General features: G+C 47.0%; 3 protein-coding genes and 2 non-coding genes across 8 annotated transcripts; 4 read left to right on the top strand and 1 right to left on the bottom strand.

Moving 5' to 3' along the window:
• Positions 1-27555: 27555 nt before the first annotated feature.
• Positions 27556-37628, bottom strand: LIPG (lipase G, endothelial type). The gene is made up of 10 exons (XM_056514133.1): positions 37444-37628; positions 37154-37326; positions 35997-36176; positions 35286-35397; positions 33979-34203; positions 33306-33548; positions 32715-32835; positions 31910-32128; positions 30782-30874; positions 27556-29143 (listed from the first exon to the last, which is right to left on the bottom strand). The coding sequence occupies exons 1-10, from the start codon at positions 37529-37531 to the stop codon at positions 29122-29124; spliced, it is 1476 nt and encodes a 491-aa protein (XP_056370108.1). The 5' UTR covers positions 37532-37628; the 3' UTR covers positions 27556-29121.
• A 15143-nt stretch (positions 37629-52771) lies between these two features.
• RPL17 (ribosomal protein L17) lies at positions 52772-57068 on the top strand. Of its 2 annotated transcripts, none has more exons than XM_056514128.1 (7): positions 52772-52851; positions 53191-53243; positions 53335-53375; positions 54588-54722; positions 55624-55722; positions 56317-56508; positions 56977-57068. In XM_056514128.1, exons 2-7 carry the CDS (start codon positions 53204-53206, stop codon positions 57022-57024), a joined length of 555 nt encoding a protein of 184 aa, XP_056370103.1. In that variant the 5' UTR covers positions 52772-52851; positions 53191-53203; the 3' UTR covers positions 57025-57068. The 2 variants fall into 2 exon arrangements, with proteins under 2 accessions (XP_056370103.1, XP_056370104.1); XM_056514129.1 differs by having other exon boundaries at positions 52849-52973.
• On the top strand, positions 53046-53114 carry LOC130265661 (small nucleolar RNA SNORD58). Its single transcript, XR_008842656.1, has one exon. It is a non-coding gene; the product is annotated as a small nucleolar RNA SNORD58 (small nucleolar RNA).
• LOC130265657 (small nucleolar RNA SNORD58) lies at positions 56575-56644 on the top strand. Its single transcript, XR_008842652.1, has one exon. It is a non-coding gene; the product is annotated as a small nucleolar RNA SNORD58 (small nucleolar RNA).
• A 373-nt stretch (positions 57069-57441) lies between the features above and the next one.
• CZH18orf32 (chromosome Z C18orf32 homolog) lies at positions 57442-61383 on the top strand. 3 transcript variants are annotated; one of them, XM_056514130.1, is made up of 4 exons: positions 57442-57547; positions 58020-58105; positions 59690-59926; positions 60578-61383. In XM_056514130.1, exons 3-4 carry the CDS (start codon positions 59699-59701, stop codon positions 60650-60652), a joined length of 303 nt encoding a protein of 100 aa, XP_056370105.1. In that variant the 5' UTR covers positions 57442-57547; positions 58020-58105; positions 59690-59698; the 3' UTR covers positions 60653-61383. The 3 variants fall into 3 exon arrangements, with proteins under 3 accessions (XP_056370105.1, XP_056370106.1, XP_056370107.1); XM_056514131.1 differs by having other exon boundaries at positions 57453-57547; positions 59685-59926; XM_056514132.1 differs by lacking the exon at positions 57442-57547 and adding an exon at positions 57692-57833.
• Positions 61384-69344: the final 7961 nt, after the last annotated feature.

Raw genomic sequence — 69344 nt, 5'->3', positions numbered from 1 at the left:
GCAAAAGATCTTCAATCTCCTTGGTGTGGTGGCACCAGGGAGAGCTGGGTGGAGGCAGATCCTTCTCCTTTAACAGGCTCTGCCCCCAAAGTGTTTGCTGCAGCTGCTGCCCGGATACTTGGGTAGGCTCAGATTTCAAGCCCTTTTGTCTGCCCCAAATCGCATTGCTCTGTTATCCATGCACTCCTGCTCCTAAGAGACATCCTCATCAGGTTTGGCAGCACATCTGGTGGCACCGTGACTTTGCTGGTGTTTTTGGTGCAGTGCTGGGAGGATTTTTTCCCTTTGGGAGAGGGATGGGCTGGGGTCCCTGTGCTCCATGGATGATCCCGTGAGTGAGGGATGGTGTCAGACCCACAACCATCCCTGATGTAATTTGATGGTGCTGTGAAGGGAGAGTCAGCTTAATTACACAGCAGAAAATGAGTGACTTTGTAACCTTCCTGTCACAACTAGGAATGGATCTGGATAAAGCCTATCCATTCGGCTTTTGCAAGCATAAGGAAGAACAGGTCCCTGAGTACCCTCCAGAAATTTATTTTGAGTAGTCTCCAGCTGCTGGAGAAACTTCTCAAGAGGTTTCTGTTGTGTTTAATGCTTTATTGCATTGAGAGGCATCTCCTCTTTCGTGGAAAGTGTCTTTTTACAGGGGACAGATAGGGTCATAGGACAAGGAGCAACAGTTTTAAACTTAGATGGGGAATTTAGTGTAGATGCTGGGAGGAATCCTTCCCTGTGAGGGTGGGCAGGCCCTGGCACAGGGTGCCCAGAGCAGCTGTGGCTGATCCTGGATCCCTGGCAGTGCCCAAGGCCAGGCTGGATGGGAATTGGAGCAGCCTGGGACAGTGGAAGGTGTCCCTGCCCATAGCAGGGATGGGAATGAGATGATCTTTAAGGTCCTTCCAAACCAAACCATTCTGGGATTCCCTCTAAATTGCTCTCAAATCTCTCCTTCATAAAAAAGGGCCTTGACTTGCTGCTGATCTTTGGATCATCCTTTTCTCAGCACCGTTGCTGTGTTAATGACACACCATCCTGTAGCCATGGCAGCTGAAGGCAGGTCCCTTCTGATTGTGGCAAAAGGTGGTTGCATGTTTGGGGTGGGAGCAGAGGACAATTCTTTCTGACTCAGCCCTGATCAGGGAGCTGTTGAAACATTTCCGTGTTGGAACAATTTTTATGGAAGTACGACAGTGACCTGTAACCTGCCCTAAATGGCTGTAATTCTGTGGAATAGCCAAGAAGTTCCTCCTGCCGTTTTGACTGGAATATGGGATTTTCCTGCCCCAGCTCCCTGTTAAACAGGTGCTTTGTATCATCTGGAAATAGCTGTGTTTCAGCACGAGGATCAAGTGGATTTCACAGAGGCTGGGATTTGCTTTCAAGTCTGGCTCATGTGACGTGAAAAGCCGCTCTGCATGTAATAACCACTAATATTATTAAAGTGTGCTTCAGGGTGGGCACTCTGACAAAAAATACCACTTTATCAACAATGCAAAAGCGAAGGGTGGAGATTTTTTCCAGTTTTGGGGGGATTTTTTGTCTTTTATTGTTTTTCCAAACCATGGTGCACTTGATCTAACCCACAGTGATAAAAAGTAGATTATCTCATGGACAGTAAGCTCATCACCACCCTTTGCTGATAACAGAAAACAAACACCCCTTGCATCTCAGTGCGTTGGAGGAACAGGCTGCACTCCCTCCCTCGCCTGGATCAAGTCAAAGCAGGAATCTTGGCTGTGTCTGGGAAAGAGGAACGCCAAGAGATTTTGTTGTTTCACTTTTTAATTGACTTATAACTCCACCTGCAAAATATTCCCAAACTGACATCTATCTTTTTTTTTCAGCACTGTCCTGATGCACAGTAAAATAGGATAATGATTCCTAGAAAAGTAAGAGGTATGGTGGGCTCACCTTCTCTTTCTGTCTCTCTCCCCAGTTTTGTGGGGTTATTTTGGTGAAAAAGAAAAGTGAAATCTTATTTGGGATAGAGATAATTTCTTACAGAGTGAATATTGTCTGTGGTGCCAGGAAAAACGATCTGAAATGACAAGACACTTAGTGCCTCCACCCAGCCCTCATTATTTCTGTTCCTTTGCCTTCTCCTGGCTGTGTCAGTGTCCCCTGGAGCCTCGAGGAGCACGTTGGGTGAATGCAGAGAGAGGGAAGGTGTCACTGCCAGCATTACGTGGGCTCGTGGCACATCGCCCAACATCGCGCAACAGCTGCAACAAATCCTTCATCTCCTGTGCACCACACCAGCGTGTTCAAAGGATTTCATTAACTCTGAAGGCAGTAAATTTTTTGATAAATCAATCTGAAGGCCTTTTTTGGGCCCTACTGTCTGGTGCTTCAGCTTCCCAAACACACCTTTCTGCGTTTTGTAATCATGGTCTTTGAAAGATCCCCAGGGAATACAGAAACTGGGCACAAACACAAAACAAATGGAAGTAGGGAATTCTCTCTTCCTCTCTCAGCTGCTGAGATTTTCCTTTCTCCCAGCTGTATTATGTTTTAAAAGCTGATGTCAGTTGTACCGCATTTTGTGCAACAATCCAAGAACTGCAATAAAAACTTTGTGAAGGCATGCATATATTTTCAAATTCAAGCACTTTCCTTGCCTAAATGCTGATGAGTAGAACAATTAACCAAATAAGCTCAAGTATTTAATAAGTAAACCTGTACCTACCACCATGCTTTCAATTATTTTGACCACTCCAGATTTTTCCTGCTCAAGCAATAGACCTTTTATTTTTTCTTAGCTAAGGATATTTTATGCTGTTGCTGCAATGTCTGTAGAGATGAAGTCCTGAAGAGATATCTCACAGTGTAATGGAGGCATTGCTCTTTGGGTGCTTGGTAGGGTGATTTAGGGAAAATAAGGGGCTAAAGGCCCTGAGGGCCTTGGGGAGGACCAGGGAACCTCCAGATGCAGGGAGGGCTGGACCCAGGAGAGACCTTGGCTTGGGAGAGCTGTCAGAGCATCTTCCCAAATGGAAGTTTGGCCCTTCTGCACATTGAGCAGATGCTGTAGGATCCCAGGTGCCTGCAGCCTCCATCAAACAACCCCTCTTCTGGATTGCCCCACCAATGTCCCCTGGGAAATCCTGCACATTCCCTTTTTTTTGCACCGTGGATGTGTTGCCAGGCTGCACACACCCACGTTTGGCAGAGCTGCACCTCCCACCACGCTCTGGCGATGAGCAACAGCAGATTTCCCATCTCTTCTGAGAGGCACCGATACTCACGGCACGAAGGGTTGGGTAAGGAGGTGCTCCTGGCTGCTCTCAGTTCCCCAGGAGCTTCCAGTGCTCACAAGAAATGAGTTTTCCCTGAAGCAACTACTCTGGGATGTTTACCCTATGAGTTTGGTCTCTTGCTTCAGCTAGAAGACCTGGATCCTTGGAGGATCAGGGAGCTGAGGACACTGCTAAGGTTCCTGCTCTTCCTACATCTCAGTTGCATGTTTGCAGCTGCCAAGGCAGGTTAAAAAGGGCAGTTTTGGCTCCAAGGTGTCATTACTTCAATGCACTGAATTTCTCCTGCCTAGCAGGAAATATTCAATCCACTTTCTTAGACCTTTTCTGTGAGAGCAGGAAAGGCTGAGAGAATTTGGATTGTTCAGCCTGGAGATGAGAAGGCTTTGGGGAAACCTAACTGTGTCTGTTCAGGGCCTGAAGCAGCAGACAGGAAACATGGAGAGGGACTTTGTACAAGAGCATGGAGGGACAGTCATGGGACTGCCTTCCCACTGCCAGAGGGCAGGCATGGATGGGATATTGGGAAGGAATTGCTGGTGGGAGGGTGGGCAGGCCCTGGCACAGGGTGCCCAGAGCAGCTGTGGCTGCCCCTGGATCCCTGGCAGTGCCCAAGGCCAGGCTGGATGGGAATTGGATCAGCCTGGGACAGTGGAAGATGTCCCTGCTAATGGCAGGGATGGGAATGGGATGAGCTTTAAGGTCATCCCACCCATCCCTTCCATCTCCAAGCTGAGATTCTTCCATGATTCCATGACCAGGTGCCAGACATACCAGGAAAGACATTCCTAAGCCAGCAGATTTCCTGTCCATGGGCAGGGATCTTTCCTGTACATTCTGCACCTTCCTTGGCTGACAGCTGAAACACACCTCCCTCAATCCCTATGGGTTGAGCCAGGGAGGCTGTGGAAAAAACCTCTTGGAGGAAACCTGAGGAGCTATCTCTCCTCTGGGAGCTGTTACACCTTCAGGCAATCTAGAGAATACAATTCATTACTTCCTTAGAGAATCCCCAGTATCTGAACAATAGCTCCAGGTACCCTTTCTCTTATTTTTTTTAAACCTTACAATTAAGATGACCAGGAACTTTGTTTATTTACTGAACAAAAGCTGAATTCCTTGCAAACACAAGAAATTGGGATCTAGAAGAGCATCACAGAAACTGCAAAAATTATGGAAGATACTCCTTGTCCTGGCAATACTAGAGTTATATACAGGAATTGCTGGATTTAAGAAATTAAGACTTTGGAATACACAAATATTTAGAAACACTACCCTTTAGAACCAGCTTTAATCCAATGAAAAGCCAAATAGTTGTGCAGCAAACCTCTTAAGTGCCATCTTTCTTGGCTTTCAGCCTTACCCCATAAAAATACATCTTGAACCTCCATATAATTAATTTTTCCTATCAGGTATTTATCCTGTTCACAAGAAAGAAATGACAAAATGCACAAGGAGAGTAACCCAAATCCTGCCTGTGCCTTGCTTGCCCAAAGCAGAGTGAGTCAACAGGCAGCAAACACTTTTGAGAAGGTTCTTGTTGGCACTTGTGACTTCAATTCCCATTTTCATGAGAATCAGCTGAACTGAACTCATTCTGCCTCTTAACATCTCACATGGCTTTTGCCAAACTTCACCACTGATATCAATAGCTACAAATATTTGGAAGTGAGGCCTCTGCTTGTGCTGGGTTTGAGTTCCCACCATGGTCCCTAAGCTCCAGCCTCAGAGCTGCTTAAGAAAAAGTGGCAAGGAAACAAGGAAACTGCCTTAAAACAAAGAAAGAAAGGTGTTGCAACTATGCCTGGGAGCAGAGGTTTATAGTCATCATCCCCATGTCTAATTAGAAGGTGCATCTTTAAATACTCAGGTTTTTGTACAGCCTTATAAAGAATGTTGCAGGTCCCATTTTGCAGGTTGCCTATTTTGCATCCACACTCTTGCAGTCCAGCTGCAAGAGTGCAAAAAATTGAACCACCAGGTAGAAATTTCACAAATTCTGTCAAGAAAGTATTTTTTATCACAGAATGGTTTGGGTTGGAAGGGAGCTTTAAAGGTCATCTGGTCCAACCTTTTTTCATTGGCTGCCTCATGAAGCTGTAAAAACCATGGACATGATGACACTGGCCTCAGTGGGGACAAGCTGGTCAGGATTAGATGTTTTTAGGGCAGCAACAGAATTTTTTAAGGCAGGAAAGTCTGCCCAAGCTGCAGATGACATCTTGGGCTCAGGAAGTCTTCTGCAGCTTGCAGCAGGACGCGGCTACAGAAATGCTTTTTTGTTTTGGACTTTCCTGGAGATCTGCTGCATCTGAGCACATCCATTTGCACAAGCAAACACAAGCACACAGCTTGTGAAGTGCAGCATTTGCAAGCTGGAGGCTGGCAACACAAATACCAGCTGTTTGCTGCACAGGCTGCCCTCCCAGCCGCCCTCCCCACTGCTCACAGCTGCTGCCTCCCTGTTTATGGGGGTTGAAATCCTACCTAAAAGTGCCAAATTGGAGACTTAAAAAGCCCTTTTCAGCAGGAACACGTCTCCTTTCTACCCTCTCCCTGATGTGGGCTGGGAAGACCAATGCAAAGCAGGGAAATAGAAACAATAAAATATGTTAATCACTCCTTCGCCGACCAGAGAACGGAGCTGGGCCCCAAGGGGAAATGACATTTTCAGTTTTATCTCAGTGGCACTGCTCCCCTCAGCACTGAAAAAAAATCAGTGCTAGAAACTGCTTTTTCATTACAGATATCTGAATATTCAATATGTCACTTAAACTGGCTTCGGATCTGTTCCCATAAGCAGCCCTGAGGAGCCTGGTGGCAATAAACTGCCCAGCTGATATCTCACACCAGGTTGTTTTGTCTAAGCCCAAAGTTTCTTTGTCCTGTGAAATTAAAACAACCCTTCTTGCTTCAAGTGATTTTCACTTTTTCAAGGGAATTTAATGCACAAGGATAATTCTGCAGCACTCCTATTGTACATAATAACTCAGAGGGCAATCTGCTTAACCATGAGAAAACCCTCTCTTCCCCCAGAATTTGGGAGAACTAGCTTTTCATTCTGTTTTGATGGCGAGTGCAGCATCACAAGTGGAGAAAGACTGGCATTTGTAGTCTGTGAGGGATTCTGATAGAAGTAAACATTCATTTTAAAGAGGAAAAAAGAGAGACTCTGAGGGAAAATAAACTTTCTGGGCTCAGAGAACTCAAGGAAATACAAAGAAAGGGCCTTTGAAATGTTCAGGGTGTCTGTGTCCCTCACCCTACCCCCAAAAGGTACTCATGTCTCCCTCCTTTTTTTCCCCTCTCCCCCAACCAAGTTAATATGACAGCAAACATAATTTGGATGTTTATACAGAGCATAATTCATACTATGCTCCCAAGGGCACCTGCTGTCCAGGGCTGGGCTCAACAGGCACCCAAGTTTTCACCCATAGGCACCCAAGTAACCAGTGATGGGAGGAAACCTCCTTGGGTTACAGCAGAGGAGGTTTGGTTTGGTTATTAGGGAAAAAGTCCTCATGGAAAGGGTTGTCAAACCCTGGAATAGGTTGCCTGGGGCACTGATGGAGTCACCAGTGGCACCTGGGGACACGGGTGACTGGTGGGCCTGGCATTGCTTTGGGGAATGGTTGACTGGATGAGCTTAGAGGGCTTTCCCAACATAAAGGATTCCATGGTATTGATGGCACTCCCAAATCCCCATCCACACTGCTGCAGGATGTGCCTCCAGGATGCCAGAGCACATCCCAGCTCAGCCAGGAAAGAGATATCTCCAACCCTGGAACATTTCGGGTGGGGTGAGGGACCACCAGGCTCAAATCCACCTTGTCCAGGTTTGAACTTTGTCCTCTGCCCTCAGCCAGTGCCTCCTGTAGGAACAGCTCTCATTTATGGAAATAATTGTGTGTAGCTTGAAGAAGAGACTGCTAATCAGTGCTCTTTGATATTTCAGGTGACTGGTCTCTCCACTGGAGTACTAAATGGGAGACAGACCCTCTCTTGCCCTGTTTTCATTAAAAAATGTGTTACCACCCTGACTTAGTTCCACACTACAAAATGAGGAAAGTTGTTCCAACCTCATGGACTCCAAGAAGTATTTCACCAAATTCCTTCTTCAGCTGAGCTCACCTCCTACAGGGAGCCTTTCATCCTGGATAAATGGGAAGTCAATCTCCATATTATGAACTATGAATATCCATTATCTCAATTTTGAAACTGAAAAAAAAGTACTGAACTGTTTATTGTCTGACTACCTTGGCACTTCTAATCTAAAATAGTTTTGTATCTTTTACCTAGGTTTTACTTATATTGAACAAGGAAATAACTGTACTTTTACATTGTGAATACTTAACTTTAGTATTGTTTCTCTGGAAACACTTTCAGAATTGGAAATTTATTGCACTGGATGATGAGGAATCAATTCAGAGATTTGTGTTTGGCACAAATAGTGTCCCAGAGGTGATGGAAATGGCCTATATACTCAGGGAAATGCCTGTGTACAGAGAATGGACAGAAATGTTCATCACACATCTGTTGTGTTCTACTTGGTCAAGCCATCACCTGGAACTGTGACCCTGTGGCTTTGTGTGGGCCACCATGTCCTCCTGCAGGACACCTGCCCAAGGCACTTGGCTGATTCAGAGCCTGAGGTCTGAAGAAGCATTTCTAAGGAAGGGTTTGAGCTCAAAGCCATTAAAAATAATAAATAGTTGCTGTGTTTCTGTTGGCAAGAAACGCTCACCGTGCTGGGGATGAGGGGGATTAGCGGTACGGCGGCAATTCTCCAATCCCTCTGGTCTTTGATCCCAGCCCCAACGCATTTCTGGGGGCTGTGCTTTGGGCAGTGCAAGGGTTTGGCCCCCGTACAAGGGTGACTGGATGGATTCAGCCTCCCAGAGCAGCCTCCAGACTCTGTGCAGCTCAGGCTCATGTTTGGATTTCATCCACTTTAGAAGTAGGAGCCACCCACAGAGATTTGGTCTAATTTTAAATTTTCCAGGAATGTTGGGAAGATTTGACAGGGATTCTCAGTTGGGGGCTGAAGTAGGTGGATAGGATATACAGATGAGATCCATGGCAAGATAAATAGGATCCTAGCAGGGAAGGCCCATCATGACATAAACACATATGCTCCACAAAATTAAATATTCACTGGGACTCTCTATGTCTGTCTGATCATTGATGCAATCATTGAAACACTCTGAGAAACCAAAGGTGGTGAAGCAGAGCAAAGCAGAGATGCCTGGTTATCATGGCTTAAAATAACCTGAAGCATTCCCAGACAGCCAAGGAAAAGCTGGGGAGTGCCCACTGGAAAGAGGGTTTTGGTAGAACAATGGGATGAAGGCTGGGTGGAGAAAGACTTGCTGCTTTTGAGTCTCTGCAGGTTTCTTGTATACTGAACTTTACTTGTTTATGTATCTACTCCTTGTGTATGCTTCAAACCCACAACTCATCATAAGTTAACTTCTTGGCAGGAAAAAAGGAGTATCTTGACTGTTTCTAGGTTGTCAAAAATCCTTTCCTCTGGGTTAAGCTGTCTTCAGTATAATTGCCTGTAGAATTCTCAATACTCAGAGACCCTGCTAGGCAAAGTCCACCATGCACCAAAAGAAGAGACTCTGTCCTAAACAATTTACATCCTGAATACAAGAAAAGGAAAGCAGACAGATTGGGAGTGCCAAAAAAAAGTGAAGATACACCTCTAGAGACAGCAATAGCAAGCAATCCACATCTGCCAACTGCTAAACTCCCCTTGGCAAAGGTTTCTACTCAGCAGCTGTATCTGAAATATTTCTATCAATTCAAATTATTCTCCCTTCCTTCCTCTCATGCAATCGTTGTGATTTTTATCTTTCTTTTCCCTCAGTTTTGCTGAATTTTGTCTGCTGTTTTGTCCTTATCATTTTGATTGTTTCCTCTTATCTCCACAGCCCATATTTCTGGGTTTTTTTCCAAGACTTTGAGGATCTGGGTTCCAACAGCTTACAGAGATGTCCATAAAAAATGGACATCTCCCAGCACTATTTCTGGAGGGTCTGTTGTTATCTGAGTTTCCAGCACACATTCTGGATAGCAAACTTTTTAGGGCGATGCTGTTAGATATGTGCAGAGCCTGGGTCAGCATAACAAGTCCTTTAGCTCACCTATAAGTAATCCTAAGCTGGTTTGGGTTGGAAAGGATTTTAAAGATCATCTTGTGCCGTGGGCAGGGACACCTTCCACTATCCCAAATTGCTCCAATTCCCATCCAGCCTGGCCTTGGGCACTGCCAGGGATCCAGGGGCAGCCACAGCTGCTCTGGGCACCCTGTGCCAGGGCCTGCCCACCCTCCCACCAGCAATTCCTTCCCAATATCCCATACCCACCTCCTGTCTTTCAATTTAAAGCCATTCTTCCTTATCCTGTCACAACAGACCCTGCTAAAAATTTAGTAAGAGTCAGACCCCTGCTCGTGACATGTGGTGGGCGATGGTGGACACCTCTCCCTCGCTCACTGCTGCCGTAGCATGGCGTCCCAGGGCCCTCTCTGACAGCTCCCCACCCCGCAGAAAGTGAGACAGACCCTGCAGAGGAGCTGTTTTGTTTGATGGGTTTAGAGAAAGGCTGCCAGGTGGAGCCTGGCCAAGAGGCAGCAGACCGTGACGGACAGGCCCACACCGTTTAGACAGCAGCAGTACCCAGGGGAAGGACCAGGCCAGGGGAAAAAATAAAAACCCTCACACACAGGGGAAGGACCAGGCCACGGAGAAAACAACCTTCACACACACTTACACATCCACACTCACACATGGGCCCAGCACAGCCGGAGGTCAGAGTCCAGTTAGGTTCTTTGTTACTCACTGAGGCCTGGTCTGGCTTTCAGGGCTGGAAGAATGGCGGTGCGCACGTGAACCGGCACCAACAGCGATTTGCATTTGAAGTGAGTCACTGATCCCATTCCCAGGGGCTTTGCTTGATGCATGGCTTAGCAGAGGGGCAGTTTGGTTTTATTTATGGCTGGGACTTGGCACACGCTGGCGGCTCTGCATTCAGCAGCAGCTCTGAGGTCATCGGCCTCATCAGCCATTCCTGATTTCCAAGCACCACCTAGAAAGCAGGAGTGTTAGACCCTTAAGACTTCCCAGCCCCAAAACATCCTCATCCCCTCTATATCTGCCACTCTGAACAGCTGAAGACTCTCCTGAGAAGTTCTGCCATTCTGAGCAGAAGAGATCCCAGAATGTTTTGAGTTGGGAGGGACCTTAAAGTTCACCCAATTCCACTCCCTGCCATGGGCAGGAACATCTTCCCCTGTCCCACATTGCTCCAAGTCCTGTTCAAACTGTCCCTAAATACTCCCAGGAATGGGATATACCATCAGTCTTAGTCAGTAGTTAGTAGCTGAGGAGAGAGAAAGTGATAAAACACATCAATCAAACAGTCCCAGGAGATGCAGCTCAGAGCTTACCAGTAACAAGAGGTTGATTGAGGACAAGGGTGGAAGCTGGATGTGGTCAATGCATGAAAAACCTTAACAGTGAACATAACAAGGGGGGGAGTGAGAGAGCTTAAAAAGATAGGTTTATTGGCTTCCTAAATATGTTTCTGCAGAGTCAGATCCGTGCTCTCACCATGTGATGGAAACAAATCAAGCGCAGTCAGAGAGTTGAGAAGGTGAGTTCAGCAAGGTGAACTCTCAATACCTGGAAATACACAGGTGTTGTTTTAGATGACTGAAATGCCTGAAATAAGAAAGAGATACAAGGGGAAGAATAATCATTGATTCATCAGATGCCCAGGCACATGGAAAAGTGGCCCCTGATACCAAATACAGCTGCAAAGAAAGTTACATAGATACCAAAGTAAGGCTCTGAATCATGGAGGGAATCAAACAATAGGAAGGGGAGCATGGAAACTCTCTACAAGGATGAAAACTGCAGTTGCCTTCTCTTAGCAGCCTAAACAGGACCTACCCTTTTTAAAGTCCATTCCATCTTGCAAGTACTTGGGCAGCTGAAAATTCAGAAATCAAGGACAGGCTGTGGCAGGAGGAAGGGCTTCTCCTCCCAAATCTAAAACCATGTGCAAATACAGAGGCAGAAACCTGATACACTCAGTCTTGGAGCCTGGCCAGCAGCACAGGCTCCAGGGCTGAGCACATCTTCCTGATGCAGAGAGACCAGTCTCCTGAGCTTAAAAAATTATAAAGTGCTCTGTTTGCTTGCGGAATTTCTACCTGGAACACTAATTTGGAGTATTATCAGTTACACATGTTTGAGGGAGTCTGGTTGTTTAATAGCCATCTGTTCTTTCTGGCATAGAGACAGAGGTTTCCCACATCTAGCTGCCTCTTTCAGGACAACACTACTTGGGACAAGATCTCGGGACTTGTAACCCTGCACTGGCTCAAACCCTTGCAAAAGCAACCACTTCTCATATGGTGGAGCACCCGATTCTGCATCTGGTGCAGCCCTAAAAAAGAGCTGCTTGGATTCATCCAACTGCTTAAATGCACAATGAGCTTTTTCTAAGCCTGACCTTCACTGTATATCCTCAACATCTGAAAAATGCTGCCTGAACACACCCCAGAGTGGCTATGTCATAAAGGCTGGATTAACATCTAGGAGCCTGAGTGCTCCAAATGTCATGAACCTACAAAGCTGGGCAGGAGAACAGCCTTGCTCCCTGTATCGCTCTCCAGTTCTCCTTGGAACTGGCCCATAATGCAAAATATAGTTTCTGTATAGTTTTAGGTGTTTGGTAAATGCTAACTGCAATATCTACATCTCCATCTATTATTGTCCAGTGTGTGTATGTATGTACTGTAATTAGGACAAGGGGCAGTGGCTTCCCACTGCCAGAGGGCAGGGTTGGATGGGAAATTGAGAAGGAATTATTATCTGTGAGGGTGGTGTGGCCCCATCCCTGGCAGTGTCCAAGGCGAGGTTGGAGGGGGCTTGGAGCAACCTGGGATAATGGAAGGTGTTCCTGACCATGGCAGGGGCTGGAATGAGGTGGGCTTTAAAGTTCCCTTCCAACCCAAACTGTTCTACAACTTCATTCAAGTTCTCTGCGCAATCACAGTCCTTATAATGAGAAAAAAAAAAAAAAAAAAAGTTTGAAATTTTAGTGGATCCCACATGGGATGTTTTGTAAGTGAAATGTCTTGATTCATATAGGCAGATAAAAAAATTGGGTTAGGGAAGGTGCTAGTGTTGGGTTGTATGTTAATTTGTTTGGTCTTTTGGGGTTTTTTTAAGGTTAAGAATCCCTAGGTGTGCCTAACTTCTGTAGGATGAGCTGGGGGAGCTGGGGTTGTTTAGTCTCAAGAAAAGGAGGCTCAGAGGAGGCTCAGAGGGGACCTCATCACTCTCCACAGCTCCCTGAGAGGAGGGTGCAGTGAGGTGGGGGCTGGCCTCTTCTGCTGTGGCTGAAGTGAGAGGACCAGAGGAAACAGCCTTGAGCTGAAACAGGGGAGATTCAGAATAGATATTAGAAAATATTTTTTCAGTGTTGGAGTGGTAAGGTATTGGATCAGTTAGCACAGAGGGCTGGTGGAGTCACTATGCCTGAAAGATGTTCAAGAGGAGTTAGAATCTGGCATTGGGAGATGTGGTTTAGGGGTGTCAGCAGCAGTGCTGGGTGGACTGGTGGGCTTAATGATCTTAAAGTGTCTTCCAGCTTTGATGATTCTATGATTGTATGATTCTGTTTCATCTAAAAAACCACATAGATCTGGAGAAAGAAATGTGGCAAAGATGTTCTTCCTGGTGCCCACCAGTGAACACAGCAGGAGATTTCTGAAAGGAACAGAGCCCCTCCAGGTGAGTGCAGGTGTTGGCAGATGTTCAGCCTCTGCAGACCCCAAGGGATCAGCCCCTGGCAGCCTGGCTGTCAGCAGGCAGTGTGAAGAGGCAGGTGCCTCACACACTGGGTTCACCACTCCAGCTCCACAACAAGCACTGAGTCCCACCAGGGAAATGAGCCTTTGCTGACCCTGAGCCTGGAGCTGGAGGGAGATTTTCCTAATCACTTCTGAGAACTTTGGTGGTTCAGAAATACTGAACCTGAATACTGAAGTGCTATATGGGGTTTTGATTCAGACCTCAAGCTCTTGGGACTGCCTGGAGGGAATCTGTGCTTCCTGGGGTGATAATTTATCACCTGGGGGTGATAATTTATCCAGAACATCTCTGCAGAGGTATTAACTAAGTGCTACAGAGATCTGGGAGCCACTGATGGGTATTGTGACCTGGCTAATCCACCTTGCTAGTTCTGGACCTTCATTTCCCTCTCCACACTCTTTATTGCTGGTTTATGCAGGGTGATCCCTCCCAGATCCCTGACTCTTTACTTAGTGAGCACCTGAAAAGATGGGATTTTGATGTATTTTAAGGCCTCCAAGATCTACTCTCTTTCCCATATCAGTTAAATCCTCTGGAATAAATTCTGCTGTATTATGCAAGACAGTTTACAGCCATCGCTTTATCTTCCGTTCACGTTGAGCAGCAGGAGTAAAGAAAAACACAGAGAAAACAAAGAAGCCCTGCCAGAGCCAAATGGGCTTCATATGGAGTTAATTCTTGTTTTGTTGCTGCACACACTGCAGTGATTTCTGCCCTCCTTTAATTTATCTCCCTCCCAGCCAAGCACGGGCTTGCACAGATGCAGCTGAAAGTGGAACAAGGCCCATGGTCCATAAACACTTCACCCAAGATTAAAAGTACTCCATAAATGCAGAGTATGTTGTTGTCAGCTGTTTCCAGATGAGGGAAAAATGGCTTATCCTTCAACTTGGTCAAGAAAAATATCATATTGCACAGCCAGACTCAAAATCTGGTTTGAAACAAACCGAGACTGGTGTGAGATACAAAGAAAAGTATGTTATCTTGTTATCTCTGGTAGCAAATAGGGTTCAGATGCTACAGTGTCTGACACAATTTATCCAAGATTTCTTATTATTTTTTACCATGTAACATAGAGGATTTTATTAGCTAATTCCCTGTTTGGTCCTTGCCCGTTCTAAAAATTGAAAACAAAGAGTTTTCCTCCCACTCCCTGTCTGCTGCCAAGGCAGAGCAGTTCATTGTCTTATGAAGAGCTGGTCTTACCTGCAGGTGATAAATACTCAGCAGTGGGTAAAAAGTCAAGGGAAAAGCGTTGTTTTCTTGCAGTGCTGAAGCAGGCTTGGTCAAGGGAACTGGGGAAGGGGCTGGAGCCCCAGGAGAGGCTGAGGGAGCTGGAAAGGGGCTGAGCCTGGAGAAAAGGAGGCTCAGGGGGGACCTTGTGGCTCTGCACAACTCCCTGACAGGAGGGGACAGCCGGGGGGATTTGGGATCTTATCCCAGGGAACAGGGACAGGAGGAGAGGGAATGGGCTCAGGGCCAGGGGAGGCTCAGGGTGGACATGAAGAAAAATTTCTCCATGGAATGGACTGTCCAGCCCTGGCACAGCTGATCAGGGTGGTGGTGGTGGAATCCCCATCCCTTGCAGGATTTAGAAGTTGTGTGGCTGTGGCCCCTCAGGACACGTGTCAGTGGTGGGTTTGGTAGTGCTGGTGGTGGTTGGTGATTTCAAAGGGCTTTTTCATCCTAAACATTCCTGTGGTTCCATAACCATTGGGGAACTCTCTCGTGTTAAAATGCAGAGTGAGGATTTGGTGCTATTAAACACTGGGCTCCCTGTTGCCATATAAGAGACACTTGCAAAAGAACCCCTGTGGAAGTCTTGGGGAAATGATGGTCTTGGTAGACAAAGGCAATATGACTAGGTAAGATTCTGGCTTTGGGAATTTCTCTTTGTACTATGTGGAAATTGCTAAAGCTTTTGGAGCTGTTCCAAACACCCATACATAGGATTTTAATTGGGGCACAGTTTGGGTGAGATGGAGAAGCCTCAGTTAAATTCCAAAAAGTTGGCCATTACATCCTCTGTATCTAAGTTTAATCTAACTGATGGTTAAAATTTAATCTTAGGCATTTAAGCTGGATCTAAAATTTTTTCTCTTATAAGAGCCAGAGGGTTGATAGTGATGAGTGGTGTTTTGTGAGGAGTTTTTTTGGTGGAGTTTTTTAGAAACACACAAAAACTTCAACATAGAAACTGCAGAGGGGTTATCAGGTTAACTGTTTTGGCTTTTTTACTACTGGGTATATCAATAGGTAGATGAACACTTCAGCCCACATGCCACAGGATGCTGATAACTTAGACAAGGTCTGTGCATGGACCTTCCTCTTTCGACCATGCCAGCAGCCACATGTTCCAAAACTCATCCCATGCTGTGCTTCTCTCACTTTTTGTCCCATATGCTGAGATCCTGGAGCAGGAGCCTTGTGGTGGGAGGCACTCCCTGCCTTGTGAGGCACTTGGAAGTTAAAAAACCTATTTAATAACCTGAAATCATTTCTTTTCACACCAAAGGCAGGGCCAAACAGGGGTTTGAGATCTGCTTTAGTGTCCAGCATTTCCTGAAGGTGCAAGAAAATTTTCAGGGAAGGGTTGCTTTTCTGTCCAAGCCCTGTGCAGCAGGTGAGCATAGGCTAGAGAGAAGGATTTATCTACAGATCTGGAAATCTGCAGTGCTCCAAGACAGAAATTCTTGCATATGTAGAAAGCCTTGTGCAAAACCTGTGTTTCTTGTCTCTTGAAAAGGGAAAGCTTCCACCACAAAGTCCATAAAAAGCTGAGTTCTAGCAGGAACTCTTGCAAACATGCTGGAGAACAGGTCTGGGGGCTCAGGTTTAGGTATGGTATGCTCTCCTCTGCTGTAGAACAGCCTTTGTGCAGGGAGTATTATCACCTCAGACTTGTCTTCTGAGGGTTTTGAACAATAAGGGACACATAGCAGCAAATGATGAATACAAAGGGGGTGGGTGGGGGGACACATCCCCTGCATGGCTGGGTGTGCTGTGAACAGCCCAGAAGAGCCCAGTCTGATCCCTTCTTCTTGGCACATGAACATCTTAGAAGTTCTTCAGAACCCTGAACTGCACCAATATAGCACCACTATACAGTGGTACTGTTATGAGCAGAGAAAAGCATTTTATCTGTGGTTTTAGTGCACAAGCTCTTCTTTTAGAGTTTCTTCTTTCGTGTCTGAACTGTCTGAACTTTTTATGTGATTAGGAAGTGGCTGAGCTGGAAATATCCTTGCTTGTTTTTCAATGCTGCTGGTGCTCCAAGGACAGCTCAGGAGCACCAATGGTTTGTGGAGAGTTGCTCTGTCCCTAGTTAGTCTGTCACATATTTTTGGCTGTGCAACCTGACAGCAAATGGCTCCTCCAGTTTGATGCTCCCCAGCCTGAGCACCACCTGGGTGCTGGAGCTCAGGGATCACACCCCTGGGCAATGGAGTCTGGTCATGGATGAGTGGAGTGTGCTGGTTTTACTCCAGCCACTGGTGGGAGGCTGTCCTGCAGTTTTACAAGATTAATGAGGGGCATCAGCATCTTTCTGGAGTGCTCCCTTGAGAGTGCAAGGAACACACTGGGGACAGCATTGTGCCCAGAAACAGAGAATTTAAAGGCAGCCCTTGGTGACCCAGCATCATGAACTGTATATTCTGCAGATTTCAGTGAGGTGTGAACTCTGATAATGTTCTCCTACTGTTGAAAAATGTTGCCATGATAAGCATGCCCCTTCCTTCACCCTTGGTCAGAGCTGGTCCTTGACATTTTGCATGGAGTTGAGGGGCCTTTCTTCTTATTCTAGCTTATGCTTGCACTCAGCTGTGTGCAGGATTGCCACATGGGTGGCTGGAGTCACTCTTGGCACATCATGAGACATCCCCTGGGAACTTTCATACACTCTGCAACTGTCCTGAGTCTGCTGTGCATCTGCAATAGGATTGTCTCAGACCAATCAGCCTTTCACTTGAAAGAAAAACCACAAGATCAAGATGGAGCCAGCATAAATGTTTGTCTTTAAATAGATTTCACCCTTGAAAACCACCTTCAGCCAGGCTGGGCAGCTGGTAATGGCCCTTCCCAGCTCTTGCCCATCAGTAAGCAGCTGATGTCCAAACCTGGAGCAGTCTCACCTGCCCTTGTGGGCAGCAGGTGCAGTGAACACAGTGAGTTATGGGGCTGCTGTTTAGGGATTTCTGGCATCATGACCTGGGTAGGCTTGAAGCATTCTGCAAAGACCAGCAACACTGTGGTTTCCTTTCAGCAGATTTCCAAGGGGTTAAAATAGCATTTGGTCTCTCCATGTCTGTGACCTTTGGGTTGTCCTTGGGTATCAGTGTTGATGACCAACCTTGGATCTACTTTCCAGTTCTGTGCCATAGCCAGAGACCCTTCTTGTGGTCAGTCAGCCAGTCAAAATAATACTGAACTGTTGTTGCTTCAGCCTCATCTCCAGAGACCCTGAAGGGGCAAGTCTAGTGGCCAGGAGTGGGGTGTTTGGTGTGCATTTTGCAATAGGTCAGCTCTCACTGCAATGGGTGCAGAGATCGTCTGCAGTTTAACAAGAACTGGGAGATTTTTGTTGGCTCTTGTGACTTTCCCCAGAACTTTCTACCGTGGGGCAGTGGATTAGCTCACAAAATTCAAGGTAGCATCTCCTAAAATCAGCAATCCTGTGGGCCCCAACTGCTCTATCTTAACAAATGTATATGGGAGGACTAAAGAAGTGCTGGAGAGGGGCTTTGTACAAGGGTCTGAACAGACAGGACAAAGAGGAAAGGATTCCCACTGCCAGAGGACAGTTAGATGGGACATTGGGAAGGAATTCCTGGCTGAGAGTGGTGAGGCCCTGAGGCTGCCCAGAGCAGCTGTGGCTGTTCCATCCTTAAAAGTGTCCAATGCCAGGTTGGACAGGGCTTGGAGCAACTTGGGATAGTGGAAGGTGTCTGTGCCCATGGCAGGGAGTGGAATGAGGTAATTTTTGAGATCCCTTCCAACCTAAGCCTTTCTGGGATTCTACAATACTTTTCACCCTGAAAGGAGGATGAAAAACTACATCAGTACATGCCAAAACTTGGAATTGGTCCTTCGCTTTGTTTCTTGAGCCCAATCCCATGAAAACTACAGGATGGGGTGTTTTAGGCAAGGCAGTTTGGATAGGCTGGAACAAACAGCCTCCTGGCCATTGGAGCAGCAAAATGCTGCTGAAACTGCATAAGGAGGTAACTCAGTTGGATTACAAAACCAAATTTTACTTTTTTTTTAAATAATACTTTTTTTTTTTTTCAATGGAAGTTAGAAGCTGATACAGCAAAATTGGGAGAAAACAACACAGCAGGAATTTATAAAAAAACCAGCTTTTGTTTGTCAGCCAGAGTAGAACAATGCACCCCTTTGTCTGCAGCATGGATTATGCAGGAATAAAATAATAAATAAAGGGCTGCTGAATGGGGCTGACATCGCATGCCTTCCGAAGGACGCTGAATTACTAAGAGGAATAAATCATCCTTGGTTTACAAACAAACCAGGCTTGCTGGTGTGCCCATCTCTCAAAGTGTAAATCAGCCCCAGCTTGCCCCTGGCAGTGAGCAGCTGTTGCACCTCTCTGGCCAGGTCCAGAGCTGGTGTAAATCAGGTGGTGCAGGTGGCTTCACCCTGGCTTTAAAGAAAAATCAGACTATTGGAGTGATCAGAGACTACATACCTGCTGCTGTACAGCCACTGCAGATCCCCTCAGAGCTGGGGGAGGACACAGTCCTTCAACCTAAATTCCCAAACAGACCACAAATTTGGGTAAGGGCTCAATATGATCATAAGGTCACCAGCTGATTGTGGGTCAGAATAACATGGGATGTACTTTGGAAAGGTACATCCTTCCAAGTTGCTGATATGACAGCAGTGCACAGGAGCCAGCACTGCAATCCCAGCCTAACTCAGCAACCTCTCAGGAATGGCTGATCCTGCTGTGAGTAGTAGATGCTTCTTCAGGATGCTCAAGCCAGGATCAATAAAGATATCAAGATATCAAGCCTTGTGCATTCCTTTGAGGTTTGGAATGTGTTGTTTGGCTCCCACAGCATCTTCCAGCGACAGGAGGGTTGATCCTTGGCAAACAGCCTGGACCTCTGGTGACCTCCACTCTGGCTGGGTGCACCATTCCTGCTGTTGTTATCACAGCTCCTGGTGGGAGATTCCACACTGCCTGGAGGACTTTTGTTGTGCTGGGTCCACAGGTGACCAGTGTGGGCCAGCAGCAGCATGACCCAGCCAAGAGGGACATCAATGCATATGTGTCCTGCCCACCTTGCCTTACACCTCTCTGGAAGCTCAGCAGAGAGGGTTTCCTTTTTGAGATACAGGTGAGGGAGAGCTGTCAGGTGTTTTTCCCCTGGGAGGTACTAGGAGAGGATGCAGGTGGAGATAGAGCTCTGAGTGCCTCTGCACAAGGGCTGCATCTCTTCCAGCATCCCCAGAGCATAAAGGTTAAAGGCAGGGACCACATGGTGGCCTGCTGGAACAGGTTCTCCTCTATCCCTGTTTAACAAAAAAACATACAAAATAATTTTCCTGATCTCAGCTGATTTGATGCACAGCCCTGGAGCTGCAGGGACACCTTCAGCTTGCTAAGTCAATGTCATTGTTCATCTTACCTGGGTGTTACAGAGGTTGTGAGCTCCTGGGGTTTCTGCTACTAGTCAGGAGAAACTCATCCTCAGGTACTACAAAGCTTGCCATGAATGCTCTTCTGTACCTCTCCACTGCCCGGATGAGTGCTCAGAGAATTCCCGGAGTTACATCTGGGGGAGGCTGCACACACATGGGGAAAGAAGACAAGGAGGAACTCAGGACTCAGAGAGGGTTGGGATGTGGGCTCCCCTTGGTCAAGCTCTGTGCTGTGAGATTTATTCTCAGCAATTGTGGTGATGGAGGGATGAACAAGCCCATCTCATTCCACCCCATGCCATGGAGAGGGATACCTTCCACTGCCCCAGGTTGCCCCAAGCCCTGTCCAACCTAGCCTTGGGTGTAGGTGTAGAAGAAAAAATTACAGGTGACCTTGCTCCTGATAACTCACATTTGTACTAATTACCAAAGAATATCCTGGCCCTTAGTGGGTTGCACCTATGACTTATAAAGATAAGCATGATAAAAGGGATAGGTTGGCTGGTCAAGGGGAGCATAGAAACAGAGAACCTGAAGCAGGTAGAGAAGAGCCCTGAGGAAGAAGGTGTTGAAGGAACACCATGAGGTCAGTTTAGATCTGCAGTCAGAGTCCAGCTAGGTGAAAGCTTGTGGTCAGAGGTGGTAAGGATAGTACTTTCAGTCATATTCCAGCAAGAAATAATCTGCCTTCAGAGTCTGCCAAGATAAACCTCTATCAGGAGTTTGCTGCAGTCAGAGTCTGTGATTTATTGGAGTCAAGATGGTAAATCTGTAAAAACAATAAACTGGGGACCCTTTTCATGCTGTTAAATGAGAGTCTGTGCTCATTTCTACCCCTAATGAAGAGGTCTGCTGCAACACTTGGGCACTGCCAGGGATCCAGGGGCAGCCCCAGCTGCTCTGGGCACCCTGTGCCAGGGCCTGCCCACCCTCCCACCAGCAATTCCTTCCCAATATCCCATCCAGCCCTGCCCTCTGGCACTGGGAGCCATTGCCTGTGTCCTGTCCCTGCATGCCTTGTCCCCAGTCCCTGTGCAGCTCTCCTGGAGCCCCTGCAGGCCCTGGCAGGGGCTCTGAGCTCTCCCTGGAGCTTCTCTTGTGCAGCTGAGCACCCCCAGCTCTGCCAGCCTGGCTCCAGAGCAGAGGGGCTCCAGCCCTGCAGCATCTCCGTGCCTCCTCTGCACTGGCTGCAGCAGCTCCACGTCCTTGTGCTGCTGGAGCCCAGGGCTGGAGGCAGCTCTGCAGGTGCTGAGAGGGGTAGCTCATATTTGGGTGCAGATATTGATCCTTTGGAGGACAAACTTGAGCTCACTGATTGTCTAAATTAGGCAGCAGTGGACAGGGCTGATTCTTCTAAAACTTGGAAGAAAAAGCAATGAGGAACATGGATATGAATCTGCTGGGGAGACGGAGTGGATCATGGATGGGAGCCAACCCAAGGATGCAAATGGAAAATATGGGTGCAGGTTTTCTTTTACAGATTATAATTATGCAGAATTATCTAAAAAATCTGTCTTCTAAATGGTTTCTGGACATTAATGATGAAGAGCAGAGCTTGGCTTTGGCTCCAGTGATCTGTAGAGGGTATGATTTGAATTAAAACAGTCTTCATTAAAATGTTTGGTGTTTCTTTAACATGCAATTTTAGTGTAAATGGAAGAGTAGAATTTTTTTTTCTTTTTTGGTTGCCTTTCCAGTTATTTCCAGTATTAGTGATTATTAGCTTAAGGAAATAGTATTTATTTAAATATCGTAAGATTATCTGGTTTTGTCTTTGCTTCCCCTCACTACTTGGAATAGAGCTACAAGAGAAGAAAACACTGGTGGGCTTTTTTTTCCAGTCTCGCTTTTTCTTCTTTTTTTTCTTGATTGTTTGTCAATATTTCATCTACACAATCAGGTTTTTTACTTTGCCCATCCACTATCAGGTTTGCTCCACTTACTTCTTATGGTCTTCCAGTTGGGAAGGGCAAACAACTTTGAAGAGCACCATTACAGGGCAGCAAAAGCTAACTGAGGAGCTTTGGATCAGACTGAAGAACGAGATGCTCCTTTGGCTCGTCCCTGTAAAGATGAACTGGATATCGAGTTCATCGTGTCCTGTTAAGTAGCTGTAGCCAGAATACAGGATGGGTCTGGGTCAGGGCTTTGATCTTGTTACTGGAGCTGGCTTGGAGGCAGCCTGTGACTTGGACTCCAGACAGGAATTTGGGTCAATAACTCAGGATGATGAGCAGAAGCAAAAAGTGTACAGAGTTTTAATTTCTCTAAATTTATGCCTCTTATATCCAGCCTGGCACAGCGCGGAGCGCGCTCCTCACCTGGGCGTTTGAGCTCAGCCTCCTTCCCCTTCCTGGACCAGCAGCTCTCTGTGAGTTAGAATGCACCAAACCTCTCTGAGGTCCAGGGAAAACTACTTCAGATTTCAAAGGAGGCCCAGCTGGAGCACTCGTGTGTGCCCTGAGCCGAGGTCCTGCCGGGCAGCGACCCTGAGCCCCGGTGACTGCGGCTGCTCCCGAGACAAGGAGGAAGCTCTGCAGACACAACTCCCAGAAAAGCTGTCACATCCCTGCTTCTGCAGCCTCGGCTTTGGTTGCAGAAATCGTCAAGGGAAACATGTCCAGTGTGTAAGTGTGCTGCTGCTCTCCTGGGAATGGATGCTGTGCTGTGACAGCCTTGGACAGTGTTACAGAGCCATGGGTTGGTTTGGGTGGGAAGGGATCTTAAAGCTCATCCAGTGCCACCCCTGCCATGGCAGGGACACCTTCCACTGTCCCAGGCTGCTCCAATTCCCATCCAGCCTGGCCTTGGGCACTGCCAGGGATCCAGGGGCAGCCACAGCTGCTCTGGGCACCCTGTGCCAGGGCCTGCCCACCCTCCCACCAGCAATTCCTTCCCAATATCCCATCCAGCCCTGCCCTCTGGCACTGGGAGCCATTGCCTGTGTCCTGTCCCTGCATGCCTTGTCCCCAGTCCCTGTGCAGCTCTCCTGGAGCCCCTTCAGGCCCTGGCAGGGGCTCTGAGCTCTCCCTGGAGCTTCTCTTGTGCAGCTGAGCACCCCCAGCTCTGCCAGCCTGGCTCCAGAGCAGAGGGGCTCCAGCCCTGCAGCATCTCTGTGTGACTTCTCTCCCTCTAAATTTTGTGTTCCATTCATCTTGGTTTACCTTCACTTACCTTCATTAACCTAATGTGGATTAGAACATATTACATCAGTCTGGACTAGTAGAAGAAAACTTCTGTAAGCAAATAAACTCTTCAACTGCTTTTTTGTTTGTTTGTTTGTTTGTTTGTTTGTTTTTGTTTTTGTTTTTGTTTTTTTAGGAAAACTGTTCAGAAGACCATGAATGGTGCTGAGATGTTAACCAAGATGAAGGCATCTGGGGTTTCTCTCTCTCACTGACTCCTGGAGTGCTCTAAGGTAATCTGTTATCCTGCTACCAGTAGATTTCATTGAGTTTGAATGGATTCTTTTTCCTCAGCAATAAAGACAAAACAAATAAACTATTTGTAAAGACAGCAGTGAGGTTTTTGAACAAACTTAGTCATCTGCAAACCACCAAGATCCACCAGTCTGAAATTTAGAGACAAATTCTAAGCTTTATTACCAAACTGATTTTGAGATCATTGGGTATGCCTCCATTGCTGTGTGTGAATAAAATGTTGTCCAGCTTTTCCATGGAGTGACTTTAATGAGTTGTTCAATGATGGGTCTGGCTGTTTCACAGAGATAGCAGAGCAAAGATCTCATTTACATCTGCAGGTTTTGTGGCATGGGATTGTTTCAGTACACTTGCCTAGCTCCAGCTGAGCTGGTGTGGCTTTTCTCAATTTTGTAGCATATGCCTGTTGTCAGCCAAAAACAAGATATGGGAAGGAGGGGGAGAAAGATAACCATATTTGAGTCTTGTGACATTTCTTACTTTGCCTGAGCTGTTCTGCCTGCTTGCAGAATGAAGAGAGGTGGAACAGCATGGCCTGAAAAGTCTTGTTTTATTGGTCCATCTTCCTCATTTTTCAATGCTATTACAAGTCAGGTCAGAAGAAGAGGGTTCTGAACGTTTGTACTTTGTCTTCTTTATACAGATTGCCATAAATGTCCTGAAACTTTGTGAAACAGCTGCAAAACAACCTGGAACAGAGAGGACAGAGACATGAAACAACCAATAATAGAAATTATCTGATTTTTAGTTTTAAACCTGGGTCGGTTCTGGGTTGAGCTGCTTTACCCATCCTGCTGGGCTGCATGAAGTCTCTGATGCCTTTGCATCAATCTGCAGGAGTTACCAGACCCTTTGTGTTTGCTGCTGGGCTGGATGGGACTGCTGGGAAGGCAACGAGCTGTATAATTTATGTTGGAATGTCAGCATCGGAACAAGCGTAAAATTACAACTCGTTTGCACAGGCTGAGGAACGAGATCTTGGGTTTCCTGGACAGTCACAGCCATCTCTTGGTGAGGCTGCTCTTGGGGACCACTGGAAAGCTTTACTTGCTCGAGTGAGCCTGAGTCATTGCTTCAGTTTGGGAAGCCAGCAAAAAAACATGCTGTCCTTGCTCTTGAAAGGTTGGGTCGGTCTTTTTCATCCCAAACTGATCTTTTGTGCCCAGACTTTTGTGGCTTGGGTGAGATAGCTGGAACTACCTGCACTGGGGACCTCTCTAATCCACCTCAGAGCACTGCCAAAGGGAGACATTGCACTGGGAAATGAGGGAGCAGCACACTCCAAATGGATTTTGTGTTCAAATCACCTCCAAAGGAGGATGCTGGGATGTGCTTGACAGTCTGGGAGAGTCCCTGCCAGGGCCTGAAGGGGCTCCAGGAGAGCTGGAGAGGGACCGGGGATGAGGGATGGAGGGACAGGACACAGGCAATGGCTCCCACTGCCAGAGGGAATATCAGATAGGATAATTGGATGGGATATTGGGAAGGAATTGCTGGTGGGAGGGTGGGCAGGCCCTGGCACAGGGTGCCCAGAGCAGCTGTGGCTGCCCCTGGATCCCTGGCAGTGCCCAAGGCCAGGCTGGACAGGGCTTGGATTAATCTGAGGTAGTGGAAGGTGTCCCTAGAAATGCCTCCAGTGGCAGGGGATTGGAATAGGATAGCATTTAAGGTCCTTTTCAACCCAAACCATTCTGGGATTCTATGGCACTCGGATTTTATGGTAATTGGTGAAACAGTGCTCAGTTGCTGCTGCTTGTGAGGCTGGGGCAGGCGTGGTTGGGGGTTGAGGAGGGTTATAAAACATTCCCCATGCTGCTCCTATTGTTCCTCAGAGAACAGCCTGACCTTTGTGGGGACCCATCTCTTGGGGCTGAATGCAGTGGCTGTGAAAAAGTGACCCCAAGGAAACCTGGGGGAGGGGTGCCAGGCAGCTGGGGGCACAGTGGTCAAGCCTCAGCCCTGCCTGGCACAGATTTGGGATGTGTCTGCTCTGCCAGATCTAAATTCCTTAGAGACTTTAAAAAAAGTCTGAATTAACTGGAAACATTAAAAAAAAAAAAAAAATACCCTCTTCTCTTTGTTTTCTCACTTGTCTGATGCAGAACCAAGCTCCCAGCTAGGGGAGCCATGCAGGGATGCATCTTGATGTGCCAGCAGGTGTGACTCCTCAAGATGTGGAGCAGCAGGAGCAATTCACTTGGGAGCCAACATTTGCTGTGTGAAGGGCCAGACACCTGAAGAGGATGCCCACAGATGTGAAAGAGCTGCAGCCTGGTCTCTTCTCTTGTGAGCTTGTATTCTTCCCCCTTTTCCTTTAGAGGCCAGCTCCTGCTTGTCCTTGCAGGAGACTCACCCTGCAAGAGGCACCAGCCCTTGTGCTGCAGCTGTGTCCACGGGGTAGCAGCCAAAAAATGAGTTCCAGATATCTGGAATGACTTCTGGTGTTAGTTCCCCCCCACACACACTTTGCAGAGGTTGGGAGGGAGCCCCACAGGAACACATCAGAAAGCAGCTCCAGCTCTGGGGTGCAGGGTAATCAGGGGCCCTACGAGCACCAAAGAGCTCTCTGCCAAATCCACCGAGGTAGTTTTCCTTGCAGACAGGCATTGCTGAGCTTTCCATAGGGAAAGGTTAACTAAGTAATTTCATGCAAATCTTCCTCAGCTCAGAGGTATTTACTCTGTTTGCAAAGTCCTTCTGCTGCTGCTGGATTTGTGCCATCAGTTTGTGTCAGGCACAGGCAGAGCACAATAAGAGGCTTCCCTTTAAATTTGGTGGTGTGGCTGCTAGGAAAAGCTGGGAAAACTCAGAGTTAGTGATTAGATTTGGATAAGTTTTCTTAGAAGTGTTCACCAATGTTAGTGAAGTCAGGTAAAGGTGAAGCATTTCTGGCAAAATATAAGTGACATTTAATGGAGAAAAAAAATAATTAATGGAAGAAATCAAAGAAAGAGAGGGAGTTTGAACTTGTCCTGATTAGCCTGGCACACCAGCAATGGTCTTTCCAGAGTCCACTGTGCTCACTGCAATAACCATAGAGAGTAGCACAAAATCCTGCTTTTCCCCAGCCAAAAGCAGTGGTATTGCCATGTCTGCAAGAAAGCAGCATGGGAAGGAAAGGTTAATGGTTTTGTAGAGTTCCCTGCTGGATGTGGCTCATGGTCACTGTGAGGAAGGGACAACCACAACATCCCTCTACTGAAAACCAGAGAAGGATTTTGATTTTCTGATATCCACTGTGCTGAAAAAAAAAATTATGGTACTGATACTATTGAAATCATGTCTTCACTGCTGGGCTAAAGCTGAAATAAACTTGTAACCCCAGAAGGGTTTGGGCTGGAAGAGATTTAAAGCTCATCCAGTCCTATCCCTGCCATGGCAGGGACACCTTCCACTGTCCCAGGCTGCTCCAATTCCCATCCAGCCTGGCCTTGGGCACTGCCAGGGATGCAGGGGCAGCCACAGCTGCTCTGGGCACCCTGTGCCAGGGCCTGCCCACCCTCCCACCAGCAATTCCTTCCCAATATCCCATCCAGCCCTGCCCTCTGGCACTGGGAGCCATTGCCTGTGTCCTGTCCCTGCATGCCTTGTCCCCAGTCCCTGTGCAGCTCTCCTGGAGCCCCTTCAGGCCCTGGCAGGGGCTCTGAGCTCTCCCTGGAGCTTCTCTTGTGCAGCTGAGCACCCCCAGCTCTGCCAGCCTGGCTCCAGAGCAGAGGGGCTCCAGCCCTGCAGCATCTCTATGTCCCCTCTCTCCAAATATTTTTTGAGGGGCATCTCTGTGGAGCAGTTGTGGATAAAGAGTGACTTTGCCCCATTCCTGAAGGTGGTGAGTGCATGGAGAGAACAGATTGGCCATGGCAAGCTTGGCTGGGGAGGAGGAGGAAGGGGGATGCTGTACCTGGCTGAAGGTCTCAGGGACCTGCAGAGAGGGAAGAGACAGTCACAGACAGCTGTTCTGGCAGGGAATGTCAAAGGTTTTGGTAGATTGAGCTCCACAACTCCCTGACAGGAGGGGAATGCCAGGGGGGATTTGGGATCTTATCCCAGGGAACAGGGACAGGAGGAGAGGGAACAGCCTCAGGCTGGGCCAGGGGAGGCTTAGGGTGGAAATTATGGAAAATTTAATCATAGAAAAGTTTATCTCACCCTGGCACTGCTGCCCTTTCCATACCTGGAATGTGTGGAGGTGGCACCTGGGGATAGGGTCAGTGGTGGCCTGGGCAGTGCTGGGGCCAGGGTTGTACTCACTGTTCTTGGAGGGTCTTTCCAACCCAAATGATTCTGTGATCAATAACAAGACTTCACTGATTTTTACAAAGCCCTTTATTTTTGATCTCAAGGCTTATAAAAACTGTTACTTAAAACCAAAATGTTTAAAACTTTACATATATACAGTATGAGAAATAAATTATGTTTTAAGTCATACAAAAACCACAATATACAAATAGGGCTTTGAAACTTCTCTAAGTATGGCATGGCAACAAGTCACAAATACTTACCAAAGGCTTCACTTATCAAAGTCTTTGCATAAAACCATGAAAAAAATATCCCCAAATGTGCTTGCTTTGGTTGGAGTGAAGCTCTACAAAAACTGAAGAGATTTGCAGGCCTCAGAAGGACTTGCTAAGACTTCAGAACTCAGTGCACCACCTGGCAACACCATTTTTGAGATTGCCTTTCTGCATGCCAAAAGCTCAAGGGTTGTTATACCATTTCTCCTTCCAGAAAGGAAAAAAAAAAAAAAAAAAAAAAAAGGAAAAAAAAAAAAAAAAAGAAAGAAAAAAGCAAGCATCCAAAGCAAAATCTATTTCACCAACTGACAAGGCCCACTCTGCTGTAGCAAACAGGACAGCTGTAGAGTCTGTCCAACTCAAAGCAAAGCCAAGATCACCTGGGACCAGGGAATCCAACCGGGGTGTTGTGACAATTGAGGGCAGGATGTCTGGCACTTTACTCGGAAATAAGGTCTTAGTTATGCATTGGTACTACAACAGCTCCTGAGCAGAGGGGAGCACATTCTCAGCAGTCAAAAGGAGTGGTGCAAAGCTCTCCTGAGGCAGCACAGTGCACTGCCTTCCTCTGTCCCTGTGGTCAGCACAAGGGCAGCTGCTCTTTGCCCCTCAAAAAGGGAGCTGCAGGTGGGATCTGCAGCCCCACTGCAGACACTGACCAGGCAGAGAGGAGCAGCTGCCACCACCACCACCACCTGCACCCTGTCCTGCCCCAGGCACAGGGAAGGCAGAGCTCTGCCTCCTTATCAGGCAAATAGACATTTCAGTATCAGAACAGATTATTGTTAAGGCAAGCAAAGGACAACTTGAAGTTAAGTGGCATTGTGCTTATCCCCAGCCCTTCCCTGGACAGCCCCACACACCTGACCTGTGCTGGTCCCACCTTCCCACAGCCCACAGTGCTACAGGACCATGGTAACTCCTACCCTAGGTGCTAATTTGTTCTTGGCAGCTCTGTCACCCACAGTCTGATGGGCAGTTAGCAGGGTTATTTGTCTTCTCAACTCCACTGGCAGGCAGACCAGGAGATCATTGCTGAGGTCTCAGTCTGTGAAGATCTCATCCATAGTTCTGGTTAATGGGAGCAGGGAAGGGAAAATGCAGCGTGTAACAGGTCAAAATAAGGTTAAATGCACAAATCAGGCTCCTTGGGAAAGGGAAAATGGAGTTTTAGTTATTCTAGGTCTAGGACCACGGTTCATCAATTGCTCCTCATTTTCTTGCATCCAATCCAAGATGTTTTGTCTTGAAGAGCTAGTTTCTTTAAGTGCTACCAAGCCAGCTTTCTCCCAGAGCATCTTGCCACCTGCATGGTCTTCATGCATCTAGGTTGCTTGGTTGTGAGTCTTTAGGGGAGCTTTCAGAGTAGATTTGAGACAGATCTGGGGAAAACAGAGAGCAAAAATGATACCTAGTTAAATGCAGAAGTTAAGAGGAGTAATGAAGAACTTATAAGAACACATGGAATGCCAAGAACAGGTTTGGACAGCACAGGTTGGTCTTTTATTCTGTCAAAGCTGTGCTTTGCCCAGTAGCTACTCAGAGAGAGCCTGCAGCAGACATTATGCAAGCTGCAAGCAGAAATTACAGGGCAGGCCCTGCCTGTGCAGCTCCATTTGGGATGGACAGATGTTTGCAGGCTCAATCTCCAAGGAGGGAACTATAACATTGCACTGACTTGGCAGAAACAGAGCTGAACAGCAAGTAATCATTCATGAACTCTGGGAGGAAGGATCATTTCCTAGAAAAAAAAAGGTGTGCTGGAGCTGAGCTCAGCTCCTCTGCCTCGTGCACAAGCTGCACTGCACGAGCAAGCAGGAAGGGCACATCTGCCAGCAATTCTGTTTTATGGGGGTTACCAAGTAGCATATCAAAACAGCCTTTTATTGTACCTGCAGGAATGTTTACTCGATCTTCTGAGACTTGTGGCAGAGCAACAAGTTTTTGCACAGGGGTTTCATTCACAGAATTGTTTGCTACCGTGCATAGCACAGCTTGCTGGTTTCTGCCAAACCTGGAACAGCACCAGCTCACATTTCTGAGCTGAGCTCTGCTGCCCAGGAGGGCTGTGCAAAGCTCGACTTCCACGGGGCTTGCTAGCCCTGACAAGCACTTTGTCCTCTGGATTAGAAGTGACAAAGCTCCAAGTCTACAAACTGAAATTTAAGAGGGGGCAAAAGGCTGGGCTGAATCCAAAGGAAAGTATCATTTAGTCAAATGAACAGGAATTCATTCAAAACATGGCCGGAGGCATCCGAGGCAATCAGGTTGTCACTGCTGGGACCAGACTTTCTGGAAGTCATGCTCTGAGGATTGTTCTGTGTGTCTGGGAAGTCCCCCAGAGGTTAAGCAAGGCTGAGCTGCTTTTGCAGTGGCAGAGTTGAACCAGAGGAGATCAGCAGGCCTGGAGATGATCCTATAAGAGTCAGGGCTGTAACACCATGGCAAGTCTTCACCTGTGTCTTCCTCATGCAGTTGAGCTCAAACTTTAACCAAGTGATTTATTAGCAGCTCAAGGTCTTCCACCAGACTGAAAAGATCTTTGAGGCAATGCCCTGCACACCTTCCAGCTTCCCCATGTCCTGGGCTGACATCCTGTTCTACAGGGCACTTAATAGATGACTCTTAGTTACCTTTCCACTATTGCACAGATCTGGGGCAATTGGTGGCACCTCACTTTAGTAGTAGGCACCACCTACTACAATCAGGAGCAAGGACTCCTTGATACACCCATTTGGCAGTAAACATGTAAAGGTACAAGGTGACAACCCAAGGTCAGAAGGGTGGATAATATCATCTAGCAATAGATATGGCATACATGAAAATTAAGTCTGACAGCTGTGAATCTTAGGCTAGAACTCCTTTATCCTTTTTGAAAGAAAAAGAGGTTTCAGGAGTCTAAAAAAAAAAAAAAAAAAAAAAAAAAAAGAGAGAAGGTTCCACTTCTCCCAGCCAACACTTCTCCCAGCCAAGCCACGCCACATGCATCATACAGAATTTCTCTTGACTGATTTCCATACCTTTTCTGCCATTCCTCTGTGCACTTCACAAACCAGAGCTCTTTGCCAGGAGATATACTGGTCAGCTGGGAGTCCTCCACACAGAAAGCAAACCTAGGAGGAGGAGGAGGAATCAGAATTGCTGTCTCTATGATTAATAATTAATAAGTAATACAGATTGCAGCTTATTCTAGGACAAGCTGTTTGGTTAGACATCCATCCCACAGAACATTTTGACAGACCATCAGCCTGTTGAGTGGCTGTTTTGTTTCCTACTTAAATATTTTAACTGGGGATCTTTGCTTCTACTACTCCTGTGTTTCATAGTAGCCAGGATGCAGAATACCTTACAGATGGCAGGCAATGCTTATTTAAAGCTTTGAGAAATGTGGGAAATCATCAGTGTCAACTGCTGCTCTTTGACAGATCTTGGTTACCTTCAGAACAACATTAACAGAAAGATGTGGGGGTGCCAATGCTATGTGCTTGGCAGCTTTGATATTTTTTGGATGCTCAGGTAACTCTCCATTTGCAGAGAATCATAGAATCAGAGAATGATTAGGGTAATTTGGGACCTTAAAAATAATTCCTGCCATGGTGGAGAACCTTCCACTAGAATTCTACAGTAAATTCTATGATCCAGGGATATGGGTTGGGTTTGGAAAAGCCCTGAAAAATCCCCTAGTTCCAACCCCCCTGCCAGAAGGAGCAATGTAGTGCCTGAGAGATTGGTGTCACCATGTTACTGGTTGCAGTTTTAGGTTGGTTGTGCCAAATCAGCACATTAAGCCCATAAATCTGACCATTCAGATTTCAGTAGTTTTGGTGCTCAGTATTTTAATGCTTCAAGTACAACCTAAACCACCTTGCAGCGTGCTAGTTTAGTCCCTAGTGGATCCCACAGTATCAAAATAAAGCAAAAGAATACCCCAAATCTGCTCTGTGGTGACCAGTTTTCCTTAAAGCCTGTTTGCAGGCTTATGCTGGAGAGTAATCTGCTCTCCTACACCACAAGAAGCAATAGTTGGTATCATCAAAAATGAAAGGCAGCTCAGGATACCAACTACATTCAAAAAACCAGCAATTTTTTCTTGGTTCTGGGTTGAAGTTCCAGGTCAGTCCATGCATGCAGCCTAGCACAACTATTACCTCTGTTGTGTTTCCCCAGATTTCACACGTATTCGTCTGATGTGGAGCTCCTGGGTGGCATTCACAGGCCTGTACCAGTAGCTCTTCAGCTCTTTCCACAGGTCATACCACGACTGAGACGTCCCCTCCCAGGTGAGCTTTATTTTCAGAAGTTCACCCATGTCCTCTTCAGTGTAGACCAGGAAGGTGTTCGTAGCGTTTAGGCCAATTAGATCAAGCCTGGAAGAGAGGCAGAGACTCGGCATTTTTTCCTTATGGAAGCATGCCAGGTGCTCCTTTGTTCCGTGCCAGGAGTTTAACAGAGCCCCTGCAGCTTATCAAGTGCTGCACATTCAACTGTCACCAGTTAATTACTGGTTACACTGAGCTCAGATAGCTGGCTCCACACAACGCATCCTGCACTCAGCTTGGCCATCCTTCCATAGCTTAAAGGTGGGGTTTGTGCCTGGTCTTCCTTTTGGGAGAGGCTAAATGAGGTCAGCAGTGCCTCCAGAGACATTTCAGACTACATCCAAATGGTGGAGGGGGAAAGCAAACCAATCAACCAAAAAAAGCCACACACACAATAAAGCAACGAGCCATGAGGGCTAGCATGAGACTAGCATGAGGACATTAAAATGCTCTTGATTCATCCAGTAATAAATTATAATTAAGCTACTGGATGAAAAGCTTTTTTGAGAGGTGATGAAGTGAGGCTTCTAGGCTGGGATGAAACAGTGTCAGCAGAGGAAAAAGAATGCTGCCATCCTGTGTAGTCCCTGTGACCCTCTTACTTAGGTAAAAGCACAAAAGTCAGATAACTTACATTTCCAAAGAGAGGGGCTCAGAGTCTCCATTGGTGCCATGGAGGGTGACAGAGAAGGTGGGATCAACCTCTCCCAAACCCTTATAGCTGAAGACATGCATTTTCATCTGGTAGTGGTAGACTGGAGAGAAAGGGGAGAGCAGAGATGGAACCAACTGTGCTGAAAGAAACATTGCTCAGCACTGTTCTCTGTGAAACAGCAAAGACCAGACCCTTCCTTTAGTGAGACAGCACTGATCCTGCCCTTACTGATTACGAATTTGAGTTTTACACAACAGCAGCAGGCCCGCTCTGGGGACAGCTCCCCAGACCTTACATTGCCCTGAGGCTGAGCTCTGCAAGCTCAGCAGGTGAATGTCTGAGCCCTGCTCAAGGGGCAGAGCACTGCTGTGGGCTGATTCCACAGGCAGGAAGGGGCACAGTGGTGCCACAGGACAGCAGTGCCTCCACGGAACACCAACAAACAACAGCAAATCAACCTGGAGCAGCTCTGGGGCGATGCTGCTCCTCCGCCTCTGCACCCTCCTCAACACCGACCCCGGGAGGCTGCTCCCACAGGGAGCCGTGCTCCTCCTGGGAGGGGAAGCCTACCTTTGAAGGGCATGTCAGCCCTGGTTTTGAGATACATCTTGCTGTTCCTCTTGTGGCGGATCCTGCGGGCGTTGTAGCCGATGCCGTTGCAGCGGTTCTTGCGGCAGCTCAGGCAGATCCCCTTCTTGAAGCGGCTGGAGTCGGTGCACTGGAAGGCGAAGCTCTGCTTGTCCTGGTTCACCAGGGAGTCCACAAAGAGGTGCACAGACCGCTCGTGCTCACACTTGACCACTTCACCAATTGCTAGACAGGCAGAGTTGCAAGGGATAAGCTTGGTTTAAGCAGTTGTCACCCCAGCAGCCCGTAAGATAAATGAGCTATGCCTTTCTGCAGCCCAACGGGAGCTGAAACGTGGCCAAACTTGAACAGTTTTCCAACAGCAGCAATTCAGGAGGTTGGTGGGACATGCTCACTTAGCCCTTGCCATGAAGAACTTCAAGAGGATCCTAGTCCCAGCCTAAGACCACAGATTATGGTCAGGTGTTGGAGTAACAGTGTGCTTCAGAGCTAAAAGCAGGTACAGATTCTAGCAACTATCTCCAGTAGTACAGACAGTTTAGAAGGAAAAAATTATTTTCTTTGCTTTCATAAAAAAGATCATCCCCCAGCATCAACCCAAGTCTGTTTGTGAGAAGTCTACACTGACCAGAGGCAAAAGGTAAAGAGAACTTACTGCCATAGGCAATGGCTCCCAAGACATCACTTAGGCCACAGCCAGGCTGGAAGTCTCCCCCGTTGGGGTAGATGTCAAGGTGGCCCACAGGCATCTGGATCCCAATGCTAACACCCAGTGTTTCCCTGGTGTAGGTGTGAAGGACATCCACAAAGTTGGCATCATCAGGGGAGAGGCGCCTGCTGGGGTCCACTCCTTCAAACATGGGGCCAGCAGGATCCAAGCCTGGAGTCAGACACAGACCACAAGGAGCCAGGTAAGAAACTGGGCTGTTTCATACAGAATACAGCCAGAAGCCTGCTGTGCAGGCTCCTCACCAATTGATACACAATCCCATTGCTGGTACTGTTCCCCAAAATGTCTTCACCATGGGCTCACAGAGGGAACAAAGACGTCCCGCTCCACTTTTGGGGCAACAAAACCCTATAGCATGACCATGATCAGACTGCCTGTTGGAAGCAAAGGCTCTTCACCAGGTCATGGTGAAGAGATGGTTGAAGAGGCAGCTCCAAGCACCAGAAGAGGTTTAACAGCCCAGGGACAGCTGTCAGCCAAAACTGCCTCGGTGACATTTAGTCTGTTTTCAGACTGCACATATAGAGGGACTAACACAATTTAAGCAGCAGCCTGTATCTGAGATCCCATGATGGGTTTGGGATGCTCTGTTCACCCCTGAGCCCCACCCCCAACCAGAAACTGCACTCCAGAGCATTTCTTCAACTTGACTGTTAGGTGATATTTTTTTTCCTGATTAAATAAATGCAGACATTTATTGCTAGGCTCTGTGGAATTCTCACTGCCCGTGTCACATGCAAATCCTTAATACAGTCCCTTGTGCTATGCCCTAAGTTCTCACATGTTGAAATCAGCTTTCCTCTGGAGCTGGAAGAAAACTCTTCAGATATTTCCAGAATGAGGGGTTAGAGTTGTTCGATTTTTTTTTTAATCAGACATCCTGTGGGACAAACAGCACCCAATAACTCTCACTTCCACTAGTTTATGAGCTATAATTACAAAAACACTACCACTCAAAGAAATAGCACTTGGATAGTAAGAGCTTGAGCTGGACTTCTTTCTAACCTACATTTAAATTGAAATAAAATCAGGACCAGTTTGTCATTTTTTCATTGAAACCCTGCTATAATTGATGTGAAGAGAGCTGTGCTTTCCACTTCTACCACAAGTAGAAAACTTGTCATTTCTGGAAGAATAACACCAAAACAGTATAGTAGCAACACAGGAAACGAGCCTTTTCGGGGAAACTCACTGCCAGGAAGGACATGGGAGAGACTTAAAAAGCCACTTGCCTGTAATTCTGCCTATAGTGCCATGGACGTGGTTACCAGCAAAGCCAGCCACATGGGCACCCAGGCTGTACCCAATCAGGTGGACATTCTCAAGCTTGAAGAGGGGGTCTTCCTGCAAGGAAAAGAAAATATGAGAGTTTGATCCCCTGTCTTTCAGTCTGCAGGAATATAAAGTTCAGTTCCAAGAAGAGATTGGACAGAGGGGGCAGATAAGCTTTGTTTGGTATTTCATCAAGACAAGTGGAATGGTTTGGATGGCACATGTGATTTACCCATGTTCCAGCCCGAAGATTATGATATTCTTTATCATAAAGAATAAAACTTTCCCCTGGGAGCTGCCAGCAGACTCAGCACTGGCCATGGCCTCAGGTGCCAAGTGCAGCACCATGGACCTCTCCTTCCCCCTCCCTGCCCTCCTGCCAGCCCAGTGTTGGCTCTGAACACCCAGCTCCTGAGTCCACAGTGCTCAGGCAGCACTCCCAAATCCGAGCTGCACTTCAGCACCACTGGCCCCAGCACGCTGCAAGGCAGCATCTCCAGGGAGGCAGGGCAGCAGCACAGCAGCTATGAGCCATCACCAGCCAAGCCCTGCGCTGGGTGTTACAGCACTGCCTGCCCTGCTGGCGAGCCTTGGAGCTGGTGAAGGCTCCACAGCCTTGTGCAACAGTCCCTCACCGGCATTACAACAGAGGCTGCTCTTAGCTTGCACACCTGTAACCAGTCAAGCAACCTCGCTATGGTTTTTCCAACAATCTGCGTGTTGTTCACGGCATCGGTGTAGAGCTGGTGGGCAAGGGAGAGCCAGTCCACCACGACCACATTGGCATCCTTCTCCCTCTCCTGCAGAGCTGACACCAAGCTGTCAAGCCAGGTTTCGAACATGCCACTCATCTAGAAAGAGATTGAGGAGTCAGTTTCCAGCTCGCAGGACCAAGATGACACATCCACAGTCGAGCTACTTGCATGTCATTTACATATGCTGCTCCAGCTGCATGCTGCTCCTCTGCAAGCCCTCAGCAATGCAGTAAGAGCATGCATGCAATGGAGTAAGAAAAACAGGTTTTGAGAGACTCTGGCTGTAATTACCCACTTGCCTTTTAGGGCAGGAGGGAGAGGCATTCGTTACGTGCCACCTTATCGCACTTTTTCTCAAGAGTTTCAGAAATTCTGATGGATTGCAAAATTATTTGCCAGACCTGGCAGTGCAGTTTGTGTAAGCCCTGGCAGAGCTGATAAGTCCCCTCGTGCCACACACTCGGTCTAATCAAATGCAGAATTAAAAAGCTTGATAAAGTCTGCGTGCCCTCTTGTTTCTTTATCAAGGAGACCACGTAGCAGATGTCAGGGCTGGGCACTCAGCTACGATTACAGGAGGTCTATACACATGCCTGTCAAGTCAAGTGTCACATTCATAGTGGTCAGTCAGCTGGATTTGAGTGCCATGTTCACATTATACAGCTATGAAGTGATCTTGAGCAGTTATGAATGAGTTGGGTGATTTTAGATTTCCAAAGCCTGACTCCAAACACTTCGCCCCAGAGATCTCAATAGAAGTGAATCTTTTAAGAGAACATTGTGCTCAGAACATTAAAAGTTTTCCTAAATTCCTATATTCATAGAATTCTAGAATGGTTTGGGTAGGAAAGGATCTCAAAGATTACCTAGTTTGAGCTCCCCTGCCACGGACAGGAGACATCTTCCACTAGACAAGGTTGTTCAAAGTGCCATCCAACCCAGCCTTGAACACCTTCAGGGGTGAGGCAGCCACAGAAATTCCAGAAAATAAATATTCTGGAGACACATTTTCAGGGCAGTTTGCTCTCTCTTAGTGGGCAGACTAAGCACTGCCCAGGATTCTTCCCCCTTACCGTCCAGCCGTGGATGATGAAGAAGGTTTTAGCTGTCACGTTGAACTTGCAGTCCTCCAGGCACTGCTGCTGGCCGATGGCGAGCGCGCACCCATCCTCACCGGCGTGCGGCGACGAGCGGAGACCGAACTTCACCCTCGCCTTCTGCGCCGGCACACGCTCCGCGCTGCCATCTGCGAGCCAGCCAGAGAGAAAGGTCAGCAGCAGCCTCCGAACCCGCCTTCCCCGCCAAGGACGAGCCCGATCCGCCGCTGCCCCGGTCCCGCGTGGGACCGACCGCGCTCACCCACCTCCCGCCGCGGGCAGCGTCACCTCCGCGCCCCGCGCCGCGATGGAGCAGGACACGGCGCTGCACAGCAGCAGCAGGAGCCTCCTCATGGCTCGGGAGCACGGCCGGACGAGCGCTGGAGCGGGGAAGGGATGAATGGATGGATGGACACACGCTCGCACGGACGCGCGGCGGCGGCGGCGCCGCTTTTACAGAGTGGCACCATGGGCGGGGCCACCCGCCGCTCCCATTGGTCACGCCTCCCGTGACGTAGAGCGGCATGAATGGGAGGCCACGCCCCCGAAGGGGGGGCTCGGCGGGGGTCCCCAGCGCTGACACCGCGGGGGACACGGAGGGAATGTGGGGGGAGTCACAGGAGTCCCCAGCGCTGACACCGCGGGGGACACAGGGGAGATTTGGGGGGAATCACAGGAGTCCCCAGCACTGACACCGCGGGGGACACGGAGGGAATGTGGGGGGATTGGGTGGGGAGTCACAGGAGTCCCCAGCTCTTACAAGACCCTTCCTAAAGGGCATTGCCCGACTTGCAGCCCACCACCTTCTGCAGTACGTTATCAAGACCATAAATAATTTTGAACTCAAAGTTTAACCATTTATTTCTCCTTTTTTATTACTTGCATATGTACCAGATACTGATGCATGATAAGTTATTTCACTTTATACCACTGCTGTGTCACCACACTGTGCAAGAAGAGATCATGCTCTGGGGAACATGATTTTCCTGCTCTCTTTTTCATCCCCTTCCTCAGATCCATGGCTCCTCTTTCTCTCACATAAAAAAGCAAAGGAGAAGGCATCAGTGCAAAGAAAAATTATGTAGGCAAATGATAGGATGATAGGTGAAGATGAGGAGTGTAGCGTTCCAACCCTAAGGCGAAGGGAGCACCCTGGATTTACTCTTGGTCAAAAAGAAAGACAAAAGTCAAAGGATCTGCAAAAAGTTTAAAGGTTTTATAAGAAAATTGCTCGCTTGGCATGGAATTTGGTGTGTTTGTGACTGATTTTCTCATATAAACATGATGAAGAAGGGAGGGAAGGAAGGGAAGGGAGGGAAGGAAGGAAGAAAGGGAAGGAAGGGAAGGAAGGGAAGGAAGGAAGGAAGGAAGGAAGGAAGGAAGGAAGGAAGGAAGGAAGGAAGGAAGGAAGGAAGGAAGGAAGGAAGGAAGGAAGGAAGGAAGGAAGGAAGGAAGGAAGGAAGGAAGGAAGGAAGGAAGGAAGGAAGGAAGACAGTGGGGTATCATGCAAAATCACACACAGAAATTGCTGTAGCCCTCACCAGTAGATACAAATGGAGAGAATAATCTGACTTTCTGGCAGTGCTTTCTCAGGGTACTCAGTTTGTACCCCACATCTCTGAGCCTTCCTCAGCCCAGACACCTCCTGACTCTGTGTGGATTGACAGTTGGACTAGATGGTCATTGTAGGTCACTTCCAACAGAAATAATCTATTCTATTCTATTCTATTCTATTCTATTCTATTCTATTCTATTCTATTCTATTCTATTCTATTCTATTCTATTCTATTCATTTCATTTCATTTCATTTCATTTCATTTCATTTCATTTCATTTCATTTCATTTCATTTCATTTCATTTCCTCATAGATCTCTTACACGTGACAGGCTGTGACTGGGGACTGCTGCTCCTCTCCTCTTTGGGGATCATTCCTAGAACCTCTCAATTTCTGACTCCACAGGGTGAATACATGTTCTGGGATCTCGTCAAGCACGTCCTGTTTCCAGAGGCTGGAGATGATGCTCATGCTCCTCAGGGAGTGTGGGATTGAGCAGAATGTCCTGAGGATGCGGCCTCTCCTCTGCAGCTGTGTGGTCCCCCTCGAGGAGCAGCATCCTGACAGCACTGACCTAAATCAGAAAGGACCTAAATTTCTCAGCTGCTGTCCACTACTGGACTTACTCCTGCAGGAAATGAATCAGCCAAACTTTGTCACCAAACGCCTCATCATTTAAAAAATTTCTGGTGCCAACAAACCCCTTCCAGACTGCTGACCACCATGACATTATCATGGTTTAACCACAACGTCTTTCATTCTTCTTCTGTTGTCTCTTGCTATTCTAAATGTCCTGCTTTTGTCTGTGCAACTCCAGCCTCTGGGAGAGGAGACCTGGTCTTTGCCTCTGGCTTCCAAGAACGACAGTAGCAGTGAGAATAGCTTAGCAACAGCAAGGGAAAAGTGCATCAAAATAAACCCTGGCTGCTTCAGCTGAAAGGTGATGATCATCTGGGGAGATGCTCAGGGTCTGTTGTGATGGGCACTGTATCAACTCACAGAGTGCGGCTCGACACTGACCTCTCTGTAACCCTCGTGGCCTGGGGGGAAGGAGGCTCCCACCCAGAACTGCTTGGAAAATAGCAGTTCGTTAAGCCAAATTCTGAGGAAAAATTCCTAGTTTTGATTAGTTTTTCACTGGGAAAGATTTCATGGCTCCCAGATGGAATTTCTGGATATTGTAATAAGTAATAAATAATAAACTGGGGTGAAATGGATAATAATCCACTTTAAAAGACATGGAAGCTCAAGAGTTACAGCACTTATAGGGACGCTGGAGGCTTTAGGATGTTGGATGCAGCTGGTGTGAGGGGGGCAGTGCCTGCAAAGATAGTGGGTGCTCTTGGAGGTGTCTTTCTGGCTCTCTTCCTCTCTCCCTGGCTCCATTCCTACATGATTTCCTAAAGGTCTCAATTCAGTCCAAAAGCAAAAGAGGAATGTTTTTGAAATCATGGGCGTTTTTATAGGAAATAGAAAAATGTTCCACTCAGCTGCAGTCATAAGCTCTTTGCAGGTGGGTGCTGGTGGCTGAGTCTGATTTCTTCTTCAGCACCAGACATGGTGAGTCAGAGCAGAGTCATGAAATGTGGAGGTAGAAGGTATATGAGAGTAGTCAAGCTTCTTTTAGTAACAAAAGGCTAAAATCAGTATGATATGTAAATTAAGATGCCCAAATATTTAAGTGTCTGAAGTCTACTGGTGCTCTCAGGGAAGAACTAGTAGGTTTTACAGCAGCAGTGGCATCTATTTTGAGAGGTTTCCACACCTGTGCATCCAGCAAGGAGACACTTTCAATGCTGTTTCTACACAAGAAGAGCATTTCAAACCTGGGTTATGTTCAGTGTCTTCTGCAGGAATTCAGCATCCCTGGCAGAAAGGAATTCAAAGAGACTGAAGTCAGGAAACTTCCAAAAAATAATAGTCATTAAGGCCTTTTTCCTCTGTTTTTAAAATTACCATGTAGACACCTGCTTTTCTTGCAGAAATGGCCACACCATTAAAGAGCTGAGCATTAAAGAAAAAGGGAAAACCCTTCATCATCACACCACCTCTTTAAAAACCTGCAGAGGTAGAGTAATTCTACTGTGGGCAGTTCTGCAGACAACAAAGAAAACTAACAGCAGCCTTTTGCAGGAACAGCACTGCTAACATTGCATCCCTCATCCTCCCACGAATGACCTGCTGTGGGAAGAGCAGCAGAGAGAGTTTTGCAGCCCAGAACAGGGTACCACTGCTGACATGAATGGCTGCAGGAGGGATTTGTACAGTATTCCTAAGATTGCATCCTGCTGTGTTCACATTTCTGGGAAGGCACAAGTGGAGCACCTGGCCACTCCTGTCAGGGAAAAATTGTGACTCCTAGGCTTGTGAAGTGGTTATTGAAAACAATGGCATACCAACCAGAGTTAAAGATGCTCCTATTAAGAATTTCTCATTTGAACAAGCTAACGAGTTGTGTCATGGCTTTAGGTCAGATATTCAGTGTCAGAAACCTGAGAGTGTTTTATCCACTCTCAATTCTTCCTGCCTGATTCTTCCTTTCTCCAGTGAAAGGGGGAGTAGGATTTACAGGAGGAGGAGAGAGAAAGGGATTTTTTTTTTTTTTGAAGTTATAAAACAGTTATTCAATTACAAAACACAGGCAGTATAATCCAATGGAATTGATGCTAGATTCCCACACGGCTCCATCTGCCTAGTTTGTTTCTGAGATGACTGTGAACAAGCTGAGAGAGGGAAGGGCTAGGGTGGCAGCACCCTTGGGGTGTGCTGAGCTGGGGCAAAAGCCTGAGAAGGACCCCCACATTAGATGGGGTGCAGACCTGACTGCATCCCCAAGAGATTCTGGAGAGGCAGCTCTCCAGTGAAATATCACCCTGGGTTAATCCTTGTATCACCCTGTGCCTGCTCAGTCCTGGAACTTTTGGTTTGTCATCATCCCATCCCACCACAATTATTTTATGCTTAGTACTCGCTGCAGAGGGGGCACATATTATTTCTGCAGCACAGTTTCTGCTCTGGATGTCTTTGTTCTGAGAGTGTCAAACCAGGGTGAAAGGCTGTGGTGCCTTTGTTTCACAGCCACTCCTTAGCCCACAAAGTTTTGCCTCCCCTCCTCAGCCTTTCAAATGCATCCCCTCTATGAACACACTTTATAGGACCAATACTTCATAACCCTATGTAGGTTTGTTTGCTTACAGAAGAGGCTAATCTCCACCAGGTTATGAAATCAGCTCACATGCTTCAGTGGCCTTACCCACTATTGATATCCTGTTCGATTCCCGTTGAGCTCTCTTTGTTGGAGGTAACCCCTTCTCCTACTTCTTCTAAGCTCATTTCTTAAGCCACCTCATTCAAGTCCCACATCCCCATGGTATTTAGATGTAGTAAAAATGACTGGGGGGAAAATAAATGGCAGCTAGTGAGCCCACTAAACTGTCTGACTATTAATGGTCCTGTTAGTTGCAAATTTACTTTACCACAAAGCCCCCAGCATGTAATCCTTAGATGAATGCCTTTGATTGTGAGGGAATATTTACAGCTGACCCTGCCAGCAGTCTGCAAACCTGCAATGGGCCTCCTGTCCCACATTAAATCCGCTGGCATCTGTTCCTGGGTTCTTATCAAACACATGCTCTGTTGGTGCAGTGTTTGGGCTGTAGTGCTCGCGGATACGGTGGGCCTTGAAGAGTAAATCCCCGCATTCCTGAGAAATGCTAATTCTTGTGAACGTTGTCACACAGGGTTACAGTTTGTACCTGTCTCCAGACATCGCCGTCCACTGGGAGGTTTCCAGGAGGCTTTGATCCCTGCTGGCTGACCCTTCCCCATGGCAGGATCCTGGTCCTGCCTCTGGACCACCCTTCAGCACAGACAAAATTCTTCTTCCTTCTTCAAACTTCTGCTGTTTTCCCAGACATATATGAGCAACAGGAATGATTTTTAAGATGGTTTTTATCTCTTTTCGCCCCTGCCCATGTCTTGCACGAGTCCCTGGGTTCCCTGGGTTGCTGTGAGACCCTCAATGATCTTGCTCTCCTTTAGTCCCAGCAGGGCTGTGCAGGAGCTCAGGCTGGAAGCCAGAGAGAGCTCGGTGTGTCCTGATGCCTGTTTGCTGTGCCCAACTGGACAAGTGGAATTCAGCTTGTCATTCCCAGCATGTCTCATGGTCCGTGAGACGGATCCAGGCTGCTCGGCTGCTTTGTGTCAGACACAAGGCCCAGTGGTGTGCGGTGGGCCTGCTCCATCCACTCTGCAGACAAGGATGCTTTTAGGCCTGTGCCGAGGAATGACATGTATTTTCTCTCTTCTTAAGCTTTTACACAAAATTCATCAGTTTTCCATCCAAGCTGGATGAATGCTGAGCATGTCTGGGCTTGAACGTGGACTTAGAGCCAAGTCCATTGGCACTGCAGAGGTGTTGTGGGTGGCCAGGGGGATATTTGCTTCTGCTCCTTTCTGACATCCTGTTTTGGTGGGATTGGAGAACCATCTCAGAGGTTTGTGATTATTTGATCCTTCAGCTGGTGGATAGTGAGGCCTCAATACAGCTTGTGCTTTACGTCTCCTGCATCCAGCAAAGAAAAAATACTAAAATAAGAGGAACCTGGGACTGCTAGAGAGTCCAGAGAAGAGCTGGTAGGGCAGCTGTTTGCTTTAGGGACTGCTTCAGAGTGCATACCCTTATCCAAATGCTTTTTCTTCAAATCTGCAGGAACGTTTGGCCCAAGAGCGGAGTGGACGTGGTAGCACCCAGGGAGGTGTATCCAACACTCAGCTGGGCTGTAGTGCCAGTGGAGACTGTAAGAACTGGCAGAGAGGCAGTGGCTCTCCTGCCCACTGAGATGGGTCTGGGCAGAGCTCTGGCTTTGGGATTACTTCTGGTCATTAGCAGGCAAAAAATCTTGGAGTTTGGCATTTTGGCAGAATAACAAGTCAGCTGACATCTCCTTTTCTTAAAACTCTCCAGACTAATGCCCAAACCGGTTGTCTGGAGGTAGGTTGCAAAGGACTTGGAGCTACCTCATCTAGTGGAATCTGTCCCTGCACATGGCAGGGGCTTTGGAAAGATATGGATCTTTAACTTATACTCAAACCCATTCTCTTATTCTATTATTAATTTTCAGCACTCCTAAATCCTCTTATAACCTATCTCAGGCTTTCAAAACTGATCCTGTAAATCTGGATGGACCCTAAACCGATGAAACTCTGAGCATGCCACTCCACTTCCAGTGTCTACTGGAAAGAAAAAAGTTTTTTATTAAAACAAATGAAATCATTACTAATTTTAGCAAAGCCCTGTAAAATCATAATGTTAGTTCTCACCATTACTGTTAATTTGTACCCAAGCTTTATGGTTGCAAACCTTGGGTAATTGTTTCTTCCTGGGCAGTTGTTGTGTCATCTTACACAAATTCTTCATCTATTTCTGGTGCTGATTGCTGATTCAGCCGGTGTTTAGGAGACCCTTTGGCAGTATTTCACTGTGATTCACACGCTGAAGAGGAATTGTATTTTAAACCACAAAGACAGACTTTACGCACTAGCTTTTGTGTGAAGAAAAAGGGTGACAAACAGCTTGAGGACAGGAATAAGCTGCACAAGATGAGGCTGTGTATCATAAGGTCAGTGTCATTTGTTCTCCAGCACACTGGTCATTCTTTACCCTCCCCTTTGAACCATTTGTCTTCTCCAACCAATGCAGACTATAGAGAGAGGTTCTGCCTGAGAGAGGGGGAAGCCTCAAGTCACCCTTTGAAATACAGGGAGTCTCCTGCTTTTCTCAGAAGTTGCCTTTATGTACACCAACAGTATTACTCATTTTGATGTTCACCAGGTTGTACATTTTACTTTGACAACTCATCAGTTATCCCATTCCTGAATCCAGTCTTATTACTCAATTACTTATGTCTCAATTAGAAGGACACCTACCACATCGGTTGCAGAGTCTGCAATGGAATGATGGGATGCTGGTCCTCATCAGGCTCTGTTTCACCTCCTGGCCATTTATTCCTAATTGCCTAACTTGTCCCATTTGTTGTGTTTATTGAGTGTGGAGCTTATTAGGAAGAGTCAAAGGTTCTGTAATTAATTACAAAGAGTTTGGGGAATTTCTCAGTGCCTTGAACTTATGTTCCTATCTGCAATGTACAGATGCTGCTGACATTCATCCCAGGACTTCCCAGCCTAAGGCCAGACAGGCAGAAACACTGCAGTGAGGACAGGGGAAAAACAAAAGGGCTTCCCTGTACAGGTCAGGTATAGCCTGGGCTGTATCACTAGCAGTGTGACAGGCAGGTCAAGGTGGGGCATTCTGCCCCTGTGCCCCTGTGCTCCTGTGCTCAGGTGAGATCCCACCTGCAGAGCTGCCTCCAGCCCTGGGCTCCAGCAGCACAAGGACATGGAGCTGCTGCAGCCAGTGCAGAGGAGGCTCGGAGATGCTGCAGGGCTGGAGCCCCTCTGCTCTGGAGCCAGCTGGGAGAGCTGGGGGTGCTCACCTGGAGAAGAGAAGGCTCCAGGGACACCTCAGAGCCCCTCCCAGGGCCTAAAGGGGCTCCAGGAGAGCTGGAGGAGGACTGGAGACAAGGGATGGAGGGACAGGACACAGGGAATGGCTCCCACTGCCAGAGGGCAGGGATGGATGGGATATTGGGAAGGAATTGTTCCCTGGGAGGGTGGGCAGGCCCTGGCACAGGGTGCCCAGAGCAGCTGTGGCTGCCCCTGGATCCCTGGCAGTGCCCAAGGCCAGGCTGGAGCAATCTGGGATAGTGGAAGGTGTGCCTGCCCATGGCAGGGGAATGAAATGAGAGGATCCTCTCCAACCCACATCATTCTAGGATTCCATTCTGTACGCTTCACAGAGCAAGGCTGGCATCTTCTAAGCAGAGGCCTGCTGGGCAGGTAGGACAGGGGAGCAGCAGCAGCACATGTTCCCAGTCTGGGATATGAGCGCAGGACCCATCACACTAACCAGCTCTGTGAAAGGAACTCTCTTTGTGCAACTCCTTGTGCCTTCCCTTACATGCCCGTGCCCGTGCAGGTACAGGATGCAGGATGCAGGATGCAGGATACAGGATGCAGGTTCAACACCTGAGTGAGTCACAGAATAGTGGATGCCTGAGGGATGGTGGGGAGCTGGAAGTGTGCTAGCTCTAGGGGCCCCCTGCCACAGCCTTGCCCGGCAAGTCCCTATCCATCATATGACCTTCCCAAGCATCGCATGTGACTGGGCCAGGCATGTTGGAAAAGACCAGGCAGAGCAGAGGGGAGAGGCTGGAGAGGGGGAGGGCAGCGCAGCTAGAGAGGATTAATAAGCTAGACAGATAGGGAAAACTTTGAAAGAGGGGGCTCTTGTCAAAGTTGTTGCAATAGTAAAGAGGGAAGTATCTGGATGACTGGAAAACAGCCATGGAGTAAGCTGGGAGGGAGGTATGACATCAGAGGTGACATTTGGGATCAAAGTTGTTTGCGTCTTGTGGAGACGAACACCATCCAGTCATCAGAGCTGGAAGGATCATAAACTTAGGAAGAATCTCTGACCATAAGAATAGTAAGGAATGACCACAAAAGCCACGTACTGAGCTGAAAAATGAAGGTGCTGCAAAGATTGCTATAAAGTTTAGATGTTCAGGGCTGTTGCTTCTTGCTGTGCCATTAACAGAAAAGTCTGCTGGCCAAAATTTTGGCACAGGTTGTGTTAAAAGGCATCATTCATGCTCTGCAAAGCCAGGTCCTGTGTGCAAGGATGATCCTATCCCAGGTCCCTGCATGCTTTGTCTGCCAGCAGGGAGGTGGAGAAGCCACGGGAAGAGAAAAGTGAGTTTGGTTGTGGTTTATCAGCTGATCCAGAGGAGCTCTTGAGTGGAGCAGCTGCAAAAACAGCTGACAAAGTTATAGAATCATGGAATCATTTAAGGGTGGAAAATATCTCTAAGGTGATTGAGTCCAACTGCCAACCCAGCACTGCCACATCAATAATCATGACTGTAACAGAGGAGAGGAGGAGGAGGATTCTTTGATCTATTTTGTTTAGGAAATGCAGTGCAACAAAGGGAGTTTGAGGCTCTGTTTCCCAGTACAGGGCACACTCAGCTTTAGAAATGTTGACAGGATTCACAGATCAAGAGAAGCTGAGGCTGGAAAGGGTCAGAGGAGGCTTCCCAGAGCAACCCTCCTGCAGCTCAAGGCAGAGTCAGCCAGAGCTGGCTGCCCACGATGTTGTCTCTGGCCCATCTGTTTCAGGATTCAACCCTGAATCCTCCTTTCTTTAAACAGAATTCCCCATAGTTTAATATGTGACTAAATTGTGGTCAATATCCCTGATTCCATGGAGAATTTAGGTTTCACTAATCAAAAGCACATTTAAAATACTTCTTGGTTATAAACTAAACAGGTTAGGGCAAATATAAACCCAGGATGTAATTTATCCCAGAAAATGTTTGTGATCAGGCACTTACACGATGCCTTTATTCACTCATCACAGAGATTGTCCATTCCTGTCCATTAAAGCAAAGAGAAACAATCATAGACCTCCACAACCTGCGTAAATGGCTTTGCTGTCAAAAACTGCACTGAGTAAACACAAACTTTAGCTACAAGGTTATTTAATCACACACAAGGTTTGTTTTTCCAGTGATTCCCTTTCAGCTGGGTGTTTACGGGGTGAACGAACCTGTAGCTCTGGACAATATGCGAAAGAAGTTGAGTATTAACACAACATCACTGATTGCTGTGGTTTCTTGGGTTTTTTTTGTTGTTTTGACTATTATCCTGTCAGGCAGGTCACCAGCAGTTGTGGCTGCTGCGTCACACTTCAGCAGCGGTGACGGCGAGGACAGATACTCAGCTGCCCTGACGCTGAGCTCCCCAGCTCTTTCCTCACCCCTGCTCTGGGTACAGCATACACACAACATAAATTGTTCAAATAGGATGGGCAGCTACTCTCTCCTTATAAAGAATTTCCTGTGTTTTAGGAGGACTCATAGGGAATCGAAAGCATTTTCTTTGTTCATGTTTTAGATGATACATTTTCAATGAGTTATTAATGTATGTACAGATAAATGCACATAAATATATGCATATAAATAACTTACCTGCTTAAGTAAGGATCTTCTGGCTCCCTATGGAAGCATCTCTTCTTGAAAGTCACAGTGTGGAATACATAACATAACTGAGTGCTCCAAGTGACCAAGACAGAATTACTGATGCAGAGAAAATCTCTGATGAAGGTCAGTCCATCTTTTGGAGGTGCATTTGCCCCTTTTCCATGGAGTAACAGGATAAGGGGCAATGGCTTCCCACTGCCAGAGAGCAGGGATAGACAGGATACTGAGAAGGAAGTCTTCTGTGTGAGGGTGGGGAGGCCCTGACACAGGCTGCCCAGAGAAGCTGTGACTGTCTCATCCCTGGAAGTGCCAAAGGCCAGTTTGGATGGGGCTGGGAGTAACCTGGGACAGTGGAAGGTGTTCCTGCTCATGGCAGGGGGTGGGACTGGATGACCTTTCAAGTCCCTTGCAACCCAAACCATTCCATGATTCTGTGATTCTATGATCTTGCTCCTGTGACTCACTGCCTGGGTCAGTAGATTTTAAGATGCTTGTGGAGAGCCCTTTAGCTGGAGAATTTGCCTCCCATGTGTTCAAGTGCTGCTGTTTTGCTGACTGTGGGACGAAAAGGCAAACAGTGGGGTTTGAGCTAGGCTTCTGGAGGAGCCATGCATCTGTGACAAGCAGGGCAGGAGACTGTAGGATGGTCAGCAGAGAAGATTTCACATAAAACTGGTGCAGGCGGCTGTCTGATGGTTGGAAGCCTCAGAGTTTGCAGCATTCAAGCTGGTTTCAATTTAAAATGTCTTTGTCTTCAAGATTTTCTGCTTAAACATTAGGACAAGGAACCATTTGTGTGCAATTTCATGAATGACAGTTTAATATCCCCACATAACCCTTGCACTGCAAAATCTGTGTCTCTAAGAGAAATGCCAAGATATCTACAAAAAGATTTGAGGAATTGGTTTCCATTCCTGTGTAAAGAACAGGCCAGGCTCTCTCCTGTAGAAGGGCAGATATGAGGTGTGTTTCAGCAAGCTGGAGTTAAGCTTGGCTAGTCAGTCCCAGAGTTTCTGTGTGTTACAGGGTTTTTATTACACCCCCTCATGTGGCTTTTAGAAACCCCCCTGCCAGAAATGACTGCCCCAAGCCAGGTGTGTGCTTGAGCTGAATGTCAGGCTGGAAGGTGAGCAGGAAGGTCCCCTGGCTGGAAATTAACTCCATGTGGTTTTAGAGCTGCCACAAAGAAATAACCCCAGACTGTGAAAACAGAACTCCAGTCTTGGAGCTCTCCTGTCCCTCTGGCCAGGAGGGATGATGACCATAAGGGACATTGGCTAATTGTCACATTTGGCTCCCAGTAGCACTGATAAGGCTGCTTGTTTACTCACAGCTAAAGACACAAAAGGACTTATGTGAGGTAACACTCCTGTACCTGAACACTCCCCACTGCCTGCTGGGCCTTTCCACAGCAGGATAAGGGGTACAGCCCCGTTCCAGCCCCAGGAGCACAGCCAAAGGATAAAATCATGGGATCAGTGAATGGTTTGGGTTGGAAGGGACTCAAAACTCATGCAGTTTCACCCCTGCCATGGACAAGGGCACCTTCCACCAACACAGGCTGGTCCAAGCCCCATCCAAGCTGGCCTTGGACATTCCCAGAGTTGGGGCAGCCACAGCTGCTGTGGGCAACCTGTCCCAGGGCCTCACTACCCTCACAGCCAGGAATTCCTTCCCAACATCCCACCTACCCCTGCCCTTTGGGTGGGGGAAGCCATTCCCTGTGTCCTGTCCCTCCAGCCCTTGCCCCAAGTCTCTCTCCAGCTCTCCTGGAGCCCCTTCAGAAGGCTCTGCTTTGGAGCCTTCTCTTGTGCAGGTGAACACACCCAGCTCCCCCAGCCCAGCTCCAGACCAAAGGAGATGGCAGAAAACTCTGCAGCCATTGTGATCAACCCTTCACAGGAGGGTGCTCTCAGCAGGAGCTCCCAGAGCACAAAGCAGAGGCTCTGCTTGGGCCCAAGCACAGATGGGTGTGTGTTTTCTGTACTTTCTGGGACAGCAACATCTCCCTGGGTGTGCACAGCACAGGCACTGGGGCTGGGCAGTACTGACAGAGCAGCAAGAGGGATGGCAACACAGGAGTCTGATGTCAAGTCTTGTGGATTTGAGGTTCCAGTACAATTAGCAGGCAGCTGCTTCCAACGCGGGAGTTTTCAAGAATACAATTCTGGACTTACCTGAGTGAATTTTCTGCTTAGGATCCAAAAGCTTCCTTGGAGTCAGCTGATACAACCCAAATATCCCAGGCAGGTGGTGCAGTGGGGGAATCATGAAATCATGAAAGCTAGGGCACAAGCTCAGCTGCCTCAGCCCTGATCCCAGCACCAGGTATGTGCTAGGCTGCCCATAAGAGCTCCTGTCAAGTTCTCAACAAAGCTGAAAACATACATCTCAGGGAATGGGCACAACTCTGAGGCTGCCAGAGCTGCAGGAGCATTTGGACAATGCTCTCAGGGATGCACAGGGTGGGATTGTTGGAGTGCCTGTGTAGGGCCAGCAGCTGGACTCCATGACCCTGGTGAGGCTTTTCCAGCTCAGGATATTCCATGATTCTGAGCTACCCTTCCACCACTGCAAATCTTTAGCAGCTGAGCAAAATAGTTCCACCTGTAGAGAAACAGAAAATGTATTTATTTTAGGTTTAATTGATGAACCCAGGTGATAATCCCCATCATGTGTCAAGTACTTGTTTTACACCTCTCCTCCAGCTTTCCTTGAATGTCTCCTTGTTTTTGTGCTCCGCTGACAAGCAGCTGTGTGTAAAGGTGCTCCCCATGGAAAGACCGCAGCAAAAAAATGAGGAAGGTGCAGAGGGAATGGCAGAAAGGATGAAGAAGAGTTGCATTCAGGAGTCTTCAGAGAGGGCATTCCCACAGTAGGGTGGGTAAGGCTGTGGAAGTGTCTGAGGACCTCAGCTTTAGCTGGTTTTAATTTATTGTACCTGGAAACTTAGTGCTATATACTGCTCCCCAGAGAAGCTGTGGCTGCCCCTGGATTCCTGGAAGCGTCCAAGGCCAGAAGGGAAAGGTCTTGGAACAGTCTAGGATAGTGGAAGGTGTCCCTGTCCATGGCAGGGATGAGATGATCTCTAAGGTTCCTTCCAAACCATTCTGTGATTCTACAATAAAGAGAAGAAATAGTATTTGCCTACACTCCAGCATGTTTCAGTCTTTGAAAACAGAAAATTTGCTTGGAGACTTTGTACAGAGCTTCCATGAAACCAAAGAAAAAGGCACATTTTAAGGCAGGTAAATGAGAGCTACAGTAACAAGTAGAGCTCCTACAGCTTTTAGCCATGTAAATACTTGTGATAGCTCAAATACTTTCCTCTTCCCATCTGGATGAAATCCTAGCTGCAGAGCTGTGAGGCTTTTTAGCCCTAAAGAAGAGATCCAGAAATAGCTTCCTGCTCATAGCATCTATATGGTCTACATGGGCAGCAATCTCTTCCTCTGCTTATTTCTAAACTCAGAGCTAAACCAGACTCTCATGCTGAGGAGGTGCATGCACACCAAATTACTGCTTTCTCATGAATATGCCTCTTCTTTTTTCCCCCCATTCTAGTCAGTTTTTTCTCAATGAGACTTTTGCTGCAGCTGGGCATCTCTCCCAGGAAACATTTTGCTTTCATTGAGCTACTTTCCAAGCAGTTCTAGTCACAAATGCTGCCTCAAATGGGAAAGAAAAATCTTTTATTTTAATGAGTTAGTCTGTGATTATTATTTAATGGTGCAGTAAATACCAGTTGAGGTTTATATATATGAATTTGAATGAATCTCCCTCCTGGACACCTCTGTGAGCAATGTGCTTGCTGCTCTACTCCCATCCTGAGCTGCCATCTAATGGTGAATTTAGTGATGGCTGCTGGGATGAGAGTTAGACTATCTTAAAATAGTTAAGAGTTAGATTATCTTAAAGGTCTTTTCCAAATGTAATAATTCTGTGCTCTCAGGTTGGGGGTTGGGCTCTGCTCCCTGAGAACAAGAGACAGGGCAAGAGGAAACGGCCTCAAGTTGTACCAGGGGAGGTTCATGCTGAACTTCAGGAGGAATTTCCTCATGGAAAGGACTTGGACGGGGCTGCCCAGGGAGATGTTGGAGTTCTCATCCCTGGAGGGGTCCGAGGAAGGCCTGGACGTGGCACTGAGTGTTCTTGGCTGGTGACACGGTGAGGATGGGCCACAGGTTGGACTCGATGATTTCAGAAATCTTTTCCAACCTGAACGATCCTGACTGACTGATTCACAGAACCACAGGATATCCTGAGCGGGAAAGTACTCAAGGGACCGTGGGGTCCAGCTCCTCACCAATCCCACCCTGGAGCAGTGTCCAAACTCTCCTGGAGCTCTGGCAGCCTCGGGGCTGTGCCCATTCCCTGGGCAAAGAACCTTTCCTGAAATCCCACCTAAACCACCCTAGCACAGCTCCAGCCCTTCCCTGGATCCTGTCAGTGGTCACCAGAGAGATCACTGACTGACCTTCCTCTTCCCTCAAGAGGAAGTTTTAACTGCGACGAGTCTCCTCTTCCTCCAGCTGAACAGACCAAATGCCCTCAGCCGCCGCTCATACGGCTCCTCCTCGAGACCCTTCACCATTTCTGTAGCCATCATTTTGGCACTAACCATTTAACATCTTTCTTGTATTGCACTGACCAACGTTCAAGCTGGGTCCGCACCAGCTCGCAGCGGGGCAATGCCCTCCCTTGGGCGGCTGGTGGCGCTGTGCTAGACGCACGCTGACTTCCTCACTAAAAGCACCTGCACCATGAGTTGAAGGTGAATACCGCGCTGTCTGTCCTCATGGCAGTATGAATACCGCGGTGTCTTTCCCCACGCCACGCTTTATTCACGGGGAGAGCGACACAACCGCTCTGTGTACACCCCGCCCTCACGGCGAGACCCCGCCGCCATGTTTGGGGCGGAGCGGCCCCGGCCCCGCCCCCGAACGAGATCTCGCGAGACGTTCTCGCGCTGGTGGCGCGCCCCGCCCTTCCCCTTCCTCTGCGGCCGCCACCCCGAGGTGAGGAGCCATGGCCGGGCCGGTCCCGCGCCATCCGCCGCCATCCGCCCCCATCCCGTCCCATCCCCGCCGGCACCAGCATCCCGGACACAGGGATAGCTGCGACATGCCCGGCGCCCGCGGTATCCCCCGGGATGCCGCGCGAGAGGGTTGGTGCGGGTGCGGGGAAGGAGCAGGCCTGAGACAGTTCGTGGCTGCGGTGATGACTTTCTTAGGACACCTTTGGATGTAACTGTGAAAAAAACATGTAATTCCTGAGCAGCTGCGGTGGTAAGGGGAGCAGTCCAGGTCCTGCGTGCGACTTTTGGAAGTCTAATATGTTGTAATTGTGTTTTTCAGCTGAGCTCTCAAGATGGTGCGCTACTCCCTGGATCCGGAGAACCCCACGAAATGTGAGTTGCTGCTTTGGGAGAGTTCGTGTGAAATTTCACGGAAGCCAGTGATGTTTTGATTCTAAATCTTTGTCTTTTTTGTCTCTTGCAGCATGCAAGTCGCGGGGATCTAACCTGCGTGTGCACTTCAAGGTAAGAAGCGTGTGATTAGCAAGAATTGCGAATTAATTTGCTGTTTTACTTATTTTTGTTAGTTTTTGTTATTTTTTTTTAAATAGGTACAGACTGGCTTGGATTGAAAGGGATTGTAAAGATAATCTCCTTTTTCCCTCTGCCGTGGTTAGGGATTGAGCTTCCATCCTACCTGGCCATGGAAATTTCGAGGGATGCAGGGGCAGCCACAGCTGCTCTGGGCACCGTGTGCCAGGGCCTGCCCACCCTCCCAGCCAGCAATTCCTTCCCAGTATTCCATCTGAGCCCTCTTTTTAAGAAAGTACCTTTTACTTTTTAACTGTTAAAGGATTCTGTTTGCTGCCTGGAATGGTCTCCATCCACAAAAAAATTAAGAGTCTGGATCCTAAAATTGTCCTTGTCTAATTCAGATAACAAAATACAGCAGCGAAACAGTTAAAATGAATTTATTAGACACTTGGCTTGTGTTGGGTATGAAATATGTCTCATTTCTCATACTCTTGTTGGCTGTGTGGTGTTAAACACAAAGACCTTAGTTCCTTTGGAAAAGGCTTAAGTGCAGAAAATAATTCAGAAATGTTGTTTAATAACAAAACCAGAACTAAGTGGTTTTCTGCTTTGTATAATGCAAAGTTTCCACTTTATGAACAGCTAGGATTATAGTTGGAGGTGGCTTACACAATTAGTAAATGCTGTTTAGAAGACTGATATTTTATCCTTAATTTTTGTTTCTGAGCCTTCTCTCCTCTTACAATTCTTTCAGAGAAAGTAACATTGTTAACAATTGGGCGTATGTGTTTCTTCATGGATTATTGTGAGGGTCTGTATTTGGCATTTTAGTAAGAATTTATACATCCAGTTGTAGCTTTTTTAGAGTATTGACCAAAGAGGAGCTTTGAAAAGTATAAGTACTTAAATCACAATATTATTAAGAGTTACAAATTTCCTTATTGGATTTAGCCACTAGGTAAAAAAAAAAAGGTGTGCTGGTGCCAGAAATTCAAAAGTGGCAGTCATACCAAGGGTTAGAAAAGTGGGTAACAAAAGAAAAAATAGTTAATTATTTTTGATTCTTCATCTTGGATCTCTTTTGGTAAGTGCTTCCTTTGTAGCCAAAAGAACTGTACCGAGGGAGGACAGAGGAGTGGTTGTGCTCATGCTGTCTCTTTCAAAGATTGTTCAGAGGATCTTTTCTGTGCCTTGTGTTGTCAGAACACCCGAGAGACGGCGCAGGCCATCAAGGGCATGCACATCCGCAAGGCCACCAAGTACCTGAAGGATGTCACCCTCAAGAAGCAGTGTGTCCCCTTCCGGCGCTACAACGGCGGCGTCGGGAGGTGTGCCCAGGTGAGCTCCTGGGAAACCTGGCAAGGAGCCTTTGGCTCAAGAGAAGGTGATGTAGGGATGGTGTGGACACGGTCTGTCATTGCTGATGGTAAACTTGCATTAAAACGCAAAAACACAGGGTGGTTTGGGTTGGAAGGGACCCCAGAGCTCATCTCACTCCAGTCCCCTGCCATGGGCAGGGACACCTTCTTCTAGATTGGGTTGCTCAAGAGGGAGAGAAGAGTGGCTATTAATTCCAGAAGATGCATCTGCTTGGAGTGTCTGCATCTATTTGGCAGCATCAAGTCAAGGGATTAAATCTTGTTGGGTTTGTTTGGTGCACAACAGAATAGTATAGTTTACAATCCATTGTAATCCATAAAATATGGGGTGCTCAGCACAGGAAGGATATTGACCTCTTAGAGAAAATCAAGAGGAGGGCGCAGAGATCCCCCCAGGGCTGGAGCCCCTCTGCTCTGGAGCCAGGCTGGCAGAGCTGGGGGTGCTCAGCTGCACAAGAGAAGCTCCAGGGAGAGCTCAGAGCCCCTGCCAGGGCCTGCAGGGGCTCCAGGAGAGCTGCACAGGGACTGGGGACAAGGCATGCAGGGACAGGACACAGGCAATGGCTCCCAGTGCCAGAGGGCAGGGCTGGATGGGATATTGGGAAGGAATTGCTGGTGGGAGGGTGGGCAGGCCCTGGATCCCTGGCAGTGCCCAAGGCCAGGCTGGATGGGAGTTAAAGCACACTGGGACAGTGGAAGGTGTCCCTGTCCATGGCAGGGGTGGCATTGGGTGAACTTGGGGGTCTCCTCTAGCCCAAACCATTCTGTGATAACAGCAAGTTAAAGGTGTATTAAGTGTAACTGAACTTGAGTTGGACCAGGCCAAAAGCAGGACTGCCATTGTTGTCCTCTCATTCCAGGCCAAGCAGTGGGGCTGGACACAGGGCCGCTGGCCCAAGAAGAGCGCAGAGTTCCTGCTGCACATGCTGAAGAATGCAGAGAGCAACGCCGAGCTCAAGGTGGGTGTTTCTGAGCACAGAGTGGTGGTGTCATGCTCTCTGTCAGCACCCCTGGGTGTCACTGACCTGGAGAGCCACTTGCCACCTGCTTTGTTCACAAAACTGGATTGTATGGAGTCTTTGGTGTGGCTCCCTGTTTAAACTGGGCTTTGTGTATTTAAGTTAAAATGGCAACAACAATTTTTCACAGGGAAAAAGAAAATTAAAAATTTTTCACAAAAAATGCTGTTCAGATCTGAAATCTGTAGACTCATGGTCAGGTGCTATCTTTGTTACAGTGCTTAATTTGGTAGCTTTGTTGGCAGTGTTGGAGTAATAGGTGACCACCTATTTTTGAGTAACCACAAAATAACCATAGACAATAAGCCATCAGCATAATTTTAAATTACTTATGATTTTAGGTAGCACTTGTCTTAGTAAGTCCGTGACGCTGCCAAGTTCCATTGGCAGATCCTTGGAAAACCTTCAGCTCCATGACACCACCAAGCGTGGCTACTTCATTGACCAGTAGCGGTGTCTGTGACAATTATATTTTTGCTGCAGAGGTGAGTTATTTAAAGACAGAAATGGGTCACAGATGTTGTTCCTTGGCAGGGTCTGGATGTGGACTCCCTGGTCATCGAGCACATCCAGGTGAACAAGGCTCCCAAGATGCGCCGGCGCACGTACCGGGCACACGGCAGGATCAACCCCTACATGAGCTCCCCGTGCCACATCGAGATGATCCTCACCGAGAAGGAGCAGATCGTGCCCAAGCCAGAGGAGGAAGTTGCCCAAAAGAAAAAGGTACCACGTGTTGTGTGCTCTGTTCCTGTAGTGCTGTCTTGAACCAGGGTCTGGCAGAGAGAGGGGTTGCTGTGATGACTATCTTAGGACACCTTTGGAATGCCCATGAAAAGAAAATAGCCTTTTTCTGAGCAACCCCATTTTAGAATTTTCAACATGAGTATTACTTACTTGAGAATCCTGAGAACCATTTTTTAATTGCACAGAGGTTTGGTTCTTCCCTCCCTCATAGCACCTACAGCATTCCCAGACTGTGTGTGTGAACCCTGGTGTGTGCAATAAAATAAATTGAATTTAGAGCCTGTTGGTAATGTAGTGCTTGTATGGATTCCTGTTCATGTGCAGGTGTGATGAATGTATCATTTGTGAGGGAATTTCTAACAGTTCTCAGCACTTCTAAAAGATAATATTTGGATGTTTTGGGAAGTCTCATTTCACCATTTTCTTCTTTCTGTGTTTGCTTCCCAGATCTCCCAGAAGAAGCTGAAGAAGCAAAAGCTAATGGCTCGGGAGTAAATCGATGTGGACGGATGTACATAAATAAAATCTTGAAGTTTGGACTGATTGTGTTGTTCTGCTACAAGTTCTGACATGGGGCTGGGCGTTGCTGTGGGACAGGGGTAGTGAATATTATGGAATCACAGAGTGGTTTGGCTGGGGAGAAATTTTGAAGGGCGTTCAATGCACCCCCTGCTTTGGGCAGGGGACAACATCCACTATCCCAGGTTTCTCGAATTCCCATCTAACGTGGCCTAGGGCACTGCCAGGGATCCAGGGGCAGCCACAGCTTGTCTGGGCACTGCCAGGGCCTGCCCACCCTCCCACCAGCAATTCCTTCCCAATACCGAATCTTAAAGCCGCGGGCTTCCGGTACCACACCACAGCTCCCTCCTCCCAATCCGGAATAATCGCGAATCCAGTTCTTGTCCTTGTTCCCGCCTGTGGGGGCGGGGCCTGGCGCATCACGTGGCGCGCTGCCGCCTGCCATTGGCCGGAAGCACCGCCCCGGAAGGGCGGGGCTGTTCCGGTGCGGGCGCAGGTGAGTGCGGAGCCCCGGGAGCCCCGGGAGCACCGGGAGCTGGGAATGATTCCTCCCCCACATCCCACCCCATCCTGCCCCCCACACCCCGCCCCGCTCCCGGCGGCGCCGGTAACCGGAGGCCCACGCTACCGGCCCCAACCGCCCTCGGAGAGCATAACGGCATCGCCTGACATAACGCCAACCTCCTGGGCCGGCTCGTCCTTTATGGAAAACGGGGACAGCGCGGCGGTTTTGCCCGTGTAGCGTTTTCCAGCCGCGGGGAATAAAGCCGTGCCGTGGCGAGGTTTGGCCGTCCGCGCTGGCCTCGCTGTGGGGGCTCACGGGGACCCGCAGCACCGCCCGGCACAAAAATTGTCTGTCCCACCACCTCCTCACTCTCCTCTCCTCTCCTCTCCTCTCCTCTCCTCTCCTCTCCTCTCCTCTCCTCTCCTCTCCTCTCCTCTCCTCTCTTTTTCTCCTCGCTGACCAGGTGACGGAGCATCACCAGGTGCCCGAAGGGATCGATCAGGACGGTGTTTCACTCTGACCCGGGGATCGCTGGTGCATCACGAGGAGGTACCGATGATTTTTTGGTCAGGAATCTTGACACGAAGTGGCTGCAGAGGCAACACAACACGTCCTGTTACCCTAAGAGGGAGCATGCAGGGACAGGACACAGGCAATGGCTCCCAGTGCCAGAGGGCAGGGCTGGATGGGATATTGGGAAGGAATTGCTGGTGGGAGGGTGGGCAGGCCCTGGCACAGGGTGCCCAGAGCAGCTGTGGCTGCCCCTGGATCCCTGGCAGTGTCCAGGGCCAGGCTGGATGGGAATTGGAGCAGCCTGGGACAGTGGAAGGTGTCCCTGCCATGGCAGGGGATAGAAGGAAATTATTTTAAAGCTCTCTTCTAACCCAAATAATTCTGTACTGATTCTTCAGCCTGAGGTGTTTCCTGCAGCCACTTTCTACAGCTCTTGGATGAATCCACATTTTGATGGAAGTTTAATATTTAGGAAGTTCTGGTGGAGACAGAATATGAAATATTTTTTAAAATAATTTTAAGGGATTAAGTAATTTGTGTTGTCTCAATATAGGATTCCTCTCTGACTTCACAGAGTAGATTTAAACTATATTTGTGTATTTGAAGCAGTCAGAACAGAACCTGGAAGTAGTCAGCTGGAAACTGATACTCTGTTTTTCCACAGGGCTAAAAATCTTCAGGATAGCATTTAAAAAAAAAAGCAAAACTGGTCCCTAGTTAAGTGTGCACATCTGTCTCTTCATTCTCCACTTGGAAAGCTTTTGTTTTGCTTCTTGGTGTGAGAATTGAGATGTCAGCAGCCTGGAGAGGGGGACTGTGAAGGGCAAAGTTGTGTGGCAGCAGAGTGTGTCTAATATATTGCTTGTCAGCACTGGCACTGGTCTAGTCCTAATTAACTGCTTCCTCTCCCAGCTGGACCTCTCTGCCCCTTTGCTTTGTTTTTTTGGTTTTTTGGGGTTTTTTTTTGTTTTTTTGGCTTTTTGTTTTTTTAGTATAAACTGGTGCAAATTTTGAAGACTTGGGGGTTTCAGAGTGAGGGCATGGCTCATTTTCTAATAGTTCATTGTATGGGGTTGGTGTGAGGCAGAAGGAAGAAAGTAAGCCGTGTTCTAATTCTCTCAAATCCCAACTGGATTTTTTTTTCCCTTTCCCACTGTCCTGCCCTTCAGTAGTAGCAACCCATTGGATGGATTGGTTTTCTGCTGTCTAATTTTTCCTTAAATAAAAATGGATTGAGCAAAACAAATCCTTTGGAGTCTTAATATAGATGAACTGGGCTAATATTGGCAGCTTGCTGTTTAAACTGCTTTTATGTTGTTTAAGCAAAAACTCTTATTTCCTGAATTTGTTTTTCTTATTTGCATCTGTAGGACTGGTGAATTAATAGAAAATTTGTTTGGATTTACTGTTAAAATGCCAAGAATGTTCCCTTTGTTGGGGGCTTTATAACAGCATTATTGAAATTTTGGCATCTAATTTACGATTAAAGAATGATTTATGTTTGAATATTGAACACAGTTTTTAGTTACTGTGGGAGTACTGTTTTCTCAGCTTGTGGCATACAAATGCTGCCATCCTAAGCTGTTTTTCTCCCCTCTCACCATCTCTTTCCCAGCACAGGAGGGAGCCATGGTGTGCATTCCCTGCATCGTGATCCCCGTTCTGCTCTGGGTCTACAAGAAGTTCTTGGAGCCCTACCTCTACCCCGTGATTGCTCCCTTCATCAAGCGCCTCTGGCCCAAAAAGGCTGTGCAGGAGTTACCAGACACCAAGCAGGGGCCAGGAGGCAGTGCTGGGGATGCTCAGGGACCTGCAGCTGCCAAAAGAGACCAGGAGGATGGATATGGAAGCCATAAAGTAAGATTAATTCACCCAGCTAAGAGGGGGGAAGCTCCAGGATGAGCCACCCAGTGGTAGCTCAGGGCAGGCAACACAGGAGGGTGAATAGTTGGGTGTTTTTACTGTTATTTTGGTGGCTGTTTTCTTAGAAAATTTGCCACTGCTGTGCCAGTTAGAAGTAGTTGCTTCAAGACGCTTCCGGTCTTGGGGGAATAGGAATTGGGCCCATATCCTGAAATAGCTTAATTTTTTTTTTTTTTTTTTTTACACAACTGGCTGTTCTTTTAGAGAAGAAAAGTCAAATATCTGGTAAATCACAAAGATGTGTGAAGCAGAAATTAGAAACAGCCCCTTTCTTCAGCCAGCTCTCCTGCTCATAATGGGGGAGCATGCTTAGTGCATGTAAATTGTGCTTTTATTCTTTATCTTCTGCCACAATGCAAGGACTTGTAAATGTTGTTGCTGCCCTCACTCCTCCCTTTCCCCTGAAGCAAAAGTTATTTGTAAATCTATACAGACACCACAACTTTTGGTTCTTGCCCCATATTTCTTCTTAGATCTTTACTGACCTTGCTTCTAAAAGCCATTTTTGTCACCAGCTGTTCCTGTTTTAGGTGTGAAGTTCTAATTTGACATCTCACTAATCTCATTAATGTTTTTTATTTGCAGTTTGAAAGCAATGGCATTGCAAATGGAAGTGCTGTAAAGAGATCCACAGCTGTTCATGACAAGAAAATGGCTTAAAGGAGTTAATTCCTAAGGATTTTATTCCCTCATGTCCAGTATGAACTGCTGATATTCCTCTCACTTTGAGACTTTTTTCTTTGCACATTTTAACTGAATAAAAAAACTTTATTGCTTGCAGGAGAGATTCTCTTTTGCCACTAAAATGGCAGCTGGCTCATTTGTTTATTTAAAATATTTGAAAGCTGAAGTTCTTGTATTTTTCTTGCTGAAGCTACTTTTCATCTACCATCTGTTTGGTGTGATTAGAGTTTAGGTTAAATAACGTAAAAATAAATTTATCTATGGAAGGTAAATGTATTTTAGCATCTTGATGTCACTAAGTGCTAGTGCAATACTTGAAAGGCTTTATCTGTTCTTGGTGAAGATCTGTGGACTGCATTGTGACAGCAATAGCTCATCATCTGCCTATGAAGAATTTAGATTTTTCATGTCAAATCTATGGATGAGCTAAAGGAGTTATGCTACATACAAAATTTACTTAGCTTACTAAAAGCAGAAAGTCTTGATGTGATACTTCCCTTAATTATTTTCCTTGAAATATGCCTTTTTTCATGAAGAGGAGCAGCAGAGGCATGATGCAAGAGAATGTTGCTTTATGTTCTGTTGTAGTGATTTAAAATGGTGCAGTTCTTGCTTTAAAAAAAAACCAACCCAATGTCCAACTAAAACCTCTTCACCATGCTTGTGGAATTTTCCTTATAATAAAACCAGATTTTACTTAAAGATAAGTGGCTTCATGCAATTATTAGACAAAATTACAGAATTTTTGGTGTTCAGAGCTATAAACAACTCAAGTGGGAACAAAATCTTTGAAAACCTGGAGACAAGTCCCAGGCAAAAGGAGGTCCTAAAATAGCTGAGGTCATGATATAGTGAACTGGGCAAGCTTTGGCTCCTGGGAAAATGGATTCTGCTGCTGACTTGCATCCCAGCCGTGAAGACTTTTAAGTGTCCCTGTGCTTGGTAAGGAATAGAGGTGGTAATTCCTGCTTTTTCCTGTCTGCCAAACCAGAGAGCTCTTTGAAAGAGTCAAAATTAAACCATTCCAGCAGCTATGGATTGTTGTTTATTATTTAATTTCCCTAAAATCCTCCCTCAGGCTGGCCTAAAAATGCACGTTTGTTATACAGGCAGTCCTTGAACTGTCACTGTGGTCCAGTCTTATTCTTGTGACTGTGATTTCTCTCACCAGTTAATTAATTACTCTGGTATCTAATTTTGCCCAAAGCCCCTGGTGAGGTGCCTCATTTCCTCCCAGTGCCTGGTTTAGTCAGATGTGGTGTGAATTGCTCTGCAGCCTTCACAGATGTGCCCCTGCAGCCACAGCCATGACTTTGCAGTGAGCTCAGGCACAAACACATCCGTGTGAGAGCTTATTAATGCTGTTTGCTCTTCCTTAACGAGCTACTCTGTTCAGACCTGAGTTTGGAATTGCTGTTTTATCAGCTCTTACCTCATCTTTGGAACATAACCCCCCATCGGATCAGCTTCCTCCATATCACAGCTTCCTCCTGCATCAGTGAATCCCAGGATCATTTAGGCTGGAAAAGACCAAGCTGAGCTCAATCCCCACCATGTCACCAGCCCAGAGCTCTGAGTGCCACCTCCAGTCATTCCTGGGACACTTCCAGGGATGGGGACTCCAACATCTATCTGGGCATCACCTTCCAAGGCCTGACCACTATTTCCATGAGGAAATTCATCCTGATGTCCACCCTGAGCCTCCCCTGGCCCTGAGCTCATTCCCTCTCCTCCTGTCCCTGTTCCCTGGGATAAGATCCCAAATCCCCCCGGCTGTCCCCTCCTGTCAGGGAGTTGTGCAGAGCCACAAGGTCCCCCCTGAGCCTCCTTTTCTCCAGGCTCAGCCCCTTTCCAGCTCCCTCAGCCTCTCCTGGGGCTCCAGCCCCTTCCCCAGCTCCGTCCCTGCCCTGGACACGCTCCAGCCCCTCGGTGTCTCTCTTGTCCTGAGGGGCCCAAAACTGGACACAGGACTGGATGTATCTCAGTCATGCCCAGTCCAAACTGCAGCTCTGCAGCAAAACAAGAATACATGTTCTGACATCCTGAGCATTGCTGAAGAGATTGTCCCTTCCATGCTGTATTAATATGCTGGGCATCTCATAAACAAGCCATAGTTTTAGAGTATATCCACCTCTAAACAGCTGAGAACACAACAAAAAGTAGAGCAAGAACCCTATTGGGCTCCTTTAATCTGTAAATGTATTCAGTCAATTTATGAAGTCTAAATAATAATTATTTTTTTTTAGTTATTTAGGATGTTATTACAGAAGAAAATGCATTGAACAGTAACAGAGAAAATAAAGTGTATAGTAAATATAGTAAATTAGAGTGCGGGCTGCTCCAGGCTTCCAGCTGTGTGCCAGCACCATATTAAACACCAGGCCATCTGAAAGAAAAGTGAAAACAAAAACAGGCAGATAATGCAAGTAAGATTACACATTCATTGTCTCTGGAATGGTGTTCCATTGCTTTTATTAGCTGCAGTTAAACCCTGAAGTGGGCAATCTACACCAGAAAACTTTCAGTATGAAAACACTTCACTGGAAGTCCTGTCAGGAGATTTATAACTCTCCTGCCCCTATTCTTTTTCAAGAATAGGTCAATAATCCTGTTGTGTTGTGAATAGTTAAATAAAAATCAAGTGAAAGCAAAGGCCCAAGTCTGGACCAGAATTCCTGAGATGCTGGGATGCAGAGGAGTGCACTAAGCCTTCTTTAAGAAAAATTAAGCAGACAGGAATTAAGGAAATCCTCATGTGAGGGAATAATATTGATCAAGTGAGTTGAATTTAACTGAGAAAATTCCCATGTGCTGATTACTCACTAAAAACAAGATTTACAAGAGGTTTAGGCACTTGATGGTGGCATATGGACATCTACTAGAATTTCCTAGACCAAGCAGCAGCTTCATTTACACTGAAGATTTTTAGAAAATTTCAGAGTTGGCATCTTTAGGGGACCAAAGTACTGCAAATCTAGTCCTAAGTTCTTCAGCATTAAACCTCCCTGGCTTTATTTACATACTATTGAGGAAAGATCAATAAATCAATATTTGAAAAAAATATTATTCAAATTTCAAGTATTTTTTTCCTTAATGAGAAGACCTTAATTGGATGTTGGTTTGCACAAGTTGCTAGATGCCAAGAAGTTAATTGAAAAAAAGATTTTGGAAAAATGCAAGTATACACCAAAAATTCTTAAATAAAAATGAATTAATTTTGTGTTGCTGATTATTTTGATGGGCTTGATCCTGAAAGGAAAGGAAATTCTGGCATGTTAAACTGCACACGATCAGGTGCTAAAAATGTCTAAACTGAAGATAAAGTTAAATTCTGATGACAGTAACAGGTTATGCTGTTACTACCCAGATGTAGCAGTAATGTCCAAGCTGAATTCTGGGAGCTGTTGGACATGCTGCTGAGGTTCAATCATCAGGGCCATTCCTTCATGATTTCTGTACAATGGAGAACATTATTCCTGAAAGAATGTTGGCTTCAGAGGTTGCAGGTAGAGGAAATGAAGAGAAATTTAATTTACACTTAGTTTAACTAAAACCTCCTTCAGTGAGAGATAATTCTGTTTCATTAAACTGCCTAAGATATGAAAGAAGGGATTATCTTCTTTGTGCAGTTTTCTGACTCTCAGAGCATGCTTGCTGAACCAAATCAGATTTTGGTTGCCATTATCCCTGTTTTCAGTGAACCAGGTGCAGTAATTTAATTGAAGAGGTCCAGAAGGCCACATTTGCCATGCTATCTTTTGTGCTAGAAATGCTTTTAGATGGTACTGCCGTATCTTTATTTCACTGTTGTTCTAGAATCATAGAATGGTTTGGGTTGGATGGGTCTTAAATCTCATCCTGTCACACCCCCTGCCATGGGCAGGGACACCTTCCACTATCCCAGGTTGCTCCAAGCCCTGCCCAGCCTGGCCTTGGGATGACAGCAAAACATAAATTGACATGTTGTGAATAATGTGTTTATACACCCACTGCAGTAGCAACGCCTGTTTTTGGCATGGGGATTGCTCTACAAAACCTTTTTTATTTTTGCACACAGTGTTTTATAGCCGTGCTGTTGACCACACACCAGCTCTGTGTGGAAGAGGAGCTGGAACAGTGGCCAGATAGAGGTAAGAGGAATAAAATGGAATTTATTGAGAGGATTTCAAAGGTCACACCTTGGCAGTACCAGTGCCACAGTCATGGTCCTGCCTGGAAAATGGAAGCAAAAGAGGGCTTGGTCACAAGATCTCACATTTTTATAGCTTTTAGTCCATTTGCTTGCAGAAATCAACTGTCCAATTAATAACCTCAAATAATGAAGTTTCATCCTCCTTGCTTGCCCGCTCTCCTTTTTTCATTTTGTTTGTGCTTAGGGCCTGAAGTTTGAAGAGATTGTCCTTGAGTCCTCAACTGGAATAGGACAGTTTTGTCTTCACTACCAAACACAGCAGAAAAGCACACCCAAGCAGAACAGAAAAACTAAAAACTTGAGGCATCAGGGGGCCACAGCCTTTTCCATTGAGAGCTGTGTGAGCATGAGGCCAAGCCCCACGCCAGGAGTGTTCCTGTGCCGTGGCAATGTTGACTCAGGGTTACACCCAGCCCTGTTTGCAGGTCTGCAGACGTGTTTGCAGACGTGCTGCTGGCATGCACAGCCCAGGCACAGGGATGGGTGAGAGCCCAGATGGGATTCGCTGTCACGCACCACGAGGAATGTGGGAATAAAGTCAGGACTACGTTGGGAAGGGTTTCCCTTTTACTGAGCCAACGGGTGCCTTGGAAGCTGCAGGTGATGGCACAAACCCCACTTCAGAGATTACCCTTGGAGAAGCAATGATTTGGAGCAGCACAAGGGCAGGATGTGGCCTGGTAAATCATCCTGCCCTCAGATATTCACTGTTGGTCCCATTTGCTGGGCTTACCTCATGACCCATTGAAAATGTGGGATGCAGAGTAGAGAATCATAATGGTTTGGGTTGGAAGGGACCACAAAGCTCATCCAGTGCCACCCCTGCCATGGGCAGGGACACCTTCTGTAATAAATAAGAGGCCTTTTGTTCGCCTGACAGACTTTAGACCTTGGAGGAATATCACCAAGATTTGTGAGGTCAGAATGGGAGTTGTTCTGCTTTGATCCTCTGACAGACAGACCTTGAAAAAGATATCGCTAGAACTTGTTAATTGCTTTGCTCTGCTTGATAGGCCTTAAAGTAAAAAGCCAGAATGTGTTTTGCTTTGCTTGCATAATTACATATTGTTTTAAGTGCCAAGAAAGGAGTCAGTGGCTGAGGAAGACTACTCGCCCTCATCCCCCGACCACCAGAAGGCAGAAAAAGACCCCCTAGCAACTGGAGGAGCATGCGCAGAATTACTAAAGGAGGAGCACGTCACCCAAAAACCTAACAGCTTAAAAGGAACAGACTAAGGGGGGGTGGGCGCAGCAGGTGGTGGAGTGGAGACTCCCCTGCTGCCCAGCGCTGAATTTGCTTTTGCTTTCTGTAACCAATAAATCTTTAAATTGTTATTTGATCTTTTATAGCCCATTGCGCTCATTTATAACAAATTTGGTGCCGTGACTCGGATCGAGATTTTGGAGGGGCTCTCTGCCTGCGGGGAGGCGCGCCCCACCATTTTGGTGGCCCCGGGGACGGGAGTCCTATCCCAACCTCGACCGACGAACCTAAAATTAAGAAAGCAAAAGCAAAGGTAGGAGGGCCCAGTTGACCCCTTAAATTTTGTGCACAAAGTCCGGACGAAGACGCAGGATGCGTAAGTATAAGGGATCCGTCCGGGCGGGGTCGGGATCCCGGAGTACGACGTGTGGTGTGTGTGTGAGAGGGGGACTGGCAGCCAGATTCCCCAAGCGAGTGCGGACCCTTAGTAGTGCGGTTCCCATCGGCCCGCGAGGGCGTGGGCCACGAAACAGGGGAAGCGAAAGTGATTTTTGGTGGGAGTGAAGGTACTCCGGAGGAAATGGGGCAGGGGAAGAGTAAACCTCCTGCAAGTGTTAAACTCCCACCCATACCTAGAGATAGTCCCTTAGGATTTTTACTAGAAAATTGGGACCATTTCCCTGGAATGGAAGGGAAGGATAAGGCAAAAATGATATATTACTGTGTAGAAGTTTGGGGTGGGAAGGAGATTTCAGGAAACGTGTTCTGGCCAATATTTGGGTCAACAGAGGATTGGATAAAACAAGAGATTAAATATTTGGGTAAATAAAAAAAAAAAAAAAACCAAAAAAAAAAAAAAAAAAAAAACCTGTTTGTTTGGAGGAAAGTCAGAAACGGCAAGTTAGAATGATGGTACGAGAAAGTAGGGAACAGGGTCAGAGGGAGACACAGAGGCGGCCAGTAAGAGAGCTTAAGGAGTCTAGGGATTCAAGGGAGAGACAGGACATTAAGGTGTGTTTTTATTGTGGGAAAAAAGGACATTTCAAGAAAGAGTGTAGGGTCAGGATTCGGGATGAAAAGGAGTTCAAGACAGATTAGAGGGGTCAGGGGCTCTATCTCTTGGGGACACGGAAACATCATAAGGAGCCCTTGATAAAACTGAAGGTGGGTCCCCATGGCCAGGAAATAGTTTTTCTGGTTGACACAGGAGCTGAAAGATCAACTATTCAGTTCTTGCCAAAAGAATGTAGTCTATCTAAAGAGACTGCCACGGTAGTAGAAGCAAAGGGAGAACCCTTTGAGGTGGGGGTTATTAAAAGGGTGACAGTTGAATCAGAATCAAGAATCGGGTTGGGAGACTTTTTGTTAGTATCAGAATCTGAATGTAATTTATTGAGGAGAGACATGATTATAAAACTAGGAATTAAGATAGAAGTAGTAGAAAAGAAACTGCAAATTGAACTCTGTCCTCTCAGAGTGGAGGACGGAAAAAAAAAATAAACCCTGAAGTATGGTATAATCCAGGAAACGTGGGGCAGCTAAAAATAGCCCCATTTTCGGTGATTATTAGAAATTCGGACGTCCCGGTAAAAATAAAGCAATATCCCATATCCCCTGAGGGTCGATGGGGATTAAAACCTGAGGTAGATAGATTGTTGAGCAAGGGGCTGCTAGAACCATGCATGTCACCCTTCAACACACCGATACTCCCTGTGCGCAAATCAGATGGCACTTATCGGTTAGTACACGACTTAGGGGAAATTAATAAACGCACAGTGGCTCGGTTCCCCGTGGTGGCAAATCCATATACACTCTTAAGTAAATTGGGGCCTAATAACTTATGGTATAGTGTTATAGATTTAAAGGATGCCTTTTGGGCTTGCCCTCTCGATGAGGCAAGCCGGGATTACTTTGCATTTGAATGGGAGGACCCCGATACCAAACAGGATCGGGAGTAACCCTGATACAATATGTAGATGATCTGCTTCTAGCAGGAGAACATGAGGAGGATGTAAGGAAAGAAAGTATAAGGCTGTTAAATTTTCTGGGACTTAAGGGGTTAAAAGTTTCTAAGACTAAACTTCAGTTTGTAGAGGAGGAGGTAAAATATTTGGGGCACTATTTAAAGAAGGGAGAAAAGAAAATAGACCCTGAAAGGATCCAAGCAATTATGTCACGACCTATTCCAAAAAAACAAGAGACAAGTTCGTCAAATTTTAGGACTTACTGGGTACTGCAGGCAGTGGATTGAAAATTATAGCAGTAAAGCTAGATTTTTTTACCATAAATTAACACAGGAAGGGCTAATGAAATGGAGTCAAGAAGACACAGAGAAACTTCAGGAATTAAAGGAAAGTTTGGTCCATGCCCCGGTCTTAAGCCTCCCGGATGTGAGGAGACCATTTTTCTTATTTGTAAACATAGAAGAGGGTATTGCATTTGGGGTACTTACTCAGGATTGGGCAGGGAAAAAGAAGCCTGTTGCATATTTATCAAAAATTTTAGATCCTGTGAGTAGGGGCTGGCCAACCTGTTTACAAATAGTGGCCGGATGTGCCCTATTGGTGGAAGAAGCTAGAAAAATTATTTTAATGATAATCTCAAAGTAATGTCCCCTCACAACATCCGGAGCGTATTACAGCAAAAAGCAGAAAAATGGATTTCAGATGCTAGGCTTTTAAAGTATGAAGGAATTCTAGTAGAGGCACCCAATTTGACGTTAGAAACCACTGCACTACAGAACCCAGCCGCATTTTTATACGGGGGACCGGAGCATGAGTTTTTGACCCATGACTGTATAGCTACAATAGAGGAGCAGACGAAGATTAGACCAGATTTAGAAGAAGAGGAATTAGAAAGTGGTGAAAGACTTTTCATGGATGGATCCTCCAGGGTAATAGAAGGGAAGAGAAAATCAGGGTATGCAATAGTGCAGGGTCCGAACTTACAGGTGGTAGAGTCGGGTGCATTAGATAGATCATGGTCTGCCCAGGCATGTGAATTATATGCAATATTAAGGGCCTTGAAACTTCTTGAGGGGAAGGAGGGGACAATATATACTGATTCTAGATATGGATTTGGAGTAGTCCATACATTTGGAAAGCTATGGGAAGAAAGGGGCCTTATTAACTCACAGGGGAAGGATTTGATACACCAGAAACTTATAGTTGAGATACTAAAAGCTCTGAGAGGGCCGACAAGGTTAGCAGTGGTTCATTTAAAGGGACACCAACGAGGAATAGATTTAAAAAGCAGGGGGAATAACGCTGCAG

Source organism: Oenanthe melanoleuca, chromosome Z (genome assembly GCF_029582105.1).
Source record: "Oenanthe melanoleuca isolate GR-GAL-2019-014 chromosome Z, OMel1.0, whole genome shotgun sequence".
NCBI lineage: Eukaryota > Metazoa > Chordata > Aves > Passeriformes > Muscicapidae > Oenanthe > Oenanthe melanoleuca.
This window is presented reverse-complemented; position numbering and strand designations above follow the sequence as displayed.

Bases quoted from the DNA above. Each gene is read 5' to 3' on its own strand.
- LIPG (XM_056514133.1), bottom strand. From the start codon at position 37,531: ATGAGGAGGCTCCTGCTGCTGCTGTGCAGCGCCGTGTCCTGCTCCATC. The intron at 36,177-37,153 runs GTAAGGGGGAAG...ATCTCTTTCTAG, and splicing joins TCATCATCCACGGCTGGACG to ATGAGTGGCATGTTCGAAAC. The intron at 30,875-31,909 runs GTAATAGTTGTG...TCCTCCTCCTAG, and splicing joins TCTGGGGAAACACAACAGAG to GTTTGCTTTCTGTGTGGAGG.
- RPL17 (XM_056514128.1), top strand. From the start codon at position 53,204: ATGGTGCGCTACTCCCTGGATCCGGAGAACCCCACGAAAT. The intron at 53,244-53,334 runs GTGAGTTGCTGC...TGTCTCTTGCAG, and splicing joins TCCGGAGAACCCCACGAAAT to CATGCAAGTCGCGGGGATCT. The intron at 53,376-54,587 runs GTAAGAAGCGTG...TTGTGTTGTCAG, and splicing joins ACCTGCGTGTGCACTTCAAG to AACACCCGAGAGACGGCGCA.
- CZH18orf32 (XM_056514130.1), top strand. From the start codon at position 59,699: ATGGTGTGCATTCCCTGCATCGTGATCCCCGTTCTGCTCTGGGTCTAC. The intron at 59,927-60,577 runs GTAAGATTAATT...TTTTATTTGCAG, and splicing joins ATGGATATGGAAGCCATAAA to TTTGAAAGCAATGGCATTGC.